We start from the raw sequence: 69757 nt of genomic DNA on the forward strand, positions 1-69757 counted from the left end.
TTCTTTTCCCTTTTTAAAATGGTGAAAGTAATACTTGTTCATGGAGAAAAGGACAGTTATAAAAACCTTCTGTTGTTGTCTAGTCACTCAGTCGTGTCCAACGCTTTTTTGACCCCATGGACTGTAGCCCACCAGCTCCTCTGTCCATGGGATTCTCCAGGCAAGAATGCTGGAGTCGGTTGCCATTTCCTTCTCCAGGGGATCTTCCCGACCAGGGATCAAACCCAAGTCTCTTGCTTGGCAGGGGCTTCCCTGGTGGCTCATATGGTAAAGAATCTGAAAGCAACGCGGGAGACCTGGGTTTGATCCGTGGGTTGGGAAGATCCCCTGGAAAAGAGAATGGCAACCCACTCCAGTATCTTGCCTGGAGAATCCCATGGACAGAGGAGACTTGCGGGCTACAGTCTGTGGGGTTGAAAAGAGTTGGACATGGCTGAGTAACTAACACTTTCATTTTCACCTGGGAAGCCCAAAACCTTCTGCCTTCCTCCACTTCTATATCCTCACACCAACTAATGTTAACAACTCTTTGAGAAGGAGCTAGAAATATTCTAATATACAAATATATATTTGCATGATATATAATTATATATTCTATAATATGCTATTATATAAAATATCACACAAATATATATGTATATATGATATATATCATACAAATAAATACATATCTCACATATACATAACATGTGTGTATAAACACATGCAGGTGGATGGATTGACAGACAGACACAATTTCATGGAAGAAGAAAATGGTGGCTCAGGGAACTGAAGTGGAGGATGGAGTTGGAGGTTGACCTGAAGAGGTTGTCCATGTACCAGGCTGGGGCTCCCCAGGGAGCAAGTGATGTACCACAAGGGTGTAAGCAGGGAGCAGGGGTGTATTCAAATAATTATATACTTGTATTGCAAAAAAATTTTGCAGTTTAGGAGGTGGGAAATCTAACATCCAGCTGGCCTCAGTTTCCTTAACTGAAAAATGGGATAGTAAGCTACATTCCTCACAGGTTTCTTGTGAAGATTACGGGGGGTAACAGGTGTTGTGCCTAGCACCCCTCCTAAACTTTATCTCGGTGTGTGCTATTGTTGCTGTTGTGACGGTGGTTGCTGTTCTTGCAGGCCTAGCACCATGCCCAGCACATGCTCGATCCTCTGTCCATCTGTAGTCCACATACAGTAAGAACCTTGTGACTGCATTCCTCTTTTCATTTTGGAATTTCTTTTTTTTTCATTGTCCTTATTCCTTTTTTTTTTTTTTTCTTTACTGCTTATAGAAAGTGAAGTGAAGTTCCTCAGTCGTGTCTGACTCTTTGCGACCCCATGGACTATGGCCCACCAGCGTCCTCCGTCCCTGGGATTCTCCAGGCAAGAACACTGGAGTGGGTTGTTCTTACTTTATGTTGTGAGATCTTGAAGAAAACTTTCTGGCACCTGATGGATATACACCCTTGGAGGTGTGTGGAGATATTTTAGATAGCAAAGGTGCCTGCCCATTTTCTTACTTTCTCTCTCTTGCCTGGCTCCAAGCTGTTGGAAATGATTAGGTGGGGACGTCTACTTACTTGCCAAAGGAAGGACTGTTGTTCAAGCTGAAGCTCCAATACTTTGGCCATTTGATGTGAAGACCTGACTCTGGAAAAGACTCTGATGCTGGGAAAGATTGAAAGCAGGAGGAGGGAGGGGTGTTGGAGGAGGAGATGGTTGGATAGCATCACTGACTCAATGGCATGAATTGGAGCAAACTCTGGGAGACAGTGAAGGACAGGGGAGCCTGGCACCTTGCATTCCATGGGGTTGCAAAGAGTTGGACACAACTTATGACTGGACAACAACAACATCTACTTACTCACTACACTGTTACACATGCTACTGGAGGAGATCAATTAGAATTGTTTACTTAAGAAAAATAGCTAAAACTCATTAGTGCTGCTCCTACTCATTGTGTACATTTTAAAAGCATTGACCTTGCAGCTTCATTTGAGACATCCTGACCTGGTGAGTCTGTCCTCCTGAAATACTCTGTGTACACCTTGTATTTAGAATGCCTGGCTTAAAACTCTTAGCTTTAATATTCTGCATCCCAAATGCTCTTAGTTGTCAGTAAAACTGAGCCTGCCTACGCACTCTTCTATTCTTGATTTATAAATAGGTTCAGCTGCCTAACAATTAAATAGACTATATTTTGCAACATGCACATTCCTTAAGGAGATAGAGGGCAGATGGCTTTTACTCTTATGATGCTATCTGGAAACCATCCTCCTAACTTTCCTAAGTGTGTATGTTTTGAAGGATTGGCAAGGAGACTTTTGCACTCACAGGAAGTCTAGTATCAAATTTCTAGCAAATCTTCACAGGGACAGGCCAGGACCAGCTTATGCTGGTCAAAGAAGGTCTGCGCTGCATGCTTATATTATACATGGCTACACATGCTTGTCGGAGAAGGCAATGGTAACCCACTCCAGTGTTCTTGCCCGGAGAATCCCAGGGATGGAGGAGCCTGGTAGGCTGCAGTTCATGGGGTCTCTATGAGTCAGACATGACTGAGGGACTTCACTTTCCCTTTTCACTTTCATGCATTGGAGAAGGATATGGCAACCCATTCCAGTATGGAGAATTCTCCAGCCTGGAGAATTCCATGGACAGAGGAGACTGGCAGCCCACAATCCATAGGGTCTCAGTTGGATATGACAGAGCAACTAACACCTTCACTTTCACTTCCATATAATACAATGCATGCTGTGCTGTGCCAAGTTGCTTCAATGCAATGAGTGCTGGGATTAAGTATCATCACTTTTTTTTTTTTTTCCCGTGGAGAAAATTATGTGAAGAGAAGGAAAAGACTTGTCCCTTAGTTGGGGCCCTCCAGCTGGGTCTCAGCCCCATGGCCTCATTCTGCTCTCCTGTATCCAGGGTTACCCCACGTGGATGTAGTGGGTGAGGAATAAGATCAGACATCAGAGCCCTCAAAGAGACCCAGTTCTAGTCTATCTCCTGCAGCCTACTGGGCAGGACCCTGGGCCGAAGTCTTAAGTTCCCAGCCTGTTTTCTCACAGTATATGTAAGGGGTGAGTCTGGGCAATCTCTAGAGTGTAGCCCAGACGCTGGCTGCCAGTAGGGTGTAGCCGATTCGGAGGGCCAGGGACTGTAAATACTGAGTAGCGTGTGCAAACGGGGACTGCCTTAGATGGCAGTAAAGGCTGGGAGCACACAGTCCAGGGTGAGGCACTGGACTCGCAAGCCAAAGCGCCTCGCGAATCCCCGTTTGCAGGTAGTGAGTGTGGTAGAATTCAGTTGGCGATTTGGTTAAGTTTCCACGTTCAGTTGAAAAAAAAAAAGAAGGAACCCAGGTCTGTCCCTTCCTAGGACCTGGGGCACAAGAGGCTGAGAAATCCCGTCGGCCAATGGGGGGCTCCACCGAGCGCAGTCTGCGAATCCCCCGAGGGCCGCCCCCACCTCGCGCAGCTTCCTAGAGGATCAGCCCCGGTGGGCGCTGAAGAACCGGCGAAGAGGAGTCGCCCGCGTCCACGTCCGTCCTCCCAGCCCCAAGTGTGCGGGGGCCGCCCGCGCCTCCGCCCCGCTCCCCCCACCTCCACGGCCTGCCTCGCCCGCCTCGACTCCGATCCGTTGGCGGGGGCGCGGGTGATGCGAATTCCTAGAAGCCTTAAGTAGCTGTCCGGGATGTGAAATTAGGATCCCCCAAAGGATCACTGAAGTGCGCACTCACCCGCCCCCCACAGGGAGAACGCCTCTCCCCATCCACCTAGAAGGCCAGTCCCATCCCAGTCCTGCCTGTCTGGGCTAAGCCGGAGGGGATTTGGGGCGCGGGGCTGGCGGAGGAACAGCTGGAGGTGGCAGGTAACGGCAGGCAAGGCGAGGAGGGGGCCGGGTCGGGGCGGAGGCGCCTCCGGGCCGCTTGGGCACCTCTGGGGCAGCCGCCCGACCTCCGCCGGCTTAGCCCGGAGTAGGGACGGTGAGTCAGATCTCGGGCACCCGCGGGTCGGGCGGGGAAGGAGGGCAAGTCAGGAAATGACATCAGAGGCCTGTGTTTGGGGAGGGGGTGGTCTGCGCCCGGCCGGGGCGGCGGGGGCGGAGGTGCCCGCCGGGAGGGGAGGGGGCCAGGTCGGGGGGTGGGAGCGGGGCGGGAGGACCTCGGCGAAGCCCGCGGCCGGGGGGCCGGAGCAGGGCCCCTTCCTGGGGGAGTTTCCCGCCGCGGCCGCCTCCCCGCCTCTCCCCGCCCCCTCTCCGGGCCGCTCCTTGTATGGTCTGCGCGCCGCGCTCTCCCCGCCCTCTCCCTCCCTCCGTCTTCCCTGCGTCCCTCCCCGCCCGGCTGGACCGGGACGCAGAGTCCGCGGACTCGGCTGCGAGGCGGACCCTGGCAGACGCGGTGCGCACGCTCCGGCCCGCGGTGAGGCGCGGGGAGCCGCCCGGCGGCCGCCCACGGGGTCGGGGAGCCGGGGCGCCGAGGGGAGCCGGGCCGCGGCGCCGGGGGCGGGGGGCTCGGTCCTCAGCCCGGCTCGGCGCTGCGTAACCCCGGCACCCCCCGCCCCCCGCAGCCCGGCCTGGCCATGGCGGCCCCCCGCCCGCCTCGCGCGATCTCCGTCTCGGCTCCGGTGTTTTACGCCCCGCAGAAGAAGTTCGCCCCGGTGGTGGCCCCGAAGCCCAAAGTGAATCCTTTCCGGCCCGGCGACAGCGAGCCGCCTGCGGCCGCTGGGGCCCAGCGCGCACAGATGGGCCGGGTGGGCGAGATCCCCCCGCCGCCCCCAGAAGGTAGGTGGCCGAGCTTGGGGGCTGGACCTCGGCGGGCGCCGGCCTAAGGGGGGAGGGGTTTCGGGAATTCGGGGGATGTCTGGAAAGGTTGCGGCGGAGGGGGCTGGGCGCAGACACCCAGTCCCGAGCAGATGTTCTTAGCTCATCGCGGAGCTCGTGGCTGGGAGCCAGGGCTCCTGGGACAGTTCCAAGTCCCCTCGCCTGGGGGTGGGAGGCGGGAATGTGGGGCACGAATATTCCCCTCTGGGTCCGTTTTCCGAAGTGAAACGGGAGATGCACCCCCTCCTTTCCTGACCCGGGGCTCTCAGGGCGCCCTGCAAGCACTCCCCCCCCAACCCCTTTACTTTCTTTCCTGTGCGTTCCGGAACCCTCGAGAGACTTCTTGGGTTAGAGGTTAGGGGTTAGAACCGCTTCTTCAAGGAGGGGAACCTGACGAAGGGTCGGGGGGCCCCTGCTGACCGCCCCCCGTCTCCTTCCAACCCCAGACTTTCCCTTACCGCCTCCTCCGGTGGTCGGGGAGGCAGACGACGCCGAGGGCGCCCTGGGAGGTGCCTTCCCACCTCCGCCGCCCCCGATCGACGAACCGTTTCCCCCCGCGCCTTTGGAGGAGGAGATCTTCCCTTCCCCACCGCCCCCGCTAGTGGAGGAGGGAGGTCCCGAGGCCCCCACCCAGTTCCCATCGCAGGTACGGAGGCCCGGGAGGGGCAGCCAAAGCGATCACATCCCCAGGGAAGAAGAAGGAGGGTCCTTTTCCGTCGACTTTGGCGGCATCTCTGCCCTCCGGGAGGGCGGGGTGGCTGTGGGGAACTGGGATGGGGCGCTCTGACCCCTGCCCCTCTAGCCCAGGGAGAAGGTGAGCAGTATTGATCTGGAGATCGACTCCCTGTCTTCGCTCCTGGATGACATGACCAAGAACGATCCCTTCAAAGCCCGGGTAAGGGGCTGGAGAGCAGGGGAGGCAGGCCAGGGAGGAAGGGCTGGGGCTGGAACCCCACAGCCTCCTCTAAGGCTCTTCTCTCCCCTCTGCCTCCCTTCGCAGGTGTCATCTGGATATGTACCCCCGCCGGTCACCACTCCATTCATTTCCAAGTCCAGTACTAAGCCTGCAACTGGGGGCACAGCACCCCTGCCTCCCTGGAAGACCCCTTCTAGCTCCCAGCCTGTGTCCCAGGCTCAACCTCAGAGCCAGACACAGTTCCATGTCCAGTCCCAGCCCCAGGCCAAACCCCAGGCCCCTCCCCAGCCTGTGCCTTTGGCCACCACCCAGCCTCGGGGGCCCCTAGCCCCATCTCCAGCCCCTAAGTTTTCTCCGGTGACTCCCAAGTTTACCCCTGTGGCTTCCAAGTTCAGCCCCGGAGCCCCAGGTGGACCCGGGTCCCAGCCCCATCAGAAGCTGGGGCCCCCTGAAGCTCCCTCTTCCACTGGCAGAGGCTCCCCTCAGCCCCCCAGCGTTACCTATGCTCAGCAGAAGGAGAAGCCCCAAGTGCAGGAGAAGCAGCAGCCAGTGCCCCCACCGACTCAAAACCAAAACCAGGTGAGGGATGCAGGGAGACTGGGCTGATTCCCCGGGGGCTGGAGGCCGGGCAGGCAGGAAGGCCGGGCTGAGCCCTGGGGGCTGGAGGCTGGGCTAAGTCCAGGATCCTGAGCCTGAGTGGGGTGTGGGGTGGTGGGATCGTTTTCAGCCTCTAGCGTTGGATGGTGGAGAAAGTGCTTCGGTGGGGGGAGAGCCTGGCAGGGTCTGAGGCTGGGTGGGGCCTGACTGGGAGTGAGGTGCGCAGCACAGACTCTTGAGTTAGGGGGAGGATTTGGTGCACCTTTTCCTTTGCCCTGCCCCAGAAAGTTAAAGCGAAGGATGAGATCATCAGCAGTCCAACTTCAGATCTTCCCCTTTCTTGGATTCTTGAGTTAATCTCTGCTCTTCTACGAGCTTTCCCTGCCCGAGGGCCCATCTGGTGATAAGAGCCACTGGCAATAAACGCTGGTAAACACTGGCTGAGGCAGCCAGTGACTGCTCAGTGCCAGGCACTGTGCTCTGTACTCGGGAGGGAGGAGACCTCGGAGAGCTTGAGCCGAAGGGAGTCAGTGGACCTGTAACAGAATTCCTCGCTCCCAAGACCCCAGACAAGTTAGGTGAACTTTGACCCTCAGTTCCCTATCTACCTTCACAATGGTGATAAGGATTACCTGAGCCGGAGCTGATGCTGGGGGTCTGCACTGAGCACATGAATGCTCAAGGTAGCAAAGTTACCACTCTTGTCTGACCATTCCTGCCTTGCAGTTCAGGAGACTGATCTTCTGGGTTTAAGGGATCTTGTCAGATACCTGGTCCAAACAACCATGGAATTAACTGACAGCATGGATTTCTGTGTGTGCGTGTGTGTGCGTGCGTGCAAAGCAAGAGATGCCAAGTGCCAATGAGTTTTGCAGAATTCGGTTGTTACAGGAACTCCAAACAGGGAGCCAGTGTGGAGGCTGGCACGTTAGGAAAAGGCATCAGGGTGCAGGTGTGCCTTTAATGATGGTGGAATTTAAGAATCCAGAGAGGAGAGGGAAGGGCATTCTAGTGGGAACCGCATGAGCAAAACTCAAGGGCACAGATACACCAGGGGTGTCTGGAGGACAGAAAGTGGAAGGCTCCCCAGGGGAAATTGTAGAGCTGTACTTAGAGAGGTGGGTGGGGACTTGGGGGGCCAGCGGAGATGAAATAGTGCACCCAGGAAGCCTGGGGGTCCTGGAGAGGCAGGAGTGTTGTCTGGGTAGAGGTATGGCTGCGTCCGGAGGTTTTGGGGAAAGTTTTTCCGGCAGAGGTGTGGACTAGATGCAGGAGGTCAGTGATGTGTGGGGGTGCACTCCTGGGTGATGGTAACATTGGCAGAAATGAAAAATATGGCCCGGATCAGAGAGCTCTTACAAAGGAAGCACCTCCAGGCTTACTAGCTGATAAGGAGTTGGAAGAGGATGGGAGAGGAGTTAAAAAGAAAAAAAAAACCCGGATGTGTTGGGGAATGACAGCGTTGCTGACAAAATAGAGAAGTCCAGAAGGGGAAATGGTGTGGACGGGAAGGGGAGGGTCTGGCTGTCAGCATGTTGAGCAATGGGTTCCAGGAGGATCTCCTTGCAGCTGGAACTGTCATTCAGTCAGAAATGGGACGTGTGGCAGGAGAGGGCCAGGGTGAGGTGTGTGAATGCGTGCTGGTCACGTGGGCGGTCGTGTGCGGCGAGAACTGCAGCCTGGGGGCGCTCACACCGGATGGTGGTCAGGGTGGCATCTCCGAAAGAGAACGGTGGCCGAGGAACCCCATCAGTGGGGCTCCGAGGGGGATGAGGGCTCAAGTAAGGCCAGGGATTGGACGATTCAGGATTCAGAAGCTGTGTCCTTTTGAGGGGCAGTGAAGGAGTGAGTGGGTGGTGAGAAGCTTGGGAGTTGCCCAAGTAGCCTGTTCTTAGAGGTTGGCAGGGAAACACCTTGGGAAGATGTGTGTGCGTGCGTGTGTGTGTGTGTGTGTGTGTGTGTGTGTGTAGGGTTGACATTAGGGGAGGAAGGCTCAGGTGTGTGTGTGTGAACCAGGAGGAAGAAGCCTATGGAAGAGATGGGTTGGTGCCAGCTCCACCCTCAGGGCATTTCCAGCCCAGAGACAGTGGATGGAGTGGCCTCAAGCAGGCTTTTGTGATGAGGGAGCTCGGGCTGGCCAGCTTCCAGCTCCTGGGTCACGTAGGAGGTGAGGTCATCTGAGAGCGAGGGGGCAAGGCCGTAGGGGGCTGGAGGCGATGGAAAGGTTTGAAACAGTTGCTCTGGGGCAGGCGAGAGTGGGAACCTGCAGCAGCCAAATGCCAGCCAGCCATGCCTGGATGGAGGGTGCGGAGGGCCCCGCAGTGTTTGGTGAACTCCCTCTGCAGTCTTGTCCCCATCTACTTTCTGCAGCTGGGAGGCAGAAACAGGAAGCGGGCGGTGGCGTGGGCCCAGGGTTGATTGAGATCGGACTAGATAAGCAACGGTAGCCGACTGGTGGCAAGGGTAGCTGTGAGAGCCTTGTGGAAATCAATGGTCAAGGGAACTGGGCCTGGGGGGCGGCCAGACGGAAGGAGCGGATGCAGAAGGCATGTGGGAGAGGGTTGGGAATCGGAGGCGCCAAGGCTTTTCCGAGCAGGTTCCTTCAGGAGGTGAGAATGGGAAACGGGGAGGAAGTGATGGTCGGGAGGTGGAGCCCAGGGTCTTGGAGGTGGCGACCCGTAAATCTCAGATCCGAGGGGTCCCACGGTGGAAGGTGACTGAGCCGGAGGGATGTCTGGAGCTGTTGGAGTTGAAGAGGCGTGAGTGCCGTGCATGTCAAACCTGGGACGTCGGTGCTGGCAGGCAGAGGGGGGAAACAGCGGCTGGATTGTGTCGTGGAGAAGCATGGATACCCAAGGGGAGCTGATATTCCAAGGAATGGAAGAGGCATCTAAGTGGCTGGTTGTGTCGTCTTCCTCTGTCCCCAAGATGCTGGGAGGGGAAGACTGGGAGCAGAAAAGGTGACACTTACGTAGAAGAAGCGGCTTGCAGGAGACTCCCACGGTCAGTTAAAGACAGGAGGAGGCAAGGGAAAATGGCTGAAGCTGGAACGTCTATAGCGGATGCAGCTCTTGATGCAGACAGGTGTGAGAGTGGTGGAGCCAGGGCTCTGGGCAAGGTGACCACGGGAAGAGGGAACTGGGTGGCTTTGAGGTTCCCCGTGTTAGGGACTAAAGGCATTGGCAGGTAGAGCGTTCAGTGGTGGGGCCACAGTCCTGGGTGGACTTAGCAGTGGAGACCAACGCAGCATTCCTGGGGGACCATGTCATGGAGATGCTGCTACAGGTCGGACAGCCCCCGTGGGGCCTCCTCCTGGGATGTCTCAGGGTTACTGGCACTGCTGACCCCCCAACTTCACCCCCACCCCCAATCTGCAGCTGTCTCAGGACCCCCCTGAACAGGAGGGGCGGGCTGGCCGGAGAGGGGCCACTGGAGAGTGGCCCTTCTCTGAAGCCTCCTGGGGAGGGCCTGGGGTCAGCCAGGTGGTCCAGGAACGCCCCTCGAGGGAGGGACCCTGGGGCGTCTGCGAGGGAGCTGGGCGCTGGGGTCTAACCTGACTCGCGCTGTGTTGTACCCTCACGCTGACAGGGGCTGCCGGGCAGCCGGCGGGACGGGTAGGTGTGTGTGCGTGGGCCTCACCCGCCACCGCGCGCCGGTCTCTCCGTGGGGGCCGTGTCCCAGCATGCTCTGTGGGGTTGACGCGTGGCCTGGCGTGCTTGGCGCTTCTGTGACCTGAGCTGCTGTGTGCGTGGCCTCCGTCCGCTCAGTCGTTCCAGCCTGTCTGTGTCTTCGGGCAAAGCGGGTGGCAGGTTCATCCTCGTCCCTTGATTTGTGTGGTGCTTGGGGGGTCGGGGAGGGAGGTTGAGGAGCTTTTGGGGGTCCCACCAACCTGAGTATCTGGAAACCAGGAGACAGGGCGGGGGGTGGGATCCATCCTTTTCGGGGAGAAAGCAGAGAAGCCAGCTGGGGTGGGTTCTTGGAGGGCGGTGCCCCTTGAGAGGGAGAGAGGGCATGAAGAAAGTGCTGGGATTTCAGGTGCGCCCCGCTGGGGCCCCAGGGCCTCTGACACTGAAAGAGGTGGAGGAGCTGGAGCAGCTGACGCAGAAGCTGATGCAGGACATGGAGCATCCTCAGAAGCAGAGCGTGCCCGTCAGCGGTGAGAGCCCACCACCCCTCCTGGAGCGACGGCCCCTCCGTTTCTGGGCCGTTCCCAGGCCTTCGGCTCCCGGCCCTGTCTGTCTGATGCCAGCTGACCCCTCACGAGCGCTTTTCTTTTTTTTGCCATCTCTCCTGTTTCATCTCCATCCTCCCCGGCCTTCCCAGAGTCCTGTGGCCGGTGTCACCAGCCGCTGGCACGTTCGCAGCCCGCGGTTCGCGCTCTGGGGCAGCTCTTCCACATCACCTGCTTTACCTGCCGCCAGTGTGAGCAGCAGCTCCAAGGCCAGCAGTTCTACAGCCTGGAGGGGGCTCCGTACTGCGAGGGCTGCTACACTGTGAGTCCCGGCGTCGGGTGCGGGGCACGGGGCTCAGCCGGGGTTGCGGCCGGCACGGGGCAGACAGCTGGCCCTGGGGTGCCGGTTCCCGGCCCACCTCCAGCTGCTGCCCACCCCCTCCGCAGGACACCCTGGAGAAGTGCAGCACCTGTGGGCAGCCGATCACTGACCGCATGCTGAGGGCCACAGGCAAGGCCTACCACCCGCAGTGCTTCACCTGTGTGGTCTGCGCCTGCCCCCTGGAGGGCACCTCCTTCATTGTGGACCAGGCCAACAGGCCCCACTGCGTCCCCGACTACCACAAGTGAGGACCCCCCGCCCACCTCCGGGCCCTTCTCTGGGTACCAGCAACGATTTGTCTGGGAGCCAGGCTGCCCCCGACCCCAAGACCGCTCTTCAGTCTCTGGGGCTTGCTTGCTGTCCCCACCTCCTGTCTGTGGATAGCAGGGACCGGTTCATCTGGACTTGGCTGTCCAGTGCCCTTTGGCCTGCCAGCTTGTCCCCTTCCCCAGGCCAGGGCTCACTCTCCGAGGTTTCTTTCGGGTGTCGTCTTGCGTTCAGCTCTGGGCCCGAGTGACTTCATTTCACACGCAGGCTGCATTCTGCCTTTGGAGATCAGCTGTTTGGAGCTCGGGGTTTCCCCTTAGAAACAGTGTTTACAAGGTAGCTGCTTTCTGAGGCCAGCGGCAAGGTTCTCATGATGGAACCAAAGGACGGAAAAGTGGCCTGCCGTCTCATTTCCCTGCGCTTGGGCGGAGGTCAGCACCCGGCGCCCCCACCTGACACACTGGCCTTCCGCCCCGCAGGCAATACGCCCCGCGATGCTCTGTGTGCTCGGAGCCCATCATGCCGGAGCCTGGGCGCGAGGAGACTGTGCGCGTGGTCGCTCTGGACAAGAACTTTCACATGAAGTGCTACAAGTGCGAGGTCGGCTGCACCCCCCGCCCCGAACCCCCCAGGGGAGGGAGGTTGGTGGGACGCTGCTCACGGGTCAGGCAGTGGACGGTGCTGGCTTGCAGGACCCGGGTGCTGCAATTTTGAGGGTGGGCAGTGGAGGTGCCCACACCCGGCCCGCAAAGATGCGTCCTTGGCTTCAGGATGGCGGTGTGGGCTTCTCCGTGAGGTCACTGACTGATACAGCAAGGAGAGGGGGCCGACCCACGGGGAGGGAAGGGTGCAGCTTTGTCATGGGAGGTTGGGGGTCTCTGTGACGTTAAAGGAGTTGGAAGAGAGGTGAGGCAGGTGGGAGACACCCCACTGGAAGCAACCACTGCCCATGCTAGGGAAGAGTCCTCAGGCACAAAACTGGGGGTGAGAGAGGTGGGGATAGGAATGGGGGGGGCTGTGGCTGGGCCAATGCAGAGAGAGCAGGGCTGAGCCGTGAAGCATCTGGCCTCCCAATGTAAAGATGGAGGTGGGGCGCGTGGGTGGGGGGCCTCCCGGCCAGTGCGCTCTCTTTGCTCCTCCCAGGACTGTGGGAAGCCCCTCTCCATTGAGGCGGATGACAACGGCTGCTTCCCCTTGGATGGCCACGTGCTCTGCCGGAAATGCCACACTGCCAGAGCCTAGACTGAGTGAGGACTGGCCCCCTTCTCAGACCACAAGCCCATTCCCCCATCAGCGGACAGCCCATTCCCCCATCAGCGGCCCACGTTGAGACCACGTCCCCTTCACCCTCCCCACGGTTATTTTTTGACGTCCAGCCCCTCCCTCCATACCAAACCCCACCCTAGTCTCCTTCGTGCCCTGATCCAGGGCCCCTCTGTGGCCTTGGGGCTGCAGAGTCCCAGCCCTGGGGTCCAGTCCTGCAGGGACCACCCACCATCGTCCAGGTAGCCCCGCCTGAGGGGGCACCTGGCTGACCACTGCTGCTTGCTCCGCTGCGCCCACGCCCTCAGCCTGCCCTCGAGCAGCTCCGGCCTCTGCTTGCTAAGGGCCAGGAGACACCCACACTCGACCTTCTGGAAGGCTGGGCTGGGCTTACCAGCCTGGACATTCCCCCCACACCCCCCCCGCCAGCCCCAGCCCTAGCCCCTGTGCTGCCAGGTTGTGGCTTCAGCTACAAATAAAAGACAGTGTTTTCCAGAAGGCTTAGTAGTTGACTCTTTTGTACCTCCAGCCCTTGAGGATGAGATGGAGGAGATGTTTAATCGCTCAGTCGTGTCTGCTGACTCTGCGACCCCATGAACTGTAGCCTGCCAGGCTCCTCTGTCCATGGGATTCTCCAGGCAAGAACACTGGAGTGGGTTGCCATGCCCTCCTCCAGGGGGATCTCCCAGATCCAGGGGTTGAACCCACGTCTCCTGTATTGACAGGTGGATTCTTTACCACTGAGCCACCTGGGAAGCCTGAGATGGAGGAGACGGGGGGGATTAAAAAAAAAACACACAAAAACCTGGGGTGAGGTTTCTGTTTATTTACAAAAATATATATGTATATGTATATAATATATATTACGCCCTCCCCCAACGCCCACAATTCACTTTTTTACTTCTACCCAACCTCCCTTTTTAAAACAAAGAGACTTCAGAGAGCTTCAGAGGCAGTTCCTCGGGAAGCAAGCAGGAGCAGCACCGACATCCTGTGTCTGGCGGGTCGAGGGACCTGGGTCCCATCCTTGCTCCCTGAGGACGGGGAAGGGGAGGGGAAGGCTCAGTCCTTGAAGCCCTGAATACTGTAAAGAATGCGCTTCTGGTGGCCCGGGAGCGTGATCCCCATCTGCACCAGGTCCCTGTGGGCAAGGAGAGGGGCTGGGTGAGTGCTGGGGCTCCATTCCCAGCGGCCCCGCCCTGCCCGGCCCCAGGGTCCTCACTCGGCCGTCAGGTCCAGCACGCACTCCATGGTGTCCAGCCCGGCGGAGCGGAAGTGCAGGGCATAGCGCTTCATTCGGATGGACTCCAGCCACTCGGCCACACTCCGGTAGGGGATCCCGTCGGAGCCGCTCAAGCTGGGCAGGCGAAGGGTCACCCTGCAGGGCGTGGGGGGGACCCCTTAGTTGCACGCAATGGGAGATGCAGGACTTTCCTGAAACTGGGGCTCAGCCTCCGTGCCTGTGCGGCTGGTCTGCAAGCCGGGTGTCTGACACAGATTATATAGACTTTGCGGGTTAGCCCGGCCATTGTCTCTGAACCCATTTCCTGGCCTGTTGCCTGGCAACAGCCACAGGGCAGGCTGACAGTCGTGCGGCACTGACAGACCTAGGGACAAGAGGCAGTTTTGGAGCTCCAGACAAGGGACCACCGGCCCACCAGCACTCCAGTGGCCAGCTCTGGGCAACTGATGGAGGCCGGTTAAGACGCCAGGATCAAGTATCCCGGTTGAGAGGAAGCAGGAGGTGGAGAACAGAGGCCCCGGAAGGTGGATGTAGCCTCGCCTTTTCTCAGGGTGGCGCCCGGGAGTTCTGGGAGCAGCCCCCAGCTTGCCACCTCCAACCTTGTCTGTTATTCTTGCACTCTGACCCCCACAATACAATGAGTGTTCCTGTTCTGAAGCCAGCTGGGGCCAAAAACCATTAGCAAAGTAAATCTGCTGGGGGGAAAATATCCAACATTCCAGAAAGATTAGCACATGCGGTCTCCAGTGCACGAGGGAGTTGTGCTCCAAAAAGATAGTTTCAAAAGTTGGAACTGGGAGCACGTTTTCTCCCAGAAACAAGGTTATATATGGCGGTCTGATACAGAGGCCAGCACACCAGAGTTGCTTTACCCGATAAAGCATTTGAAGCCGTGCCTGTTTCTCCCATCTCACCCCTGCAACCAGTCGATCCTCTATTCTGGCACTGTTTTCGGTAAAATACATTTCTGACCATGTCCCTCCCATGGACAGTTAAAAAAAAAAAAATTGGTCAGGGTCAAGTCCAAACTTCTCTGCACCCTGCATTATTTGCAACTGACACACCCTCAGCTCCCCAACCCTTGTTGTCGACATGACCTGGGAGCCTTCCCAGACCCCACACGGTTGCTTCTCTCAGTCAGGACACGCATCCCCCCACTGGCTCTTGTCAGTTTCTCTGTCTTCCCTTCCCCATTGTCAGGGACCAAGCCCCCTGGAGCAGGTAGCAGGTTGGCAGCCACTTGCATAAACTTTCTCTCTCAGTGTGCTTGCTTCCTGTGCTGCGCTTGGTCGCTCAGTCACATCCGACTCTTTGCAACCCTGTGGACTGTAGCCCACCAGGCTCCTCTGTCCCTGGGGATTCTCCAGGCAAGAATACTGGAGTGGATTGCCATGCCCTCCTCCATGGGATACCCCCAACCCAGGGATCGAACCCAGGTCTCCTGCATTGGCAGGCAGATTCTTTGCCACTTGAGCCACCAGGGAAATCTCCATCAAACTAGAGCTATCAAGGCTGAGACACTGTACCTCCTCCATCAGAGCAGACTCTTCTCGAAAGTACAGACTGGAATCCTGCCTCTATGCCTGACTCTTGGGAGCTCCACAGGCCCGGCGCTCGGTGCATGTGGCTGCTGCCCGTTTCCATTCTCCCAGACCTACGCTCCCCACCCAGCGTGGTTACCTGGGATCAAAGTTGGCAATGGTTCGCAGGGAGTGGGGGTTGGCGTGCAGATGCTCCAGCTGTGCCTTCAGGTGGTGGAAGGGGGGCCGGCGGGCACGGTCGTAGGCCCAGCAGTTCTTCATGAGTTCATAGAGGGGGGCAGGGCAGTCCATGGGCGGCGGCAGCCGGTACCCATCCTCAATGCTCTTCATTACCTACAGCGAGGAGGAGGGCAGGAAGCTAGCCTGGCAGCCCAGGAAGAATACCTCTGTGCACACAAGATCATTGCCACAGAGCCTCTGAACCCTCTGACCAGAGTGGGCGTGGTCAAGACAGCAGGGCATGAGGTGAAGGGGACCAGAGAGGATAGGAATGCAGATAAAGGGTGAAGAAAAAATCAGGGTATTTGTAGGAAAGGGCCGTGGAGGATCTGGGGAGAGGACGGGAGGTGTGAGCAACACCAGGCTCACCTCCTGATTGCTCATCTCCCCATAGGGCTTGTCCCCGAAGCTGAGCACCTCCCACATCACGATCCCAAAGCTCCACACGTCGCTGGCCGTGGTGAAGATCCGGTGGGCGATGGCTTCGGGGGCTGTCCAACGGATGGGGATCTTCCCTCCCTAACAGGGCACATGGGGCAGAAAGCTGAGGAGTCCCAGCACTGAAGGGCATGGGAGGCTACCGTGTCCCCGTGACCATGCCTCTTGTGCCCTGTATGCACTGACTGCTGTGCGTACAGCGTGTAGTTGTGGGTGTGACTGTGTATGCGATAGGCGCATAAGGCTCTAACCTGGGTTTCATAGGTGCCGTCGAAGTTGTCCAGGAGGCGGGTCAGGCCAAAGTCAGACACCTTGCAGCACAGGTTCTGACTCACCAAGATGTTCCTGGCGGCCAGGTCCCGGTGGACATAATTGTGGTCACTGAGGTAGTTCATGCCGGATGCTATGCCCTGCAGCATGGCCACCAGCTGCCCAGGCACTAGCTGGTCCTCCCGCTCCTGCGGCAGGGGGTGGGCGAAGTCAGGGGCTGGGCCAGGTCTCCTCTTCCCAGAACCGGGGTCCGTGCCTGGGCGGGGCTCTGTGGCCAGTCCCCTTTCCCAGCTGGCCCTGTACCCTCCTCACCCTTAGGAAGGCATCCAAGGCTCCATTCTCCATAAACTCCGTGATGATCATGATGGGTTTTCCTGAGACACAAAGCACACATCACCCCAGCAGCCTCCACCCCTTCTGCACCCAGAACCAGACTTCCTGCCCTCTGAGAGCACAGCCACCCTCCACTTCCAGTGGTCTCAGCCCTCCTCTCCCACCCCCTCCCCTGGCCCCTGCAGCTCTCTTGGACCCCACCCCTCATACTCTTTGTGACCACGCCTTCCAGGTGCAGAATGTGCGGGTGATTGAACTGGCCCATGATAGTCGCCTCTCGAAGGAAGTTCCACCACTGGCCATCGGGAGATGTGTCTTTCAAGGTCTTAATAGCCACAATCTTGCAATCCTGGCTGGGGAGTCTCAGGGACCCCCGATACACTTCCCCAAACTCTCCTGGGTGGCAAGAAAACAGGGTCACGGCCGGATACACTGTCAGGCTCCCGAGGGGGACAGGCAGCGACCTCCCCAGTCCTCCAGTTCCCTTTTCTTCTCTGGCCCAGAGGATCAGAACCATGGTGTACCCTCCTCCCTGAGACAGGGCTGGGCTGTACTTCCCAGGGCCGGGCGGGAGCCTGAAACGGGAGGGCAGCCCTGTAAACTATTTAGCGCTGCCTCCCCACCTAGCACAGTTCCGGTGCTCAGCAGACACTGGGCACGGGGGTACCGTGCGGTGGGGCTGGACTGTGTTCACGAAGGGCAGGCTGGTCAGGGTCAGTACACAAGTGACTGGGGAAGCTGACCACTGCCGCCTCTCTTCCGCAAGCTCCTCCGGTCACAATTCGGCCAGCTTGGCTACACAATCGGCCAAGACACTGCCGAGCTTTGTTCTCTGTTCAGATCCATTTCCCCTGGTGACCCAAGGGATCAGGGCAGCCCAAGGACACTGGGCCCCTGGTGGGGTGGAATGCGGGAGGCCCTGAGTCCCTCCCACATTTGGGAACCTTCTGAGAAGAGCCTGAGCCTGGGCACAGTGACCCTCTCTCTTGACAGAGATGATGTGTCTAATGCTCTTGATCAGAAATTTCACAATCACAGAGACAGATGGTGCAGGAGGTGGGGGCTGCTCCAGGACACCTGATAAGGGGGTTACAACGTGAACACAGTGGTTTCAGGACACAGGGTACAATGGGGAGGAGACTCATCTGGGAGCTCCTGGGCCAGAGGAGGGGCCAGCTGGGCTCCGCAGGGAAGGGCCGGAAGGAAGAGGCCTGCTGGCAGCTCTGCGCTGCCACACAGAGGGGACCACAGGGCTCACCTTCCCCTATGACGGTGTCCACGACCAGCCAGGCTGGGTCGAGCTCCTGGGTGAAGTCCAGGGCTCCCTGGGCAGGGTCTTCATACGCCTGGAGGTCAACGTAAGGCTTCAGCCACAGCTTGTCCTCTGCAGGCGGAAAAGGGTGGACTCAGCCCAACTCCAGGGGCTCAGGGGTACTGGTTCAGGAGGGGCCAGCAGTGAAAGACAGTGAAGTGAAAGAGAGTCTCCTCCCTCAGCAATTAAGCCTCCATAGCCCAGTCACTCCTCCTGTGTCTGCATGCAAAGCTTATGTGTCCTCGCCTCCCAGGGACCAGAGCAGCAGGCAGGAAGGCAGACGCGAAACGTGTTCATGGCCTCGAGTGACCCAATCTTCCCGAGGATCCTTGACCCTAAGTCCTTGCCTCCCTCCTCCCCACAGGTCACCACCCCGCTCCGGTCACTCACAGCTCATTCACATTCCCAGACAAGCCTGGCTCCTGCCCCATGACCTGGATGGGCCCCAGACTCCCCCTTTGGTGAGGTACCTAACGAGGTGACCAGTGGAAAGCCCACATGCCTGGAAGGAGCCTTTTCCTCCCTCCTGGCCTCAGCCCACAGACCCGGCCAGGCAGGGCAAGGAAGGCGGCCCAGACCTGGGCATTTCTGTACGGTAGCTCTGACAGCTCACAGGTAATTGCACAGAGCCTCTGGGGGACTATTAGTACAGAGTTAATTAACCAAAGTTAATTAAGGAGTGAAACACCACAGCCCCGGAGACAGCAGAGCCCACTCATGCCCCCAGAGCTGCGCTAGCAAATCTGGGTCCCTGGGTCCCGTCCTAGGAGCACCTCCCAACATGCATGCTCACACAAATATGTGCACACAGGTGCTCCCGGCTCACCTCGGTCTCCATCAGCGACACGATCTCGCTGCCTCTGCTGCCGCTGGTGCCGTCGCCGCTGAGCTCTCCTGTCGGGGTGGGGACCAGGGTCTTCAGGGGTCCAGGACCACCTCAGAGGCCCAAATGCTCTTTAGCTGAGCCCTCCCCAGAAATAACAGGGGGTGGGAGGGGACACAGGAGTTTTGGGACTAGGGGGTGGGAAGGCTGTTGGGACTGCATTCAGGAGCTTCTGCCTGGACACAGGGGACCCAGGGTGGGGAGGGGAATTGGGGGCACAGGAGAAACACCTGGAACGAAAGACCAGCATCCCGAGCAGCAGAGCTACGCCCAGCAGCAGCCCGAAGATGATGGCCACGATCTCGCCTCCAGTCAGGACACTGGAAACTGCAGGCACACGGGGTGAAGACGTCGGGGGGTGCTTAGGGCCCCCAGGAATGATGGAGGTTAAAAGGGCACATGCAGGGGGGTATGCATCCCCCAACCAGGGAGATGGGTATGGGTGTGGGTGAGAAAGCCTGTGAGAAGGGTCCCATCCAGGGACCATCAGCTTGGGCTGCCAGCCAGTGGCCCCTGACCTGAGAGGTTAGGAGACTGGACCGATGCCGGCCGGCAGTATATGGCATTAGGATGTATGTCTGAGAAGGAGGTGTGGTGTGAGTCTGTATGGAGCTGTCCACCCAGGAAGCTTCTGTGTGTGCGTGTGTGTGCGTGTGTGCGTGCGTGTGTGTGTGTGTGTGTATACAGGAAGGAGGTCACTAACCGGAACAGGGTCTGAGAAGCCTCAGGGGGATGACAGGTGTGTGTGTGTCTGGGACAGAAAGCAGAATAACCCACTGACCTGGTGGGCTGGTCCGAAACTCATGGTCAGCGGAGAAGGGGCCGGGGCCCAGAGGGGTCACCATGCGGACTCTGACGATGTACGTGGTGTCGGGCTGCAGTTCTGTCAGCAGGACTCTGGGCTCTAGAACCATCTGGTACCGCTCTTCGTCCTGCAGATGGGGGTGTTCATGTTATCTGGGCCGTGCCACACCAGACCTGGTGGAGGAGATGGGCAGTCCTGGGAACATGCGGGAGGGGAGGCTGGGGAATGGTCAGGGCAGGGCTCTTGACGGGATTCTGCCCTGAGACAGCCGCACAGGTCACTGCGGGCTGTCTTCTCCCATCCTGCACCCCAGGCTAGGAAATGTCAGGTGCGTCCAGGCATGGACATTGGAGATGTTTAGTCTCATTCTCACCTGGTTCAGCACGTGCAGCTCGTAGCTGAGGTTTCCCCCAGGGCTGCGGGGCCGAGACCCTGCCCAGGTCAGCTCCAGCTGCCGTGGTGCCTTCTTCACCAGTCTCAGGGACAAGCCTGACAGGGACTCTGCGAGTTCAGAGGGAGGAAATCACTTAAGTAGCTTCTGTTGGCTTCTCACCCATCAACTTGTCCCCATGGTCCTATGCTTCCCCTACTCCCCATCTTCTCCAGGCCTTGCTGGCCCACAGGCCCCTCACCTGCAGACCCCATGTTGATGCTGAGTGAGGCGCTGGCAGGCTTGGAGGCACCCAACCCCGACACGCCATTCTGGGCTTCCACGTTGAAGGTGTAGTTGGCGTGGGGGTCGAGGCCGTCCACACGCACTGAGGATGCTGTCAGCCCGCTAGGGCCTGCAGAGAAGCGCACACCTGCCCCGCAGGGCTGGCAGGGCCCCCCGTCCAGCACTGCTTCCTGACACTGAGAACACTCCACGTTGTATCTGATATCTTCGCGTTCCCCCAGGTCTGCTGGGGGTTCCCAGCGCAGGGAGAGCTGAGTCCCTGAAATGGAGAAGCTCAGATTTCGGGGGGTTGAGGGGGGACCTATGAGAAAAGACAGGCCATCAGTAGGGGCCAGCGTTGCTCTCTCCCCAAGCTGCTGGCTCACAGCCTCCTCCCAACACCCTGATTCTCAAAGTCCTCCGAAGTTCCTGCCAGATTTGATTCCTAGTGAGGAAAAGGTAGCTTAACTGCACCTCTGTGCTCTCCTAGGAGAGCAGGGGTGCGGGCTGAGGGCATTAAGTGGCTGGCACCCTGGATGGTCCCAGTATCTTATAGGCTCTGGAAAGTTCTGACTCCAACACAGGCTTAGCCACAGTCCTGTACCCCCTCACAGACAGCCAGGCCCTGGCCCCGACTCACGTGTGCATGCAGCATGGGGCCCCTCCCCAGAAGCTCGGTAGTGCCCACTCTCACAGGCACATTCCGTGGCCCCTTCAGCCTCGGCTGTGCTATGTTGGGGGCACTTGAGACACTGGGGCGCATCCACGTCACTCCGATAGGAGCCGCTCGGGCAGGCTGGAGAGAGAATGCCACAGAGCCAAGATTGTCCAGCATTTTACAGGCAGAATCATATCCCTCCCTCCAATCCTTTGTGCTAGAAATACCCCGGCACGTGTCTCCCTAGGGCCATTGAACACTCAGTGTAAAAGTCAACTGAGATGGAGCGTCGGCTTCCTTCTGGCCCTTGGCATCCGGGAGTCCCTCCCACAAGGGGCCCCTGCAGGTTCTCCCCACCTCCTCAAGTCTTCTTACCAAGGCATTCTTCAGCATCGCTGCTGCCCTCCTCATACCCAGGCTCACAGTGGCACCGCCCCACCGGTACCAACCACTCGCCATCAGGGCTGCAGTGCATGAGGGGCGCACCCGAGGGGCCAGGGCTGATGTGCGCGTGGGGCAGGCAGGTCCCTGCCACTTCGGCCAACCCCCCAGGTCCAGGCAGAGTGTCGGGGAATCGGGCCAAGCCATGCACAGTCTCAGGGCAGCGCTGGTAGAAGACCCGGACGGACACCAGGGCCACGCAGGCACCCGGGTTGTGGAAGGCAAGGTAGAGGCCTCGGCGGGTCAGGCGGCCCAAGGAGCAGCGCTCCACGTTCATCTTCACGGCTCTGGATGCGAGGTCTCGGACGGTGAAGCTCTGGTCGGCAGCCACCGTGGTTACCTGGGAAGGAGGTAGGGGATGAGGGAATAAGGCAAAGTCGTGCTTCACTCCCACATCGCAGAAGCGACTGCTTGCTTGACACTTCACAATTTATACAGCCATCAACGGAAGGCTGATCATGTGGCAGCTACTGAACCAAGCATTTTTATGTGCATTAATCCTGCAAGGTGGAATGGATCACCTCCCCATGTGACAGATGAAGAAATTAAGGCCAAGAGAAGAAGAAGAAATGTGGATAAAATCACCCAGCTACCACCTGGTGGGGCTGGGATGGGAACCCAGGCTTTAGGACGCTACAGCTCTGCCTCTTCCCAACACAGGTGTTCCCAACCTCAGTGGCAATGAAGTGATCAGTTATAAAGTGCGTCTTCGTTCATTTCTTACTAATAACCAACTTTACAACAGCTGCTCTTTGGAAAAAAACATGAGAGTACATCCTGTAATAATATGCTCCCTTTTCTTTCGCATTCCAGTATGTTTTCTTGGGTAGGAAAGAAAGGGAAAAGATTAGAGAGTGGCCTGCAGAGAACTGTCTTCTTACACAACTCCTCTAGGTACACTTATGGGCGTGTCACACACAGCTGCGGTGAGCACCGATGTAAAAAGTCCAAATACCTCTCCCCTGCCCTCCCCCCATGCCATGCTCTTATCTCAATGGATGCTCATAAAGGCCTCTAAAATAGATGAGGCTGGCACTCATTAATAATAATAAAATATTTTTATCACCATTTCAAGACAAGGAAAAGCTCAGAGAGGTTAAGTGACACTCCCTGTGTTGGGACACAGCTGAAAAGGTACTCGAATCCAGCCCTTCTGATTTCTAGTCCCATATTCTTGTTGTTATTCCACACCTACACCATCTTCCCGTTTTTGCCACCTTCTCTCTCTCTGAGCAGAACAGGGTCATGGAAGGGAGTGGGGCAAGGATGAGCATCAGGGCTGAAATGGCCACGAGGGGCAGGAGCACCTTCTGGAACAGGGGCCGCCGGAGCTGAATGCCCACGTCCTGGTCACTCTCCATGTACAGGAGGTTGAAGGTCTCCTTGCAGCCCAAAGGCCCTGCTTCCCCGGGGAAACTCTTGCAGTCCCGCACGGTAAACTGCAACTCCACGTGGACGCGTGAGGCCTCCTCTCCCCGGTAGATCCAATTGGTGCGAAGCCAGTGGTCAGTATCTCTGCCTTCTTCCACGGGGCAGTCCTGGTACATGTACAGGGGTGTCCCGTTCAGTATCTGCTGCACCTCACTCCACTGTGAGAGGAAAATCAGAGTCAGCCCCCAAGTCATCAACACCTACTCCCCAAATACTCACTTTCTAGAGTGGAGGCAAGGAAGCTGCTGTCAGAGCTCTACAGGTTCACACTTCTTGTCCTGCTCTCTCTCAACCCCCAAGCACCAGGATAGTAGGGTAACTACTTAAGATTGGGGACTTATTTGGATATAGCATAAGCAAGACAATGGGCTTCCTAGGTGGTGCTAGTGGTAAAGAACTCTCCTGCCAATGCAAGAGATGCAGGTTCAATTCCTGGGTCAGGAAGATCCCCTGGAGGAGGGCATGACAACCACTCCAGTATTCTTGCTTGGAAAATCCCAGGGACAGAAGAGCCTGGCGGACTATGGTCCAAAGGGTTGAAAAGAGTCGGACATGACTGAAGCGGCTTAACATATGTGCAAGACAACACCTCCTTAACAATCCTGGCTGGCCGGCCCTGGACCCTTCAGTGAGCCCACTCCAACTCTAAGAGTATGAGTACCATTTTCACCTATTTCATCAGCAAAGCTGTCAGATACCCCAAAGGCAGATTTTGGTAGCAAAAGCTCACTCACAGACTGTTTCTGCCTATTTGTTCAGAGGAGGGGAGACTACATATGACATGAAGGCTCCTGACTTCTGGAGGGCAAGAGTAAGCATAGAACTCTTCTATATGAGGGAATCTCATCCTCTCCAATGTTCCTTCCAGTTATGGCCACTATCAAAATCAACAATGGAAACAGCTGGTTGGACTCCTAGACATCATCCAGTTCACATTGCTTAACTCTTTAACATTAAAAAAATGTTTAATCTTAGTAATAATAATGATGGCCAGCACTAATACAGTGCTCATCAAGGGCCAGTCACTCTTTTAGGCATTTTGGATGAAGAAGCTGAGTAACAGTTCAGTTAAAGGACTTACTTGCTCAAGGCATCAGCTATTAAGAGGAGGAGCTGGGAGGTGCACCCAGGGATTCTAGGCTCCAGAGTTTATGCTCTTAATCATCATGTTTCTATGTGCTTATTACAAAAAGCCAAAGAATAAAAACCTACATAAAATAAAAAGTGAAATTCTTCTTGTCCATCCACCCATTCTTAACAACCTGGAATAAAGCTTCCCAGATAATTTTCAGTGCTTCTAGAGAAATACTTGAATGTTTTCTCCTGCGCATGTTTTTCATGGTTTTTTAAACATATACATTTCATTTTATAACCTACTTTTTGCTTTTAACAAATAGTCTTTGAAAGATATCCATAGCAGTGTGTGCTGCTGCTGCTGCTGCTAAGTCGCTTCAGTCGTGTCCGACTCTGTGCGACCCCATAGACGGCAGCCCACCAGGCTCCCCCGTCCCTGGGATTCTCCAGGCAGGAACACTGGAGTGGGTTGCCATTTCCTTCTCCAATGCATGAAAGTGAAAAGTGAAAGTGATGTTGCTCAGTCATGCTGATTCTTAGCAACCCCATGGACTATAGCCTACCAGGCTCCTCCGTCCATGGGATTTTCCAGGCAAGAGTACTGGAGTGGTTGCCATTGCCTTCTCTGGCAACAGTTTATAGATCTACCTAGTTCTTTTCAGCAATTCATAAAATAGTATCTCATTGTATGGATGCACCATAATTTATATAATTATTTACCTATTGTTGGATATTTAGGTAACTTCTAGCTTTTTAAAAAAATTTTTAAGTAAATATGTTTAGATTTATATGATTTCTATAGAACTACTATATATCCAAATTGTCCTTCACAGAGGCTTTATCAACTTACACGTCCACACTGCAGGAGGTGCATTTTCTCAAAACTTCATTAACACTGGACATTAATGAGCTTTTTACTTTTGGCCAATCTTATGGACAAAACAGCTTCTGGCCATTTTAATTTACCTTTCTTTGGGGAGGAGGTTGTGGCATTTTTCTTTTGTTCACTGTCTATGGGTCTTTTTATGCAGTTATATTTTTATAACTTTGCCCAATATTCTACTGTCATCTTTCGAATCCTTTCAGTATCCAGTTGGATAAGCTTTTTTTTTTTTTCTACATTACAGATACTATCCATTTGTTTGAAATGTGTATTTCATATATTTTCTCCATCATACCATTTAATTTTGCTAGTGCTGTCTTTAAAATTTCTTACATAATAACATTTTTTTCTTCTTCCCTTTTTCTGTGTTATGTAAATATTTTGCTTGGGAAGCTCTCCCATCCCAAATTATAAAGATCTTCTACATTTCTCCTAACATTCTTATAGGTTTGGTTTTTAGGTTTAGATTTAAGCTTCCTAGAATTTATTTTTTTGTGTACAGTGGGCTTCCCGGGTAGGGCTAGTGGTAAAGAACCCACCTGCCAATGCAGGAGATGTAGGAGACGTGGGTTCGATCCCTGGGTTGGGAAGATCCCCTGGAGAAGGGAATGGCAACCCACTCCAGTATTCTTGCCTGGAAAATTCTATGGACAGAGGAGCCTGGCGGGCTACAGTCCATGGGGCAGCAAAGAGTCGGACACTGAGCGACTGAGCACATAGTGTGAAGATGTAACTTTACTTTCTTCCTTTAAAAAATTAGGGACACTGAATTGTCAGTTTATCAACTAGGCTATACCTTGCACATTGATTTGCAATTCCAATGTTATCACAGACTAAAATCTCAAGTATGCAGGTTTGTTTGGGGACTTTCAATTCTGTTGCATTGACCTGAATATTCTTGCGCAATACCAAGTGTTTTAATTATAACTGATGTATAGTATGTTCTGATATCTGGTAGGACAAGTTTTCTATTTCATTATTCTTCTTTTTCAAAAGAATTCTCAGCCATTCTTAAGTATATTCTCTGCTAGATGAATTTTTAAGAAGCACTCAAATTCTATAAAATATGTCAGTGATATTTTGGCTGCAACCCCCTTATTGTATAAAGAAGAGACTGAGGCCCATAGCAAGCTCACTTTCCCGAGGATTTTAATTACTACTTGCAGTGTTGGAAAAGGTGAGGAAAAGTGCCATGAACTTAAAAGTTCGGGGTGGTGTGGTGCAGGCGCAGAAGTATACGTCACTGTGAGGCACGTATTTTTTGTATTAGGGTAGGGGGTTCAAAGATAGAACAAGGGGTATCCCGGCTACAGCGACGGCAGGCAGCAAGGGCCTGTTCTTAGGGAGCTGTGATGGGGAAGCCGGAGTGGAAGGCTTAGGGTAGAGGTCAGGTGGAAAGGTGGTGGGTGGTTAACGCACAGCTCATTAGCTAGACTGCCAGGCCTGCAGCTGGAGCCAAGAGAGGCAGATGTTTGCAGCTGTAACTCGCTTCCCTTGGTTCCAGCAGTGACAGATGTGGGAGAAGCAGCTGCCTGGGATCCACAGCAAGGATCCTTTCACTTATCACTCTGGTTGCTGGCTGCTACATAGGTCTGCTCTGGGGAGGCTGAATCTGAATGTGTGTGTGTGTGTTTTGAAAAGACGGGGAGGGATGGAAGGGACACAGCAGACAGTGGAAATGTGCCTGCTGCTGTCTTCTTGCCTTCCTAGTACAAAGCTGTTTAGCCTGAGCTGCGAAAAGGGCCTTGCTTCCACTCCAGCCCAGATAGGGGAGACTTATTTGGGTGGGGAGTGGCAGGGGTAGCCCCTGGGAGCCTGCAGACGGCCCTGCAGCCCTCACTGTGGAGTGGTGAGCTGGTTTATGAGATGCGGCACCTATTGGAACTGGCCTACTCCAGGATTTTCCGAGCAGCCCCTCCTGTAGGATACCTTATGATTTAGTCTATTAATTCTAATTACAGGCCACTCCACGGGAGAGCCCAGAGTGGAGCCAGGACCCTGCGATCCAGAGGGAAAGAAACCAAGTAACCCCAACGCCAGAAATGGAGGCTGGATTCCTACTGCTGTAGGAAAGAAAAAGGGACACCCAGAGAATAGAGTCCAGGTTCAGAGGGCAGAGGGCTGAGGCCAGAGTCGTGGAGGCTGTGGCGCTTGCGGAGACTCCTGTGGTCCCAGGCCCAGCTCCGCTGAGTGGCAGCTTCGCTCTGGGACTCACAGGATCCTTCCCCTGCTCACTGGGTCTTTGGAATATCCAACAACTTAGAATGCATGGTGTACCTGGGCTGGGGAGAACGGAAGGGCCAAGGGCTCTCTAATGGGGCAGCTTTTAACTTTGAGAGAGTCATAGATGCTTTGAAGAAGGTGATGAAAACTCTGGCTCTCCTTTTCCAGACCAAAAAAAGAAAAAAAGTCCACATACAGCTACCTAACTCTGAATACTCTTTGATGGGGGCCTCTGACCCCCTGAAACCTATCTGCGCAACTCCACTGGGATGGATGGACCCCAGATTAAAGACACTCTTCTGTGTTTGGGTCTCAGCCCCCAGCCATCCCAGGGATGGTCCATTCTCTTCCTAGGGGGGCTGTCACTCTCATCTTCCTCCAAGTCCTTGCAAGTATTGAGCCCTTCCTCGCTGGGGCAGGGAGAGGAGAAGCCAGGCAATGGAGCTTTCCCCATGGGGTGAAGCCTGACCCCCCGAGTCCCATTCAGGAGGCTCTGACTCACCTCCCCTCCCCTCCCCCTCCCGGAGGAGACACTTCCAGTTTTTCCAGCTCTTTTCTCCGCTCCTCCACCCACCTCACCATCCCATTTCCCAGTGGCCTTCAGCCTTGAGCCACCCCAGATGCCCCCTGACACTCACCCCATCCTCTGGGGGATCCAGGAGCCAGCCCAGCTCTTCCTGTGCCTTGCTAGTATCCATTAGAGTGACTGAAGGTGGAGAGAAAGGGGGCTGTCATCTCTGGGGGAGGCCCCGCATGTGCAACTCACATTCCTTCTCCTGGGCCCATAGCCCCGAAGCTTCAGCATCCTGTACCCTCACAGCTGTAAGTTCCTGAGGTTTAGGGGAGGAAAACCTCCCCGGAAGGAGGATTGAAGAAGAGCTCCAGCGCTTAGTCTGTCTTCCTCCCGAGTGTGAAGGGAGAAAGGTAGAGTCGGGCAAGGGTTGGAAGGCTGAACCTTTGGCCAAAGTCAACGGCAGGAAGAGCAGTCAGTCCCAGCGAGGCTGGGCAGCCTCTCACTCGGTAGGGACCGTCAGGTGTAGAAATGGAGGGGCGGATGGACAAGAGAGGAGCTTGGCTGCTGGGGATTGTTGAGTGGGTGGGTAGAATGTGGACAGGGGACTCTGGAGGGGCATCCTGGGTGAGGGAGCTGCCTCCCCTTGGCAAAGGGCCTGGCCTGCCTGTAATTGAGGTGGTGGAGTGGGGTACAGGCATAGCCAAGAGTCCAGGAAGCGGGGATAGCAGGATCACAGAGCATGCAAGTGTCCACAGGAAAGGCTTGACCTCTGCAGCCGGGAGCCCCTGCACCTAACCCACCCCCAGCTGCAGGTCCCTCTGTCCCCGGGCTTAAGATGGCAAAAGGGGACTTCCACCTCCGACTTCCGAAGGTTCAGATCTCTGGGTTGGGAGCCTGAGGCTGGGAGTGCTTGGGAATGGAGAGTCCCCAAGATTGCTGGGGTGGGAGGTTGCTTTCAGCAGAAACTCACTCTCCACCCCCACCCCACCCAGGAGCAAACTGCTGGCCAGAAGGGAATGGGGTGAGTGACCGGGAAAGCAGCTGTTTGGGGTTAAAGGCCAAAGACTGGCCTGGCCAGTCGATCGCCTGGCAGCCGGGCAAAACAAGAGCACTGGAGAGGGGCTGCGAGGAGAGGGCCTCTCTGGAATGCCGGCTCCCGGAGGAGGAGGGGGTGGGGCGGGGCGGGGCGGGGCGGGGGTCTGTACCTTCCACGGCGCGCGCCCCCGGGGGCAGCGGGGCGCAGAGCAGCAGCAGCACCAGCAGCAGCCCGAGCCCCAGGGGCCAGCGCCGCTCCATGGCGCTGGGCCGGGACCTGGGACCGCGGCCCGGACGGCGGGGCCAGGTCGCGAGAACTAGGGTAGCCCGGCCGGCCGGGCGGGGGCGGGGAGGGGGCGGGGCCAACGCCCGGGGCGGAGTCCCGGCCTCACCTGGATCACCTTCTTAAAGGGACAGGAGGGCAGGAAGGAAACTTGTAAAACAGGCCATAAACTTCAAAAAAACCGGAGGCGCCTTGACCGGAACGAGACAGCGGGCGCCGCCTAGTGGGTGGGATTGGGAATCGACTTGGCTTCGTGCTCCGTTGGACCCTAAACCCATCCCTGTCTCCAGCCGGCCTTTGGCCTATCTACACCCTGGTGTCCCCTCCCTTCTCCCTTTCTTCAGGGCCCAGCGCTGTAATAGACACCGGGAGGGGGAAAGCAGGGTAAAGAGACACGTCTTGATGTTCCCGTCGGGGAGGCTTAGGTGACCATCATGCAAGGCGAGGTCGGTTGGAAGCAAGTCCGGGCGGGGGCTCGGTAGGTGAGTCTTGAGGGAGGAGACTTGGGTGAGCTGGGTTTTCTGGGCGGCAGAGATTGGGCAAGGCGTGAGCGAAGGCCCGAGGGCAGGGAGCCTCAAGGTGCCTCTGGGAGTGGTAAGGGACCAGTCTGACTGCTGGGCTCAGGACTATCGTCCTGGGAACCAGGCGGGAAAGGCAGGTGTGGGCCCAGGCAGGGAAGATCTTGGTAAACGCGTGAAGTTTGCACATTCGTGCACACTTTACAGAACGATGGGAGAAACTGGTGAGGGCTTCTGAACGCTAGTGGTAACAGGAGCTACTGGTGTAGACAAACGGCCCTCGCCCCTGTTGGAGACTGTTGTTTTAGTTGCTCAATCGTGTCCCACTCTTTGGGACCCCTCGGACTGTAGTTTGCCAGGCTCCTCTGTCCATGGGGTTTCCCAGGCAAGAATACTGGAGCGGGTTGTCATTTCCTTCTCCAAGGGATCTTCCCGACCCAGGGATCAAACCCTCATCTCCTGCATTGGCAGGCGACTTCTTTACCACTGAGCCACCTGGGAAGCCCCTGTTGGAGAGTGCCTCCCAGTATATTCAATACATGTTTCTTCAGTTTCCACTCTGCTTGCGAACAAGCTCTGAAAGCTTTAAAGAAGAATCCTTGCTCTAAACAAACTATTGTCTGAGGAGTGTTTGCAGGGGCTGGGGCATAAAGCAAGAGCAGAGATGGCTAAAGTGACAGATGGGAGGCACACATTAGGGGTGACAGTAGCTCCAGAGGGAGTGATCGCCCACTGAGGACCGATGGTCAGTCCATGCCTGGGGCCTCCCCTTCCTGCAGCCTTCTCTGGCTCCATCTCATCTGGCTGACTCATTCATAGTTTTTCTATCGTTTGAATTGTTGCATGTTTTGGTCATCGTGGGGGAAGGGAGGTGGTGCGTTTTAGGTGCTTATTTTGTTTCAAAAAACTAATCCTTCTCAAGTTTCTTTTTTTACATACAGATAAGGACAGGAGGAAAATGGCTCATAATTTCCTGGCCCAGGCTAGCCTCATTGGCATAAATAAATAAATGGAATCCAAGTACACTGGTTGGAAAATTCACATGGAACAGAAAAGAAACAAAACGGAAAGTAGAATCCTCTCTCTTCCCACCCTCCCGTTCCTGACCCCAGAGTTACCCACCATCAATCGTTTCGTATTCACCCAAGATATTTTCTCTATGGTTTTGTTGTTGTCGTTCAGTCACTAAGTTGTATCCGTATCCGACTCTTTACGACTGCAGCATGCTGGGCTCCTCTGTCCTTCACTATCTCCCAGAATTTGCTCAAATTCATGTCTTGCCCCTGTGGACACACCATCATATACCTCCCTCTAGTCTCCTTCTGCTCCCATGGCCACTCCATCCCTCAACCCAGCACATACACATGCTTTTAGAATATATATACAGAGGGAGCCATAGGATACGTAGGCTCTGCACCAGGGGCCTCTTTCTAAAGTAAAGGACTTTGGGAAAGAGGGGGAGGCTCCTGCAGGCTCCAAAGGCTCAGAGCTTTGTGATTTCAGCGGGGAGAAATGGGCGAAGGGTGCACAGCCAACAGAGGGGGGAAATGGAGCAAACTTTGGACAATCGTGCTAGGAAATAAGCCAGACTGCGGTGAGGTCATGCATGTGCTCCGTGGTGTGGTTCATTAAAGTTACAAGACCCTTGGGACTCAAGGGGGGTGGGGTGGGGGCTGCCCACGCAGGGAGAGGTGGAGTCCAGAGGAACCTGGCTTTTGTGGTCAGACTGTTTCTCTGTCCTGAGTCTGGAAGTGTTGAAGAGGGGGAAGGAAAGCCCACGTCCTGCTGCATTCAGGATGAACCCCAACTTCACAGTTCCTCATTCCCTTTGTTGTGGGAGGAGGCACGCCTTCAGTTTTGGCCTCTGTCCTTAACTAACAGTGCAGCTTTTCGGAGTCATTTCCACTCTCTGGACCTTAGTTTTCTTAGACCCAGATGATCTCTGAGACCATTTCCAGGAAAGACGATGGGATATAGAGTCAGAAGATGAACGCCAGCTCGTTCAGCCTTGTGTGTCTCTGTTTCCTTAGCTACAAAATGCGATTAACCATTCCCACCTCCTAGGGTGGATGTGATGATCCTAAGCGGAGAAAGTACTTTGCTAACTGGAAGGTGCTGAGCAAACATTACTGGGCTTGGAGAATGACAGAGGGCCAGGACTTGGCTGACCTTCTCTTACCGGCCTCCCAGGTTATTCCCAGAGTGGAACAACCACAATGACTAAGACATCAATTTTTCTTTTCTTTTAAAAGCGACCTTATTGCGGGATGCTTTGCATAAATCACACCCAACCGGAGAGTACAGGTCAATGGGTTCTGACAAATGCATATACCCTGGTAAGCCCTGGCTCAGTCAAGTTCCAGAACACTTTCTTCACCTGAAAACATCTGTGCCCTTTGCAGTCAGGCCCACCTCTGGCTCCAGGCTTTCTCTTTGGCCTGATTTGAAGTTTCACGTAGTCTCCAGAGTCTGGTTTGCTCCCTTCAGTGTGGCGTGTATGTTATGTGTATCAGCAGTATGCTTCTCCTGTATGGATACCCTGTGATGTCAGCTAACAATGCAATGTGCAGACCGAACAGTGTTCCCCTCCTCTGTTCTCCTGGGAGCTGTAGGCCTTTTAGTGATTAGGCCTTCCCAGAGGGATTCCTGTCCCTTCTCTCAGGTGAAGGGAACCCAAGTTATCTGGCTCTGTTCTCATTCTGCAATCAGGACGGGAAGTCTGCATGTCCCTACAGCTTGGACTTGTGTGCCCTGGCTTCTGGCTTACAGCCCAACCTTAACACCATCCTGTCGAAGTTGTTCCCTGCATACCAGCTCATCTGGCTCCTTGGGGACATTGGCGTTCGGTGAGATCCACCCAGCCTGGGTCAAGGCCTTGGACATCCATAATGCTCTGGATAACATGCAGTTTAACCACGAGGGGAACCCAGTAAGCTGCCAGCGACCACTGTGACAGCATCAGTACAAGTTGGTTTATCAGATTAGGATCAGGTCCCTAGCAAGGGCCAGCGCGGATGGGGCCAAAGCAGCTTTTGTTTTGGCTGCACGGGACTGGCCTGCGCTTGTTGGCAGCCGGATCCGCAGACCGTGTGGGCAGTAGGAAAGGGAACAAACAGCCCTCTCTGTGTGGCATTCGGGCAGATTCTGCACATCTTTGATCACCAGGCTAGTTCGGCTCTTCCCTTTGCTTGTGTCTGGGCTCTTCCCCATCTGCTCTCTGATCCTGCTTTACCATCAGGTAACAGGGGCAGGATAATCATCATTACCATTTATTACAGCACCTACGCATGCTGCCAGGGCATTTCACATACATTATTTCATTTACTTCTCACACCAACCCTTTGAGGAAGGTATTATTAGTTCCATTTTATAGATGCAAAAACCCGAGGCGCTGAGATTTAAGTTACTTGTTTAAAATCACTCAGTTGCAGAGCTATTTGAACTTAGTTCTACCTGACTCTGGGGCCCGTGGCCTCTACTCAGGGTTTCCAGAAGCAAAGAAAGTAGGGGACCCCTAAATTGCTTTACTTTCCTCCATCCCCCGCTCCACCTCTGAGAACACTGCGGATTAGGTCTGCCTGTTGCCAGCTTCATACAGTGGAACCATCTGATACGTATTCTTTGGTGTCTGAGTTCTTTCATTTCCTCTGCTGTTTGTGAGATTTCTTTATGTGGTTGTGTGCTGGTTCATTCCTCTTGCTGTGTGGTATTCATGTATCAAGAACATCTTATTTTTGAAGACCTCTTGACTTGTGGTTAAAGTACTACACTTGAATACTGGGCAACTCCCAGTGTTTATCCGGCTTGTCTGGGTGTCTCAGAGAGAGGCTTAATCTGCCCAGAAGGTACTTCCGCTTACGAAGAAGAAGTTTTACTAGCCTCATGGCTCCTTAATTGATTAAATATATGCAGAAGTGGTCTGTGAGCAATACCACTGAGGTCACCCCCTCTGCCTCCTACCCACCCCTGGCCCCTCCCTTCTTCCTTGTCATGTTGCCAAGAGGAAAACACCCGATGTTGTTTAAGGAGCTGCAGCTCTTTGTACCAGAAGTAGGACTGTTTTGAGATAAAAGCAGTTTGAAGTTTTCTCTGGGATGCCAGGAGCACAGCTGTCTACTAGAAAGTTCTAATATTGTTGTGTCATAGTCCCATGCTGTGCGGCTCAGTCCCTTCAGTTGTGTCCAGCTCTTTCTGACCTTATGGTCTGTAGCCCGCCGGGCTCCTCTGTCCATGGGATTCTCCAGGCAAAAATGCTGGAGTGGGTTGCCAAGCCCTCCTCCAGGGATCTTCCTGGCCCAGGGATCGAACCCCGGTCTCTTGTGTCTCCTGCATTGGCAGGCGGATTCTTTACCACTGAGCCACACGGAAACCCTTATAGTCATGTGATCTTGGGCAAATCGTCTAGCTTTCCTGAGCCTCAACTTCCTCATCTACAAAATGGAAGAAATGGTGATCATGATGTTGGTTCTAAACTGCCGCTGCTGCTGCTAAGTCACTTCAGTCGTATCCGACTCTGTGTGACCCCATGGACGGCTCCCCCGTCCCTGGGATTCTCCAGGCAAGAACCCTGGAGTGGGTTGCCATTTCCTTCTCTACCCCATGGTAAATGAGAGTATAAATATGATATGGCACACAAAAGGGTTTTCCTGGCACCATGTAACTTAAGGATACTTCCTTTCCAACTTTGCCTCCTCCTATACAGGGTTCTTGGTGGCTCAGTGGTAAAGAATCCACCTGCCAATGCAGAAGATACAGGTTTGATCCTTGGGTTGGGAAGATCCCCTGGTTCAGAAATGGCAACCCTCTCTAGCATTCTTGCCTAGGAAACTCCATGGGTAAAGAAGCCTGGTGGGCTGCAGTCCATGGGGTCGCAAAAGAGTCGGACATGACTTAGTGACTAAAACAACAACAAAAAATACAGGGTTATTTGCAAGACAGACTTGGGAGAATCAAAGGATAAGTCTGCTGGAGGATGGAAGAGTCTGAGTAGTGTCAGTCCCTGGATTAATAAGGATGGTTGGCTGAAGTTCAGATCTCAAGAAGAGGCAAGAGAAGAATAAAGAAAGACCTGGGAGAAATTGCTCTTGAGCCATTTAGACTGTGAGGTGCTATGGGAATAAATACCACTCTAATACTTTCCGGCTATGTCACAATTCTCCCTGCACTTAGGGAAAAGAAAAAAAAAATCCTATCTCTCTTTGCAATGTTAACATTCTCCAAAGCATTCTGTTTGTTTTGGAGGAAAGAAGGTGGTGGAGAAGCTGTGAGCCTCCATTGCATTGCAGCAAGGGCCACAGAGAAGCGCACAGAGAAGGATGGATAGTAGCAGCCACCAAGAAGGAAGTCAGATCGTTTCTGGTGCTGATGGGAGAGACAAAGCGGGTGAAATGGGAATTCTCATGGGGTTATGCATTCCATCCAAGTGCACACTTAGGTACAAGCTTGACCACACCTTCTTCATTCCCATTCTTAGCTGATCTCACTCCAAAGTAAAAATAAAAGCGATTCACAACCATCCTATTATTTCCTTTGGCTACTGGAGCAATGACAGGAACTTGTGGAGGGGTCAGTCATACGAAGGGGCCCTGACTCAGAATTCCTTGTATACTCATAAGTACGTGTGTCTCATGAGAAACGGTGGTGCTTCTACCTTGCCTTGTTGGCTTGACTGCCTGAGAAACTGGTGTTGTTGACCTCAGAAGTTAATATTCTGCGTGAATGCTTGGGCAGGTAGGAGGGAGGGAGCGAAGGAAGAGAACAAATGAGTCTCAGTGAACTGGGGCATGTCAGAAATTTAATAAGAACAAGTTGAGACAAGTGTTAAACCAGAATCCCCTGAGAGAAGAGAGATAGGGTTGGTCCTTGTCAAAAAATGTCTGCAAGTTAGACTAAAGGAAGGGAAGAGAAAGCGAGTAGGAGGGAGAAGCTCGAAAGAAATCGTCAGATTTGGTTAACAGAGTTGATTTGCAAAACTTCCAATTTTACTTTTAGCCTAGGCTGGAAGTTCTGGGGAACTAACCTCCAGAGAGGGCTGTAGATAGTCAAAACCCACTCTTACGCTTTTCATTTATGGATCCTGTGGCCTGGAGGCAATACTTATTGTTGTCTTATAAAAGAAGTATTTGATAAGTATGGGGCCTGTTAATTGAGCGCAAATTTGATTCCTTTTAAATTTTGGTTTGATGAAGTTCTTAATAGAGGGATTCTAATAGGACAATCTATAACATCTAACAAGTTCTAGTTATGAAGTTACTGTTGAAAATGTATGCACACAGAAGCATACATGTTTGAACGGTACAGTTACCAACCTCCTCTGTTATAAAAAGTTAATGCACACTTCTCCAAATACATCGCTGAGTTTGGACGGTACCCAGACCCCAGGCCATAAAATATGAGCGCCACCTGGTGAGGAAAGTGGGTAACTGATTCTGTATCTTCAAGTATGCGATCAACAGATAATTACTGTTTATAAAATCTTAGAACGTCCTGGGAATATTCATCAACATGACATGAAAGTGACAGTGATGTTTTTAAAAGTTTTAATTATTATGATAATGATAATGGGTAGGCTTTAGGCTAGAAAGTAGCTTTCTTAGCTTGTCCGAATCATCCCGGTAATGATGGCCTCTGAGAGGAGGGAAGGTAAGACCCCGCCGGTAAAGAAAGAAAGGGAGGGGCTCGCAGTGGTGTGATGAGGGGCTGGTCTTACTTTCAGGATTCAGTTCAAGACACACAAAAGAGCAGAAATCAAATTGTCTAGGAGGTACTGGCTGGGAAGAAGGGAAGACCATTATCTGCAAGTGTCTGTTGATAAAAGCTGGGGAGAGAGGCTTTAGCCTGCTTTCACCTTCTTACTGCGAAGCTGCCGTCTCTGGACCGAGTCTCTGAAACAAGACTGAGGACCTACTAAGCCAAAGTGGCAGCATGGTTTCTTTTCCTTTTCTTTCTTTCTGCCACTCCTCTCTCTGTCCCTTCTTTTTTTCTTTTAAAATAATTCTTGGAAAGTGCTATTTGTGAGACCAAAGAGCTGTGCTCATTATCCTGGGTTCTTAAATTTAAAAATTCCTATATGTTTTTGACAGGCACTGAGGGTTACTGGAAAGAATGTTTAGATCCAGACTATGGGATGTTTAGTTAGTACCCTTTAGGTCCAGAAATAAAAGATGCTTGGTCCTTGGAAGAAAAGTTATGACCAACCTAGACAGCATGTTAAAAAGCAGAGACATTACTTTGCCAACAAAGGTCCTTCTAGTCAAAGCTATGGTTTTTCCAATAGTCATGTATAGATGTGAGAGTTGGACTATAAGGAAAGCTGAGTGCTGAAGAATTGATGCTTTTGAACTTACGGTGTTGGAGAAGACTCTTGAGAGTCCCTTGAACTGCAAGGAGCTCCAACCACTCAATCCTAAAGGAAATCAGTCCTGAGTGTTCATTAGAGGGACTGATGGTGAAGCTGAAACTCCAATACTTTGGCCACCTGATGCAAAGAACTGACTCATTTGAAAACACCTTGATGCTGGGAAAGATTGAAGGTGGGAGGAGAACGGGACGACAGAGGATGAGATGGTTGGATGGCATCACTGACTTGATGCATATGAGTTTGAGTAAACTGTGGGAGTTGGTGATGGACAGGGAGGCCTGGCATGCTGCAGTCCTTGGGGTTGCAAGGAGTCAGACACGACTGAGCAGCTTAACTGAACTGAGGTCCAGATTGACCTAGAGTAGAATTTTGGCATTCTGCCTCTCAGGTGTAAGGCAAGGAGGGGTGTGTGTGCCTTTTCCCTAACCTCTCTAAGACTCAGTTTCCTTACACGCATATGGCTCCTTTACCTTCTAGGAGAACCTCTCTGTGTGTTTTTAAATTTTTTTGGGTGGTGCCCCCAAGTGGAAGGCAGCTCCCTTAACCCTTAAGGTGGAGACAGAAGCAAACAGCCGTAGAATACACGATGTTGATGTTGACAGGAATAATATGGGGAAAGGGTGGCTTTTGCATTGGGGCTGGTAGTGTGACTTCAATAGGGCACTTTGTTCATTCACCCAGTCACAATTTATGGAGCTCCTATAACGAGCAAGACATCTTTTTAGGCGCTGGGGATACGCCTGTAAACAAGGAAAAAGAAACAACCAACTCTGCCCTGCCCTCACTGAGCTCACATTCTCGGGGGAGAAGCCATATTGCACACATATAATGAACTATATATGTTTTTTAGATAGTAAGAAACTCTCGGAGAAAAATTAAAACAGGGTAAGGGGATAGGTGTTATACCAGAAAGTCTTGATTTCATATTGATAAGTGAGTTTGGGACAGAGAACTGAAGGAGGGGAGGGAATGTACCAGATAGATCCAGATGGGAAGGAAAGGCAACTCGCACAAAATAGTGTTGCTGCAAACGGCATTATGTAGCTCTTTCACGGCTGAATAACACTCCCTCGTGTCTGTGTGCCAGTTTCTTACTCCATTCCTCTGCTGATGGGCATTTAGGCTGTATCTGTGTCTTGGCTGCTGTGAATAGTGCTGCGATGCACATGCGTGTGTGCTAAGTCACTTCCGGCGTGTCCGACTCTTTGCGACCCTATGGACTGTAGCCCTCCAGGCTTCTCTGTCCATAGCATTCTCCAGGCAAGAATACTGGAGTGGTTTGCCATCCCCTCTTCCAGAGGATCTTACCAACCAGGGATTGAACTCACATCTCTTACGTCTCCTTTATTGGCAGGTGGGTGCTTTACCAGTAGCGCCATCTGGGAAGCCCACTGTGAACACAGGGCTGCATGTATCTTTGTGTGTGTGTGTGTGTGTTTTAAAGGTAGGCATGATTTCTTTTCTTTTCTTATTTATTTGGCTGTGTCAGGTCTTAGTTGCGGCATGTGGCAATGACTTTAGTTGTGGTAAGTGGGATCTAGCTCCGTGACCAGGAATCAAGCCCGGTCCCCCTGTCCTGGGAGCAGAGGTTTAGCCACTGGACCAGCAGGGAAGTCCTGCATATATATTTTTGGATTATAGTTTTTTCTGGATACATTCCTAGGAGTGGGATTGCTGGATCATACAGTGCTGTGCTAAGTCACTTCAGTCGTGTCCAACTCTTCGAGACCCTATAGACTGTAGCCCACCAGGCTCCTCTGTCCATGGGATTCTCCAGGCAAGAATACTGGAGTGGGTTGCAGTGCCCTTCTCCAGGGGATCTTCCTGAACCAGGGATTGAACCTGCATCTCTTAAGTCTCCTGCATTGGCAGGCAGGTTCTTTACCACTAGCGCCACCTGGGAAGCCCGGATCATATGGTAGCTCTATTTTTAGTTTTTTAAAGAAACCTTCATACTGCTGCTGCTGCTGCTGCTGCTAAGTCGCTTCAGTCGTGTCCGACTCTGTGCGACCCCATAGACGGCAGCCCACCAGGCTCCCCCGTCCCTGGGATTCTCCAGGCAAGAGCATTGGAGTGGGTTGCCATTTCCTTCTCCATTGCATGAAAGTGAAAAGTGAAAGGGAAGTTGCTCAGTCGTGTCCGACTCTTTGCGACCCCATGGGCTGCAGCCCACCAGGCTCCTCTGTCCATGGGATTTTCCAGGCCTCTGTTCTCCATAATTGTTGTACCAATTTGCATTCTCACCATCAGTATGGGAGGGTTCCCTTTAAGGGAGATAAACATTGTGGCTCACCTTTTCAAGGAGTCACTCTGGGCCGTGTGCAGAGAATAGATAGGGGTGTGGTTCAGGAGGAGGGCCAAAGGCAGAATCAGGGTCAAGTTAGGAGGCTTGGTCTTAGTCCTAGGAAGAGATGGGAGGGCTTCAGGCAGGGTGTTGATGGGTTGTGTTGGGGAGAGTCAGGTGTGTAGCAAGGGTGTTTCAGGTCCAGGCAGGCAGCAGCTGGATAAGTGTACAGTATGGGAAAATGATTTTCTGTCCAGGAAATGGCCTGCGATGCGTTGTGATGGGCTGGGCTGGGGTGAGGAGGGAGAAACGGGATTCAAGCTCAGGAAGGCAGGATGGTGTTGGCTTGGTGAACAGCTTACAGAGTTTGAACTTTCTTCTCTGTATAAACAGAGGCAGCAAAGTTCTGTACGTAAGAGCCACGTGATCAGACAGGGTTTTGAGCTCTGGTGGCTAATGGAGGTAAGACTACAGAGGGAGCAGAGAATTAGAGACAATGGTCGTGGGAAGAATAAGGTTCGGACTTATGCAGTGAGCGGAAAGGATGTATGAGTGATGTTTCACCAGTGGAACAACAGCAAAGTGAGGGAAGTTTACCAACTGATGTACAGTTGACCCTTGGACAACACGAGGGTTAGGTGGCACCAACCCACCATGCACTCAAAAAGTCCAGATATAACTTTATAATTGGATCTACATACCTGCGATTCTGCACCCGAGAATTCAACCAACCTCAGATGGTGTAGTGCTGTGAAAGTGAAAGTGAAAGTCGCTCAGTCGTGTCCGACTCTTTGCGACTGTAGTACATACTCATTGTAAAAAAGAAATCAACATGTAAGGGCATCTGGGCAGTTCAAACTTGGGTTATTTAAGGGTCAACTGTATAATCATTGATAGGGGCATATTTTTGATTAAAAAACGTATCTCAGTGTGGAAGTAGGTGTGCTAGAATGAATGCCTGCTCTTCTCCTCCTTCTCCCCCCCATCCAGGTTAAATGCTTTAGAGATAATGGTGATAAATCAGTGTGATATTGTAATTTAATAAGAAATATTCATTGGGTCTTTGTCCCTGCTTCAGGCAAGCTTCTAAAACTCTTGGAATTTCTTATGCAGAGGGTGACTTAAATGTCTTTTGTTATGTTAATAAGACAATTGGTGAAAAGCCCCTAGGGTAGTCTCATGGTTGGGGGAAGGGAGGAGGTGGTTGCTAGGAGAACCCATCTAGTGATCAGAAGGTAGGAATTGACAGTCCCATCCCAATCTCTGGGGAGAAGGGTGGGGCTGGTCGTTGGATTAGTCATTGATAACCCACAACTTAATCAACCATGACTATGTAGTTAGTCAATTTAGTCGCTCAGTCGTGTCCGACTCTTTGCTACCCCATGGACCGCAGCATGCCAAGCCTCCCTGTACATCACCAACTCCCACAGTTTACTCAAACTAATGTCCATTGAGTCGGTGATGCCAACCAACCATTTCATCCTCTGTTGTCCCCTTCTCCTGCCCTCATTCTTTCCCAGCATCAGGGTCTTTTCAAATGAATCAGTTCTTCACATCAGGGGGGCCAAAGTATTGGAGCTTGAGCTTCAACATCAGTCCTTCCAATGAATGTTCAGGACTGATCTCCTTTAGGATGGACTGGTTGGATCTCTTTGCAGTCCAAGGGACTGTCAAGAGTCTTCTTCAATACCACAGTTTGAAAGCATCAATTCTTTGACAGTCAGTCTCCTTTATGGTCCAACTCTCACATCCATACACGACCACTGGAAAAACCATAGCTTTGACTAGACGGACCTTTGTTGGCAAAGTAACATCTCTGCTTTTTAATATGCTGTCTAGGTTGGTCATAACTTTCCTTCCAAGGAATAAACATCTTTTAATTTCATGGCTGCAGTCACCATCTGTGGTTATTTTGGAGCCCCCCAAAATAAAGTCTTCACTGTTTCCCCTGTTTCCCCATCTATCTCTCATGAAGTGATGAGATCAGATGCCATGATCTTAGTTTTCTGAATCTGAGTTTTAAGTCAACTTTTTCGTCTCCTCTTTCACTTTCATCAAGAGGTGCTTTAGTTCTTTTCTCTCTGCCATACGGATGGTGTTATCTGCGTATCTGAGGTTATTGATATTTCTCCTGGCAATCTTGATTCCAGCTTGTGCTTCTTCCAGCCCAGCATTTCTCATGATGTACTCTGCATGTAAGTTAAATAAGCAGGGTGACAATATAAATAAGCAGGAGCAGCCTTGACATACTCCTTACCCTATTTGGAACCAGTCTGTTGTTCCATGTCCAGTTCTAACTGTTGTTTCCTGACCTGCATATAGGTTTCTTAAGAGGCAGTTCAGGTGGTCTGGTATTCCCATCTCTTTCAGAATTTTCCACAGTTTATTGTGATCCACACAGTCAAAGGCTTTGGCATAGTCAATAAAGCAGAAGTAGATGTTTTTCTGGAACTCTCTTGCTTTTACCATGATCCAGTGGATGCTGGCAATTTTATCTCTGGTTCCTCTGCCTTTTCTAAATTCATCTTGAACACCTGGAAGTGCACGGTTCATGTACTGTTGAAACCTGGCTTGGAGAATTTTGAGCATTACTTTACTAGCATGTGAGATGAGTGCAATTGTGCAGTAGTTTGAGTATTCTTTGGCATTGCCTTTCTTTGGGCTTGGAATGAAAACTGACCTTTTCCAGTCCTGTGGCCACTGCTGAGTTTTCCAAATTTGCCGGCATATTTAGTGCAGCACTTTTACAACATCATCTTTTAGGATTTGAAATAGCTCAACTGGAATTCCATCACCTCCACTAGCTTTGTTCGTAGTGATGCTTCCTAAGGCCCACTTGACTTCACATTCCAGGATGTCTGGCTCTAGGTGGGTGATCACACCATTGTGATATCTGGGTCATGAAGAATCTTTTTTGTATAGTTTTTCTGTGTATTCTTGCTGCCTCTTCTTAATATCTTCTGCTTCTGTTAGGTCCATAGCATGTCTGTCCTTTATCAAGCCTATGTAATGTGTGTGTTAAGTTGCTTCGGTTATGTCTAACTCTCTGCAACTCCACGGACTGCAACCTGCCAGGCTCCTGTATTCATGGGATTCTCCAGGCAAGAATACTGGAGTGGGTTGCCATTTCCGTCTCCAGGGGATCTTCCTGACCTAGATTCAAGCCTGCATCTCTTACACCTCCTGCATTTGCAGGCAAGTTCTTTACCATTAGCTCCACTTGGACTGTAAAGAAGGTTGAGTGCCAAAGAGTTGATGCCTTTGAACTGTGGTGTTGGAGAAGACTCTTGCGAGTCCCTTGGACTGTAAGGAGATCAAAGCAGTCAATCCAAAGGAAATCAACCTGGAATATTCATTGTAAGGACTGATGCTGAAGCTGAAGTTCCAATATTTTGGCCACCTGATACAAAGAACTGACTCACCTGAAAAGCCCCTGATGCTGGGAAAGATTGAAGGCAGGAGGAGAAGGGGACAACAGAGGATGAGATGGTTGAATGGCATCACTGACTCAATGGTCATGAATTTGAATGAGTTCTGGGAGATGTTGAAGGACGGGGAGGCCTGGTGTGCTGCAGTCCATGGGGTTGCAAACAGTTGGACACAACTGAGCGATAGAACAACAACGACCGCAACCTGGGAAGACCGAGTAGGTAATGAAGCCTCCATAAAAACCCAAAAGGACGGAGTCTGGAGAGCTTCTGAGCTGGTGAACACTTGGAGATTCTGGGAGAGTGGTGCCTGGAGAGGTAATGGAAATGCTGATTTCTGTTCTTGAATTGTATCTTTTTATAATAAACCAGGAAACTAATTAATAAATTCTTTCCCCGAGTCTCTGAGCCGGTCTAGCAAGTTAATCCAACCTGAAGAGGAGGTTGTGGAAGCCTCTGCCCTATAGACTTGCTACAGGTGTTTGAAGTTGGAGGGGGGCGGGGTGCGGTCTGGAGGGAATGAGCCCTTACCCTGTGGAATCCAATGCTGGCCCTGGCTAGATAGTGTCTGCATTCACCTGAATTGTGGGACATTCAACCAGAGTTGAGGAGTCGCTTGGTGGTGTGGGAAAAAACACATAGGAATTGGGCACAGAACCATAGCTGGACCAAGAGTCATTAGCTGGGATTTTGTGTGGCTGAGTGAGTGGGAGAAACCAAAAAACGGGACTGGCGGTGGCGACCAGAGAAGCCTTGGGAAAAGGTGGCTTGAGAGAGAACAAAAGAGCAAGCAGAGATGTGGCAGCACCTTCTGTTACCCTCCTGCGTCATTCCCAACAAGGTTTCTCTTCTCTGGTGTCTCTTGAGCTGATAAAATGAGGCCAAGTTTGGTTCCAAGGAAAGGAAAGTTTAGTTTCCGATCAAAAACGGAAAGATGTGAGTTCTGCTTTAGAGTACACACGCTCCCCTTACAGGCTGGTGGGTGGGGCTGCTTTATATGGGTTTCCTCAGTGGGGAAGGGAAGGGAGGGAAGCGGGCAGAGTTCTCCTCGGTCCAGTGTAGTGGTACTGCTCAGGGCTCCAGATGTCAGTGCTCTGAGCAGCTTCGCTGTACACGGCCCCCAGCCGCCATCTTGGATTGCAGTGCCGTGAGCAGCCTCTCTGTACACGGCCCCCAGCCGCCATCTTGGATTGTAGTGCCGTGAGCAGACTCTGCACACGGGCCCCAGCCGCCATCTTGGACTTTGAAACCACCTAGCTGAGGTGTTGGCATAGCCATTCAGCAGGAGGAACTCTGGTCTGAAGCCCTCTGCAATTGGCCCCGTGTGAGCACGTGAAACCAGACTAAGCACAAAGAAGGGAAAAAAGGTTAGGTTTTATCTTATTACCCAGAGTCTATTTATTTCCCCTGGGAATTGTTAATGGGGTGTGCCAGTGACCCTTCTGGGGCAGAACGCTGGTTAAAAACGGCCCAGATACTTCAAGGGGGCATTTGTGAGGCTGTGCAGTGAGCTGTGGTGGGGATTGCAGCCGCCTTCTCTGTCTCCCCAGAGAGGCTCTGTGGAAGTAAAGTTGTTCTATGGGGCTTTGGATTCAGACCTCAGTTTTCTCAGAGGAGAGGGTGCCAAAGGCAGGTGCCCAGGAGCAGACCTGCCTTTTGTTTGCTCTGCTGCCAGGATCCTGGTAGGAGAATGAAGTGAGTGGAGATTGCAGCCACATGCTGTAATTTTCGCTAATGTATCCTGTTCCTGCTCCTGCTTTGCTATGAGGCCGTGAGTTTACGTCCCTCAGCCATCCAGCTGGGCCAGAAACAAAAGCTAAGTCTTCCTGCTCCTTTGTCGCCCAGCTTGCTCCCTCGGGCTGGGTTCTCCGCAGCCTCCCTGTAAGTCTGGCCTTCTGCCTAAAGCAGGGATTCGTCCTGAGAGGCGCCACAGTGTACTCAGTCCTTCACTTGTCTTTTGCTTCCTGGTGAGGATTTGTTTTTGTTCCCTCTTCCTTCGTCACCTTTCCAGATTGAAATACATACCTCACTGTCATTTTGTGATTCTCAAAATTAGAAAGAAAGCCAATAGGAAAGTGGTACTAACCTGTTATTATTGTAATTACCATTCCCTTGAGGAAGCATCTAATTGTATTAACTGGCCTGCGGTGACAACAGTGAACAGGCATCGTTTTCATACAGAAATGCCCTTGGTTCTTGGGCTTCCCCGGTGGCTCAGATGGTAAAGAATCTGCCTGCAATGAGGGAGATACAGATTTGATCCCTGGGTTGGGAAGATCCCATGAAGAAGGGAATGGCTACCCAATCCAGAATTATTGCCTAGAGAATTCCATGGACAGAGGAGACTGGTGGGCTGCAGTCCATGGGATTGCAAATAGTTGGACATGACTGAGTGACTTTCACTTTTTTCTTAGAGCATTGAGGGTTTGATACCAAGAACCATGGACACTCATATACAATGGAAGTGACCAAATGTCCTAATTTTGGGGGGTTGATCCTGACTTCTTTCTGTCTTCTACTCTGAGACTCTAGGCCTGTCTCTTGAGCTCTCTTGGCTTCAAGTAGGGATAATGAGATCTTATCTGAAGTCAGGGGCTTCCCATTTGGGGCTAGTGGTAAAGAACCCACCTGCCAATGCAGGAGACATAAGAAACCAATATTTGATCCCCAGGCCAGGAAGATCCCCTGGAAGAAGGCATGGAAACCCACTCCAGCACTCTTTGCCTGAAGAATCCCATGGACAGAGGAGACTGGCAGGCTACAGTCCATGGGGTCATAAAAAGTCAGACACAACTGAAGCGACTTAGCATGCATGCACCTGATCTCAGCAGCAGGACCACGTGATCTCTGAAGGCCCCTCAGAGCCATTTAGTCTGTGAGGAGCTATGGGAATAAATACCACTCTAACACTTCCGGGATACTAAACTCCACAATTCTATGAATATTCTTTATTCGAAGGTCCCCCAAACAAAGTAAAAGTCCAGCAGAATTTCAGAAATCCCACTCTCCAAGGAAGCCTTATGAGATAAGAAAACAGTGTTAAAGAAATGAGATAATATATCCGAATGTTACTGTTGTTTAGTCAGTCGTGTCTGACTCTTTGCGACCCCACGAACTGTAGCCCACCATGCATCTCTGGCCATGGCAAGAATACTGGAGAGGGTTGTCATTTCCTCTTCCAGGGGATCTTTCCAACCCAGGGATCCAACCCTCATCTCCTGCATTGCCGGGTGGGTTCTTTACCACTGAGCCATCAGAGAAGCCCCTACATCAGAATACAGGTCTCTAAAATGTGCATCACTGCGTTGGACATTTGCAGTGGGGGCTTCATAGCTCTTTCTCCAGGTGACCCTGGGACAGAAGTCTTATATGAACCAGGACTGTGCTAACCACTTCATATATGTTGCCATTTAATGTTTCAACGAAACTTGCGTGGTGTGCACATTTAGAAACGAGGAAGCTGAAATCCAGGAAATTAACTAACTCAAGCTAAGTAATGGTAAAGATGATCTTCAACCTCAGTTGATCTGACACCAGCGCTCACACTCTAAATCACATTTAATGCTTGTCTCTCTGTGTAGACACCAGGAATCTTATTTATGAGAAAAGTCTGTTAGTGATGGCTAGGTTCTGGGAACTCGTGCATAAAAAATTAAGAATCCGTAAAGAATGTCACCTAACTGGATGCTTGGAGGGCAGAGGGGTTTGGAGAGGGTAGAGGTGTGTGAGCTCTCGTAGCACTCTGGTCTTGCCATCAGGAAAGCTTTCTCAGGTGTTCTGGTCCTGAACTATCTGTTTAAAGCATGTCTAAGGTTGAAGGTTGAAGTTAAGAGCGTGCTCCTTGGAGGCAGGACCGTTCCCCTGGGAACTGCAGGGTGTGGTGGTGAGGTGAGGACACGGGCAGGCAGAGCAGCAGCCGGATGGACGGCAGCAGCAGGGAGCCTGACAGCTGTGGGGGCAGAACCCTGCACAGCTGTCTGGGGGCGTGGAGGCCCACGGGGCCGGGCGTGGAGATCCGAAGAGCAGGCTGGCAGGGCACACAGAGCCTAGTGCCATTGCAATGTGTCATCTATGCTCCAGGCGGCTAGGACTTGGGGAAATGACTGTTACCCTGCATGCAGATGGATCTGTTCTGTTTAGAACATCTTCCTCCCAATGGGCTAAGTGTACTCTTCTACTGCTGTAGCTGCCTTTCCACAAGATGAGTTCCAAGTTTTCCATTGTGTTTAGGATGTACAGTGAGTCCAGTGAACTTTAGAGAGGGGGCCCTTTGTGCTGACCATAACCACCAAGCATTATGAGTTAGTCACATGGCACTGGAGGGGCTGATGTTGAGGCTGAAACTCCAGTACTTTGGCTGCCTGATGCGAAGCACTGACTCATTTGAAAAGACCCTTATGGTGGGAAAGATGGAAGGTGGGAGGAGAAGGGGACGACAGAGGATGAGATGGTTGGATGGCATCACTGACTCAATGCACATGAGGCTGAGTAAATTCTGGGAGTTGGTGATGAACAGGGAGGCCTGGCATGCTGCAGTCCATGGGGTCACAGAGTTGGACATGACTGAGTGACTGAACTGTGGGATCAGGTACGCACTTTCTTTCTTGGAGGACATTGAGTCCTTGACCCTCTGGTGATGGCAGAAGGCCCAGGGGTTCATTGTAACCCTTCTCTGATGCTCTTGTCCCCTTCCTGTCATGAGACTGGGATCTGATGCTTCATTGAATTTTGGTATGCAACAGAGGGAGGGAACCCAGGTTGGCTCAGTCCTTTCTTGATGACTGCATGAAGTTGGCCTTACTCTCTGGTGTGGAAAGCCACAAAGCCAGGAGTCCTGTGCCAGGGCCTCCTTCATGGCTGATGGTGATCATGCAGTGATGCTCCCTGAAGGGGAATCCTTTGGATTGGAACACCTATTTCCCACTGGTGCTGGGCTCCGTGGAGGGCTTCTCCTGGGCTAGGAGTGGGACCCAGGACAAATGTCTTCTCTTCCAGTCTTCTGTGCAAGATGTAGGTATCTAGATGCGGCCAACTATTGCCAAGGGACCCACAGAGCCTTCAGATTTCCCGGCATGGGTGAAGTTCCTCCGCATGAGAGGCTGGCTCCTGGGGTGGTGGTCCTGCTGTTGGCCTCCCTGAAGTTTAGGCCAACCACATGGGGCTGACAACACTGGGAACTCAAGCATGGCTTTTTTCCCAGCAATTCTTTACAAAATTTTAATTTTAGCTGTCTTAAATTATGTAATGGACTCCTGCATGCACTCTTTGTACACTTTTAAGCTTCACAAAGTGGAAATCCACCTTGACTACCATTCCTGATTCCATCTCCTCGTTATCAGTTGATTTTATAGACTTTCAGATGTTTCCTCCGTGCATTTTTTCTCTATATATACATATATCATCCCACACATTGTGGTTGTGTAATTGGTATCAGCTGTACATGCCGTATAAACTTCTTTGAAACACTTTCTTCACTCAACTATCTTAGCAGTTTTTCCAATCAGTATATGTGTGTTTAGTCACTGAGTCATGTCCAACTCTTTGCAACCCCACGGACTATAGCATGCCAGCCTTCCCTGTCCTTCACTATCTCCTAGAGTTTGCTCAAATTCATGTCCACTGAGCCAGTGACACTAACCATCTCATCCTCTGCCACTGTCTTCTCCTTTTGCCTTGAATCTTTCCCAGCATCAGGGTCTTTTTGATTGAGTTGGCTTTTCGCATCAAGTGGCCAAAATATTGAATCTTCAGCTTCAGCATCAGTCCTTCCAATGAATATTCAGGGTTGATTTCCTTTAAGATTGACTGGTTTGATCTTCTTGATGTCCAAGGGACTCTCAAGAGTGTTCTCCAGCACCACAGTTTGAAAGCATTAGTTATTTGGTGCTCAACCTTCTTTATTGTCCAGGAGGAGATGGTGAAGGACAGGGAAGCCTGGTATGCAGCAGTCCATGGGATTGCAAAGAATCAGAAATGACTGAGCAACTGAACAATAACAACAACACATCCATACATGACAACTGGAAAAACCATAGCTTCAACTATACAGAACTTTGTCGACAAAGTGATGTCTCTTCTTTTTAACACACCGTCTAATTTTGTCATAGCTTTCCTTCCAAGGAGCAATCGTCTTTTGATTTCATGGGTGCAATCACTGTCTGCAGTGACTTTGGAACCCAAGAAAAGAAAATCTGTCATTGCTTCCACTTTTTCCCCTTCTATTTGTCATGAAGTGATGGGACCAGATGCCATGATCTTAGTTTTTTGAATGTTGAGTTTCAAGCCAGCCTTTTCACTCTCTTTTACCATCAAGAGATTCTTTAGTTCCTTTTCACTCTCTGACATTAGAGTGGTAATTCTCTGAACTATTGCAGAGTATTCTGTAATATATCATATTAAGGATACTCTGGACCAATGCTCCCTTTTTATGAAAATATTGGAGAACACCTCCATATTGTCCTGAAATGAAATTCATATGTAATATGTTATATAATATAAGATTAAAAAGCAATATAATGTTCTAACTGTAATAAAAGGATACAAAGAAAAACAATGTATAATAAATTAACATATACTTTGATATACAAATGACTTGGACACACTGAAGCAGATGACATCATCAAGTAGACAGATGCTGTACCTCTTTATAGACTCAAGTGAGTGCTACAGTCCCCAGTGCAGACAGATTTGGGTGTGATTTGATGCTAAATTAAATACCCTGGATGACATTGCCAATGACTTCACGATTTTTCTGAGATGATGAACGACTCATGGTAAAGATTCAAACTAAACAAAGTTCCAATGTGTCTCAGTTTATTTGGTGGTTCCATTCTTAGAAATCATCATATATTAAAATTGTGCAAAAATTGATTTGTGTTTATATGTAGTGGAATTCAGTTTTTGGCTCAGATGTTTTTCACCCACAAGGCTGTGACAGGACACCCAGAATCCTTGATGGATGGGGAAAATTCTTCATTGCTGTGGCCCCCAACCAATCCGTACCAATAGTAACCCCAAAGATCATGACAGTCAACACCTGCATAAATTTCCTAAACATCTCTGGTCATTTAATGGAGACATTTATGCTTTTATTTTTTCCTCCAGGTTTTTGCTATTATAAACAAAGTAGTAAAGAGAATCCTTATATTTTCAGTCTTATGCACATGTCAGAACAGTTTTTCCCAGAAAGATAAATCCCCAAGTCACTTCAACTGAGGTGCCCTCACGGGTTGGCTGGGGTGTGAGGTGTGACTTCTCTGCAGGATGGCCCTTTCTGTTCCACTTTTCGTCCTTCCCAGGGAACCCCCAGCCTCGGTCAGAGCTGATTCTTGTTCACTGGGAAAATGCAGAGCCATGGCTTCCCCTCTATCTCCAGAAAGACAGCCCTCCTCTGGATCAGCTGCTCTTACCTGTCCTTCTTTTTTTAAAAAATAATTTTATATATTTATTTTTGGCTGTGGTGGGTCGTTGTTGCTGTGTGCAGGCTTTCTCTAGTTGTGGCAAGAGGGGGCTGCTCTTCATTGCAGTGGGCAGACTTCTCATTGCAGTGGCTTCTCTTGTTGCAGAGCATAGCCTCCTGGGCTCATGGACAGTAGTTACAGCACGCAGGCTCGGTAGTTGCGGCTCTCAGGCTCAGTTGCTCCTGGGCATGTGGGATCTTCCCAGACCAGGACTCAAACCCGTGTACTCTGCATTGGCAGGTGAATTCCCATCTACTGTAGCACCAGGGAAGTCCTCTTTCCTGTCCTTCTAACGAAGGCAGCACCTTCATGATTTCCAGGAGTTTGCCCCACTCTTCCTCACGTATCAGATTCAGAATATGAACAGAATTTGTTATTATCAGATTGATTTTTGGATTAATGAGGTATCTTCCTTGTGCATATTGGTGCTGATGAGTCGCTGTAAGGCATTTCTTGGAGAGAGGGCAAAGTTGGACATTTTCTCAGAGAGACTGATGGAAAAGAAAAAGGTAAAAAGTTCTCCCACGGTGACTGGGAAAGAGAAGGAAGAGTCAGGAACAGGGACTCTCAGACCAGCAGAGAACTTTGAGGAGAGTTTGTCTGAGTCTTTGTTGCCCATTCCACGAGAGAGACCCCTTAGGAAGCCTTGATGAAGCAGGTGGTGCTGAATGTTATGAGGGAAAGCAGCAGTTTCAGAACCTTACAAAGAAGACCGTGCAAGATTTGAGATTTGTTCTTTAGTAAGAAGCATAAAAAGCTTTTTATTTATTTATTTATTTTTAATGAAGAAAGGCATTGGAACAGGAAAGTTGTGAAAACAGGTTTCCCTTCAGAAAAGGACAACAGTAGAAAAGTTGAGTTTGCATTTTGTTTCTGCTGTTTCGTCTGCTTCCTCAGTTCCGGGTTGTGCTTGTTTTCCTAAATAACTAATATGCAGGCCTCAGCAATGGACAAAATATTTTTAGGTATATTGCTTGGTCTAAAATTCACAAACTTGCTGAGTATTTATTGTTAAATTGTACACACTGAGGTTGAAAGCGAGGAGATTTAATCCAATGTTACATGTTGAGAGAATGACAGAAGTAAAATCAAGCCCAGGTCTTCTGAAACTTAATTATATGCCCTTTACAAGAAACTGGCTCTATGTTAATTTAACTTGTAGAGTGTCAAGAGGAGCATTTATTTTCGTAACTTTCTTTGGAATGTCATGATAGTTTCTTAGATTCTCTCTCATGTTTGCCTGCTTGGGCATATTTATTCATTGCCCCCTGTTGGTAAATAAGAAATATTATGGGGAAGAGGAGAAACAGGGAGATTACAAAGCACTTGTGAGTTACTCCAAACAGCAATCTTGGTTCAGAAATTTGAGATTCAGTCACTGAAAACGGCAAGTAAGATAGAGCTGGTTTCTTCTGGCCCCATTGGGCAATGGGAAACAATGTCAAACAACGTGGCTTTCTGATTTTCCATCCAGGGTAAAGGCAGAGTTATAGGAGTGTCATAATATTTTCCTGAGGGGGAGAAAAACAAAACCCACAAAGGCATAGACAGTGTATCTAATAATAAAGAGCAAAATCTGGAGCGCACATGGCATCCTTAAAAAGATTAAATGAGAAAACGCTGTATGCAAACGTGCTTAGCTTAATGCCAGCCACAAATTAGGTTTTCAATGAATGTTGGTTCAATCTGAGGTTATATTGCTTTCCTAGAACTCCCTACTTAATAATCTGTGATTTAGAAAAATATTTCTCTCCTTTTTTTTTTTTTGGCCTCACAGCTTGCAGGATCTTAGTTCTGAAACCTCGCCCTTGGCAGTGAAAGCAGAGTGCTAACTACTGGACCACTAAGGAATTCCTGCTCCTCTTACTTTTATTACTGGTCTGATGGGGAAAAACTATCTAATCCAGTAACCTACCTGCCTGGGAGGCTGGTGCCCATTCCCTACTGGCTCTGCACTCACCTAGACTTCCTGCCACCATTTTTCAGTCCTTCCCTACCTTCCAACCCCGTTGAAAGCTATCATGGCTGCCAGCTGAAATCCCTTGTTTTCTTTCATTTCTGCAGATGCAGACAAAGTGATGGGAATTTTCTGTGGGGATTGTCAGGAGGAGCTGGAAAACTGGGAATGCCTTTTATCTTCCAGTTTTATTGAGATATAATTTGTGCACAACACTGTATTAATATTTGTTTAAGGTATACAGCATAATGTCTTGACATAAAAACCTCATGAAGTGATTATCACATTAAGTTTAGTGACCATCCATCATCTCGTATAGATACAAAATTAAAGAAATAGAGAAATTTTTTTCCTGTGGTGAGGACTCTTCGGATTTACTCTGTTAACTTTCATGTATAACATACTGCAGCGTTCATTGTGTTTATTGTGCTGTACTTTAGATCCCTAGCATTTGTTTAGCTTATCACTGGAAGTCTGTACCTTTCAACCACTTCTGGTAACTACTTCTGATCTCTTCTTCTATGAGTTTGTTTTTGAAGTATAATTGACTTACAACACTAGGTTAGTTCCTGGTACACAACATAATGATTCAATATTTCTATACATTTCAAAATGATCACCATGATAAGTCTAGTTACCATGTGTCACTACACAAAGATATTATGTAATTATTGACTATATTCCCCGCACTGTACATTTCATACTTGTGATTCATTTGTTTTGTAATTGGGAGTTTGTACCTATTAACCTCCCTCACCTATTTCGCGATCCCCACCAAGAATCCCATGTTTGTTCTCTGTACTTATGACTTTTGTTTTACTTTGTTATGTTTGTTTTGGTTTTTAGATTCTATACACAAGTGAAATCATACAATATTTGTCTTTCTCTGAGTTAGTTCACTTAGCATAGTACTGTCTAGGCCCATCCACGTTGTTGCCAATGGCAGCATTCTTTTTTATTTTTGGCTGCACTGGGTCTTTGCTATTGTGCTTGAGCTTTCTCTAGTTGTGGCAAGGTGGGGCTAGTCTTCACTGTGGTATCTGGGCTTCTCACTGCAGTGGCTTTTCTTGTAGACCATGGGCTCAGAGCTCACAGGCTTAGCTGCCCCACGGCATGTGGAATCTTCCCAGACCAGGGACTGAACCCGTGTCCCCTGCATTGGCAGGTGGATTCTGAACCACTGAACTACCAGGGAAGACTGCAACATTTTTTTTTAATGGCTGAACAATATTGCACTAGATATATCACATTTTCTTTATCTGTTCATCCTTTGATGTGCACTTTGGTTGCTTCCATATCTTGGCTATGGTTTTTTTTAAAACTCTTTCTCTTCTCCGTTGAATCTAAGAGGAAATATGTGAGCTTCCATATCATGTGGGAACACATTGGAAGAACACAGTGTGTTATTGCCTCTTTATTTTATCCCCAAATTCCCACTAATGGTGGTATATAGGTCAGCACCTTTTGGCCTCATCCCAAGAAGTGTTTCACAGTCTCTGCCACCAACACTCCCTTCACCCTACACCTCCAGGAAGTTGAATGGTGCTGAATGGTGGAAGTGGGGGTGTTTAAGAATATGAGGAGGCACAAGATGGAAGGGGGTTGGAAAGAAAAAAATCAGGAGAAAAATCACCATTTGAAAAATGGAAATCTTAGATTATGATTTTTTTGAAGCACAATGATTAAGCCATTTTAGAAACATGACTCATATTGACTTCTACCCTTTCTGCCTCCAAAAGATTATGAAAAACACATACTTGGAAGATTTTAATAAAATTATGAGTAATATTAGATCATTTTAATTCCTGTTTATGGAGGACAGCAGTCCAATACTTAATTGCAAGAGGAAAATGAATCCATGCTTCTAAGAGGCACTGCCATTTACAAAAACCAAGGAAGAATCACTGGCTGTTTTAGTTTATAGCCTTCTACTTATTGCCTTTTCTCACTTTTCCTTAAAATTTCATCAAAATAGTATGTCTCATTTAAAGAGCCAGATTTCTACCAATTTGTCTTAAAAATAGTGGTTCTTGCTCCATCTTCTTCCATTCCCCCTTTCCTAAGGCAACTACTTTCACTTGCTTTCACACGTGTGCATATGTATGTTTATGTGTGTTTCTGTCCTTGTCTCTAAACTAAATGTTTGCATTGCTACTTTTGATTTTTCAGTCTTAGGCATTCATTCCACTATGGAATGCCTTCTCTCTTTCATTTCCATGGCAGACCCTTTCATCCCACTTTTCAATATAATTTGTGATGTTGGCTAGATCAGTTTTCAGTGTTTGAAATATTATGTCTGTGACATGATAAGAAATACATATTTGGTCCCTGCCTGCAGTTCCTGACACAGGTTTCCTAAACCCTGTACAAGGTTCCTAAACCTTGTAATTTCCTGAGTGTTAGGGGTGCTAGGAGCATCTTTTGTTCTCATATATGGTCTTTGATCCCAGTTCCTGACAAAGGAGTTTCTAAGATCCTTGGCATCTCTAGAGTGATAAGAGTGACTCTGTATGCTAATGAGAATGACCGGGTGCACCAGCTTCAGGATGGGAATGGTCACCAGAAAGACTCAGGCTTGATTAGAAGATTGGAATTTTCAGCTCCATTTCCAACCTCAGGGAGGGGAGAGGGGCTGAAGATTGAGTTAAACACCAGTGGTCAAAGATTTAATCCATCTTACCCATATAAAGGGATTCTCAGGTGACACAAGGGTGAAGAATCCATCTGCCGATGCAGGGGATGCAAGAGACGAGAGTTTGATCCCTGAATCGGGAAGATCCTCTGGAGAAGGAAATGGCAACCCACTCCAGTGTTCTTGCCTGGAAAATTCCATGGACAGAGGAGCCTGGTGGGCTCTAGTCCACGGGGTTGCAAAGAGTGGGATATGACTGAGCACACGAACCCACGTAACAGAACCTCCCGTGTGCTGGAACAATGGGCAACCACACTCAGCAGCTGTCTGCATCGCATCTTGTTAAGAAGAAACAGGTCCCGAATGGAGTCATTGTGTTAAGGCCCTATATCAGCAAACCAAGACTTAAATACCTAACCTAACCACAGTTACAACCTCTCCCAGAAATTTAACCTCTAACCAGTCAACCTGGAATCACCTGGTCTACAATAATGAGATATTCCACAGGATGGGCCCCTTGTGTTTTCCTTAGGAGGGCAACTTTGCCTGAAACAATGCATTCTTTCTGTTAATAATTTTCCTTTTTTCCTCCTCCTCTCCACTTTTAGAAACCTTTACTTCTCTATCGCTGGGTGGAAATTTTTTCTACTGCTGGGATAGATGGCATGCTGTCTGATTCATTGTTCAATAAAAAATTCAATTTTTTGAGTTTTTTTCAAAAAACTTTTATTCAATTAGATCTTAAACTTTATTCTGATGACTTTTTTTTTTAACAGTCCTATGTAGCTTTTCATCTAGGTGTTCATCTGAATCCTTTATAGTGAACCCATAAATGTAAGTTAACTGTTCCCTTAAGTCCTGTGAGCTGTTAAAGCAAATTTCTTGATGGCTCAGATGTATAGAATACACCTGCAGTGCAGGAGTTGTGGGTTTGATCCCTAGGTCGGGAAGATCCCCTGGAGGATGAAATGGCAACCTACTCCAGTATTCTTGCTGGGAAAATTCCATGAACAGAGGAGCCTAGTGGGCTACAGTCCATGCGGTTACAGAGTTGGACACGATTGAGTGACTGAGCATATATTAAACCTAAAGTGGTGGTGCGGGAGCCCCTAATTTATAGCTGGCTGGTCAGAAGTACAGATGACAAGTGAGGAGCAGTCTTGTGGGACTAAACTCTTAACCCTTGGGTCTGCACTAGCTTCAAGTAGTCCCTGTCAGAATTCAACTGTAAAATCTCCAGATGATGACTGGAGACTGGAAAACTGGTTGGTATGAGACCCTCTCTCACTACCCCACCGCCTCAATTTAATGTCAGAAGTGTGGTGAGTGGGGAAACATGTTTTCTTTTCATGTTTATATAAATGTTATTCATGATGGAACTGTATATTAACAATATTTTTTCCTCTGGCTTTCTGTTCAGCTAGTAATTGCCTTGTTTTGTTTGCTTTTGCCCTCAAACTCTTTATCAGTGGTTTAAATCTTTCTCAACAATTTTGGGCTCATCAGATATTCCAAGATTTTATTTGTCTGAGAAAGTCTCTCCTGGAGCCTCATGCCCTGCTTCTACATGGACATGCCCCCATGCCTGGGTGCGCCTCCGTTCATTTTGAGATCTGTCTTCATTCATCCCTGTGACTCGTTTATGTCTTTCTTATTTCAGATCTTGCATTGTCTGTACCCCATGTCTTCTTTTACCATAGTGTGCTCACTCACTTTGGAAGAGTAGTTCCCAGAGAAAGTAAATTTTTGTTGAGACTTGGCTTGTCAGAAAAGTCTTTATTTCACCCTTGCACTTGAATATCCGCATAGAGAGCCTAGGTTAGAGACAATTCTTACGTTGCTTTCTATCTTAAAAAATTGCTTTCAAGAAGACTGAAATCACTCAATTTCGAATAATCTGGATTTGGTGTTCTCCTCCCTCTTTAAAGTGTGTAGGATCTTCTCAGTATTCTGAAATTTTATTATGATGTGCTGGATACTTGGTGGATCCTTTAATATGAAGATCCATATTCTTCAGTTCTGGGAATTTCTCTTCACTTATTTTGTTGATGGTTTGCTGCCCTCCGTTTATTATTTCTCTCTCTCTCTCTTTAAAAATTCCTATTACGTGGGCATTGGATATTGTGGACTGGTGTTCTCTTGCTTTTCAGCTACATATTTTTTTGGCTGTACTTTCTGAGATACTTCATAGATTTTATTTTCCAACTCTTCTACTGAGTTTTACATTTCAGATGTGCTTTTAATTAAAAAGAGCTCTATTTTTGAAAATTTTGAGTGTTTCTTTTAAACAACATTGCATTATTTTATATGGTTTTGTCATTTTCTCTTAATTCTCTGGGAATATTGATACTGGGGAGCGGAGGGAGGGTTATCTTACTTTGCTTTTTTCTCCAAGTAGCTGCTTTATTTCTTTGTTTTGGTTTTATCTTCTATCTTTCCCCAGATGTCCCAAACTCCTCATTGTCTGTTCTGTTGAATAAGGGATGGAGAGGTTGGTTGGGAACCAAGCTCATGAATGGGGCTTGCTGATTTTCACTGTAAAGTGAGTAGTATTTGTCTACCAGAATTTCCAGCTTTTGATATATCTTTGCCTCATATGTATTTGGTATACACCCGGCTCAGAGATCCTGTTTCACTCTCCCCAGAAAATATACCTCCAGTGTTTTTCTGGGATAGGAAGGAGCGGTTGTCCAGTTACACCAAAGGGGAGAGGTGATCTCAGAATCTGAACCTTAAATTGATTTTTTTGCTAATTTTTGCCATTTTTCTTTGATGGTTCCTGGTGCTAAAAATCGTGAGTGAAAGTTTGTTTCTTGACTTTCCCTTCTGCCTACGCAGAGTTCAATTTCCTCAGCTCTGCTCTATTTTACCCTTCCATCTACACTTTCCAGCCTCTCAAATGTTTGTGCTGTCATTATGAGTTGGTGCCTTGAAAATAATTTTTTAACAATTCTCTTACAGTCAATTTAGAGGAGTTTTGGAAGGGAGTGAAAGATGACGTATTGACTCCATCTGTCTTTTTCCTTTCAGTAACTTTTGATCTAGAACTGTAGTGTCAAATTTGTTTCTTTCAGTGGAGTTCTGTCTCCAAAATGAGAAACTGTGCCTCTGCCTTCTCACTTCTCCTTTCCCCTTTCACTGCTATCTGGAGCCCATGGGAGGCATGGCTTGTAAACCACAGAGTAGAAGTTGTTGAACATGATTTCTCTCTCCAGTGGACATTTGAGTGAAGTTTATAGCAGCATGGAAGGAGCATTGATTTATTCCTTAAGAGATTAGTTGTATTGATTCCAGTTTGCTCAAATGGCAGAGACAGAAAGAAATATTCAAAGATTTTTGACTTGGAATAAAATTGGACTCTGTACCTCCTTGTGGGCTAAACTCATCATCATAAAAACAACTTTAAATTGTTACTTTTATTTGAAAGGAAACTGTAAATTTATCTAAATATTAGGCAATGTTTAACTTGCTTATGAATGTGAAAGTCGCTTAGCTGTGTCTGACTCTTTGTGACCCCATGAACTATATAGTCCATGGAATTCTCCAGTCCAGAATATTGGAGTGGGTAGCCTTTCCCTTTTCCAGGGGATCTTTCCAATCTAGGGATTGAACCCAGGTCACCTGCATTGCAGGCAGATTCTTTACCAGCTGAGCCACAAGGGAAGGCCAAGAATACTGGCGTGAGTAGCCTATCCCTTCTCCAGTGGATCTTCCTGACCCAGGAATCGAACTGGGGTCTCCTGCATTGCAGGTGGATTCTTTACCAACTGAGCTATCAGGGAAGCCCAATTTGCTTATACCTTTTGTTAATTGAGGATGTTGGAAATTCCCAAATTACATTCAGAGAGCTAAAATGCTGTTTCATACTGGATTGCTATCAGATGCAATGTTTTATCCCAAATTATTTCCCTAAATAGAAGAGTAAAAGGAAGGCTGTAGGGTCAGAAAATTAGAGCTTGTTGTGTATGAACAGCATTAAAACTGTGCATGATTTAGCTTCATATTTATGTGCAGTCTCATCATTAAAAGCATTGTTATTTCCTTCCTTTTCCACCCTTCTGTGGCATAGACCATCAATTACCTGATGAAACTATGGAAGAATATGGGAGTTTTTGCATACTGAGTCATTCAAAGGTCCAAAGACTTAAAAACTTGCCAAATAAAATGTGTATTTTCCCATGTCTCTAAGATGACTCAATGACTATTTGAATGTAATAAGAAAAAATAAAAAATATATAAGATAACTAACAGAAACCACAAAAATTCCTTTATAAGTGTAGACCACCAAAATGAAAGAAGTGCAAATAGATCTTTTCAGAATCACCCATTTGGAATCTGACCTTCCAATGTTACTGGTTTGACACTAGCATAATTTCACAGAAGACTCAGGCATCATCTTAAAAAAAATATTGACAACTGTGCTATAAGAAAGGATTTTTAAGTTTTATTTGCAAGCATGAGACACTTTTAGAAGGGAGAAACATGACCAAAACTTGTGAGAAGCACTTGGTATTTTGATTACTTTTGTGTAATGGAAGGGTTCTCAAAACAGCTTGAAGTGTTGCTCTACCTGTGGCCTCTTTTGGAGGCAGGCCATGAATGGGCCTAGTTCAAAATTATTCACAACCTAGTGATGGATAGGGAAGCCTGCGTGCTGCAGTCCATGGGGTTGTAAAGAGTAGGACACAACTGAGTGACTGAACAACAGCAACCTGGAAGTCGAGAGTTTTGCTTAATTAGGTGGGAGTTTTTAGGACTTCAAGTGTGGGAAGCAGGATCTCAAGTACCCTGAGAGAACTGCTATGAGGAAAGGGGTGGGGGCAGGATATATAGGAGTTTTGCAACAAAGGGCAGGTAGTTTGAACATTGAAAGTTTATTGTTAAACAAAATATCTCACACTAAGGAATTTAACGCTTTTCTATACACGGGAAGATGCAAGAGTCTGGGCTCACTGAAATCATTCCTTTGATTCGCACCCCAGCTTCTGGGGCCGGTATCCTGTGTTTTTCATATTCTAAGTTTCCTCTGATCACTGCTAGATGGCAGGTATTCTTTTCCTTCCTGAGTTTCTCAGGGTTCGCCAGCTTGTTATCGGTTGGTGGCTATAATCGTTGATGACAGTGACATCTTTTGTTCACTGATGTGGTAGGCAATATTCCATTTATTGGAGACATGGGACCTCTCTAAGACATGTCTGGTGGAACACTGAGAGATGGATGAGTAGGAACCTGAAGAATGGTATCCTTTCAATCTTCTTATAGAAGAGTATTGAAATGGGAGAAAACATTCATTTTATGTAGAGTCTTTAACGTAGAAAAGGAGAAGTCTTGGGAAAGACTGTTTTTGACAAAGCATAAGCTTTAATGACTGTGCAAGTCACATGAAGGTTGCCTGTGAAAGAAAGCCTGGAACACTTGGTTACATGTGACCGCAACAGGGTGTGTGTGCCATGGCCTCAACTTGCTTCTCGATGACATCACGAAGCTGGCCTTTCACCAAAGGACTCAGAGAAGAGCCAAAATGTTGTGAAACATGCAGAAGCCACTCATTGTTGCTCTCTTTGAGAAAAACCGTCAAAGAACTAAATCAAGTCACTGAAGTTGTGCTGCAAAACCATTGATCAGATTGGATGATCTGCTCTTTGAGTATCTTCAGAGAAAAATGAAGCAGCTCTTCAAGCAAGTGCCATAATCTCTTTTTCCCCCGAAGTCTCCACCATAAATAGTTAACCAAGGTTTTATTTACTTTAAATCTTTTACACATAGACCACTCCCCTGTGGAATCTTGAGTGAGACTATGTAAAGTGGGAAGCAAGGCTATTAGCTATGAGTTGTCTCAGGGCTGGGCAGGGAGGGGCAGAAAGACCCTGACTCCAGAATCTTCCCCGCTTCTCCGCCTATACCTCTGCTTTCCTGCACCTCCTCTCTGTTGTCGTTTTGCCCCTTTTTGTTTGTTTTTCACGTGCATAGGCATTCTTGCCTTTTACAATCCACTTTAGCTGCAAACCCACTTTATCTTTTTTAATGGTTACCTGACCCTGGGTTGGCTGATCTGAACCAATGTCCCTTTGTGTAGCTGGCGGTGGCAAAATGTGACATACGTGAAGTCACTTTATAAATGGCAAGGTGATGTTCTAACAAGTTGGTTGTTATTATCTTCAGCATTGTTATTGTGTGTGGTTTATCCTACAGATAGCCATCTCTCCCTGAGGGCTCATTCTGAGCATTGTTCTCAGCTCCACTGACCATCCTACCAGCTCTTGCTCCCCTGGCTCCTATTGTGATGTCCACTCTGGATCTCATCTCCCTGTTGACCTCCTCTGTCTTTCCCTTCTCATTATGATGTATCTGCTGCTGCTAAGTCACTTCAGTCATGTCTGACTCTGTGCGACCCCATAGAAGGCAGCTCACCAGGCTCCCCTGTCCCTGGGATTCTCCAGGCAGGAACACTGGAGTGGGTTGCCATTTCCTTCTCCAATGCAGAAAAGTGAAAAGTGAAAGTGAAAGTGAAAGTGAAGTCGTGTCCGACCCTCAGCGACCCCATGGACCGTAGCCTTCCAGGCTCCTCCGTCCATGGGATTTTCCAGGCAGAGTACTGGAGGGGGGTGCCACTGCCTTCTCCATATGATGTATCTCCTCCTTCGCATATCCTCAGAGGCTTCTTAGGAAATGATTGATTTGGGGTTTCTAAACACATTGATGCTGAAGTGTTAATGGCTAACACATTTGATGTTAACACATCAGAGAAACTCAGGTTTTGAGTCAAGACTACTTGAACTCCAATGTGGAGCCTGCCAGTGAAATTTTAGGCCACAAGAGCAGTCACTGGAGGGGAGACAGAGCCTCTTCTTAGTGTTCCACCTCTTGTGCGTATAGATGGGTCTTGGAAGGGTCATGGAAGTTTTGTGGTTATGGGAAGAAAACAAGCATAAGGACATCTTTTAAGGAAAAGTTAGGAAAGAAATAGTATGCTGCTGCTACTGCTAAGTTGCTTCCGTCGTGTCCGACTCTGTGTGACCCCATAGATGACAGCCTACCAGGCTCCCCCGTCCCTGGGATGCTCTAGGCAAGAACACTGGAGTGGGTTGCCATTTTCTTCTCCAATGCATGAAAGTGAAAAGTGAAAGTGAAGTCGATCAGTCATGTGCGACTCTTCGAGACCCCATGGATTGTGGCCTACCAGGCTCCTCCGTCCATGGGATTTTCCAGGCAAGAATACTGGAGTGGGGTGCCATTGCCTTCTCCAAAGAAATAGTATAGTGAGAAATAAAGCACAAAATACGAATATTCTCAATCACCCTTGGAGCCTCTGTTCTGTTACCATTTCCCTACATCTGGCTCTGATAAAAAACAGGCAAATAAAGGTTATGCAAACAGACATGGGGTCACACAGAGTCGGACACCACTGAAGTGACTTAGCAGCAGCAGCAGCAGTAAACAGACAGGATGTCATTGATCTAGGAGTGATTTGCATGCCAATTGCAGGGAACCTCTTTTCAAATCCTGGAGGACGGATGGAAGTGTGATGGGTGTATGGGAGGAGGGGACGGGGTGGGGTGATGATGTTTGCTGGCAGCTCTGCTTTTGCCTGAATCCAAGGAGAGAGCCTCTGAATTTGGTCTCAACAGAGTGGCTTGGCCAGAAAGTCTGTGCTTTCCTGTGGATGTACCTGGAGTAGAAGCTGAGTCTGAGCAGAGCCTACCTGGAGAAGATGTCCCCTTCGCCCACATTGATCTTCAAGGTCATCTTTTTCCTGGAGTCATTGGTTGCCATGCTGCAGAATGGCTTCATAGTTACCATGATGAGCGGGGAGTGGGCGTGAAGCCGGACTCTGCCCGCCGGTGACATGATTGTGGCCTGCCTGGGTGCCTCCCGGTTCTGTCTGCATGGGATGGCCCTCCTGAACAACCTCATGGCCTCCTCTGGCATTTGTTCCAAAATCTACTATTTCAGCATCCCCTGGGATTTCATCAGCTCCCTCAGTTTCTGGCTGACTGCCTGGCTTGCTGTCTTCTACTGCACGAAGACCTCCCTCTTCTCTCACCTCGTCGTCTTCTGGATAAAGTGGAGGATTTCTCGATCAGTTCCCCAGCTGCTGCTGGGCTCCTTGATCTTATCTGGTCTGACTGTCATCTCCTCAGCTGCTGGGAATACAATTCTTGCCCAGATGACAGCTGCCCAGAGTTCCCATGGAAACACCCTGGCTGGTAGAATACACGCTGTCTATTTGCACTGTTTTCTACCTCATGTAATTCTCATGAAGTTGGTTCCATTCCTCCTGGTGTCCACCTTCTCGCTCATGGTCTCACTGCGCCGGCACCTCGGGCAGATACAGGACCGCAGACCCAGCCCACGTGATCCCAGTACCTGGGCTCACACCATGGCCCTGAAGTCACTTGCCTTCTTCCTCATCTTCTGCACCTTGCACTTCCTGTCCCTGGTTATCATTGTGTACATCCCAGCCTTCCGGAAACACTGGCACTGGGCCTGTGAGGTGGTGACCTATGCAGGCATCTGTCTGCACTCCAGCATCTTGAGGCACAGCATCCCCAAGCTGAGAAAGGCCCTGAAGAAGCTTTGGCGAGCCCTGGACAAGGACCAGTTTGTCTCCAGTTATCAATATCAATAGCTACTATCACCAAACAAGCCCTGAGTGGCAAGAATGCACAAGGTTTGGGCGCTTTCACTCTTTTTCATTTCCCTCTTTCTTCCTCACTCTTTCTACATCCCATTAATTCTTTTTCCATCCCTCTCTGTTTCTACCGTCCCTTCCGCTGCTCCTAGTCTCTTGCCTGGGTCCTGAACCAGCTTGGACTAGGATGGTGGCCTCATTTCCATACAGGCCTCTCTCACTCTCTACACAAGGAGCCCTAATAACATTTTCCAGTCCGCACTGCCTTTACAGAGAGCTGTGATGGTGCTCAGTTGTCCTGTGGTCAGCCTAAAGGGTTTTTCTGTTTTGTCGTTGTTTTGAATGGTGGCTTCCCTGGTGGTGCAGAGGTTAAAGCATCTGCCTGCAGTGTGGGAGACCTGGGTTTGATCCCTGGGTCAGGAAGATCCCCTAGAGAAGGAAATGGCAACCACTCCAGTACTCTTGCCTGGAGAATTCCATGGATGGAGGAGCCTGGTGGGCTATAGTCCGTGGGGTCACGAAGAGTCAGACACGACTGAGCAATTTCACTTTCACTTGAATGGTGACATAGGTTGTCCCGTCCACATCAACTGCCCTCTGCCTCCCTTCTCTGCTCTCAGAGCTCGGTGCCTCTACTGCAGCCTAGGAAGCTTCTTCCTATCTCCCCACAGGCTCTTCCCCGCTGCCTGGTGTCTTGGTCCATCTGGAAATTCCTTCTTTCCTTTCTCTGTCATTCTTTGCCATTCTTTTCTTTTGTGCCCTGCTTAAGATCGGTCCCACTCAAGGAACTTTTTTGAACCATTGAAGTCTGAGGGCATATACGAGTTTTGTGCCACTATAGGTCCTGCCTGTGATTCTGTGTGTTTGCTGTATGTTGAATTAAAGCAAATTGTCTGATGTGGCAAAGCTTTTAGGTCTTGGCCAATAGAAGATAGAAAAGGAAAACAAAGGGAATTTGCTATAGTTCTTAATTTTGAGAATCTTACTCTTCCTGTCCACTCAACCAGGACGTTGGCCCTGGATGCTGATGTCTAGGATGGTAGTCTATAAATTATGTTGTTTGCATATCAGAGTGTGTGCAAAATGATCCACTGGATGGAGAAAGGAAAATATGACAACTTCAATATATTTTTACTCTCATCTTTTTAATTGCAATTTAATATGTATTTTATGATCTATTAATACTATGAGCAGAGTATTACAAGCATATAATTAAATAAATATGCATATGGTGGAATTCATGTTCATAGTTTTTTTCAACTGATGGAGTTTCCTATAAAAAAAATTTGGAGATCAGGAGACAAGAAAAGATTGGGAAAAGCACCCCACATGGTTAACAGGTTTATATGTCCAAGCTTATCAAAACAGGAATAATAACAGAACAGAAATCATTGCATTATGGTAAGTTGTCCAAGAACCGTGGGAAACTTAGACCTCAAGACATTATAATACTAGCTAAGGGCTGAAATACAGCAAAAGGAGAGAGAAAGAGGAGCTAGAAGAGATAAGTTAAGAGGGTGAGGAGTTTTCACTTAAAAGAAGATTAAGGTGTTAAAAGAGAAGATCCCTAAATTGCAGGAGAGAAGCTTAAAGGGTTTCCCAGAGAAAGGGCGAAGTTGGACACAGGAAACTGGAAAGCTGGAACTATCATCAAGAAATCTTTTCCTTTTTTTAAAAAGCAGCAACATGAGTGAGCTGGGAAAGTAATAGCAAATTGCATGGATTGAATTTTGGAACTTAAGCCACAGAGGGCTGAGTGGAGGCAGCAAAGACAGAGGCATCAGCGATGTCACCTGGAACAGTGGCTTTCCCTTGGTCAGAGCTCCAGAACTTAAATATCTTGGGTGGGAAGGGGATGGTCGTGTGACTCCCATGTTCTGCAGCATTTTCACAGTCTTTTGAGTTATGCCACGTCTACTGGGCTTATTTCAGGACTTTTTAATTGGTTGATGTTCTCATCCTCCCTTTCCTAGGCTCTAGTTCATAAGAGCCCATAAACATTTGGTGGCATCATCTTGACCAAAGACACAGGCTAATATCTCGTCCTGACTTTCAAGACTTTCTGGAATCTCTCCCCAGTCTACCTTTTCAGCCTGATATGCCACCATTCCCTTATGGAAATCCTCTGCTGTAGCCAAACTTATCCTTGTGCTAGACATACTCACACTTCCACCTCCTTTACTGATGTCATCTCTCTGTGCTTTCAATATACAAGGCACGTCTTTGCTCTTCCACATAAAGGGGCTGTGGCTGCTACTGAATCCCTCTCAGAATTCTTGGGATGGAAATAGGATGACACATACATTTCGAACCGCAGTCTGGGTGTCCTCATTTTTTGTCCTTTGAGAGACAGAACCGAGCTGTTTTTCCACTCCGGGAATCTACTCAGGATTCCTACCTCTACCACCCTTATGATCATATATATAAATACTGCCTGTTAGAATTTCAATGTTCTCAGACTTGACTTCTACCAGATAAGAAAGTCTGAATATGAGAAAGCAAAGTGTAACAAACAGAAAGCACAAACAACAAAAGAATCACCATAAAACACAACTGTATATTAAAATACAAGTGATTATTCACCCTTTTGGATTAACTTAACCCTCACTTAGTATATATATGCCTAGTAAATGTTTGTGGTTTATGATAAGCGTATGAAAACACTTTCAGGGCAGATACTTACTAATAGCTCATTGTTACAGCCTAGCACCTTTCACAGGGTCATTACAGCATATTGGAGATGCTTACTAATTGTTGTTAGTCGAATTGAAGAATAACAGTGCATCTTTCTCAGTATATGAGCCATCGGAGATGTAGGAGGCAGTTGGGGAAATATACGAGTTTTCCATATTGAGAGGTTTGTGGCTGGTCAGACTCCAGAGCTATAAGCTCAAAGTTTGCTTTATTGCTCCACGTTTCAGTAGGAAACAGCCGAATGCCACCCAGATGAATGTGGGTGGCAAGGTAGAGAGCAGTTGGGAACTCTACCCCATGCAGTTTTGCTTCTTCTCAGAAAGGCAGAGTGAATCAGTTACCTCAGCTCACCTCGGCTTTCCCCAGGAACACAGTGTTCACTGCAGCAAGGCTTCTGTGTTTGAAGAACAATTCCACCTGGACCTTTGTCCCAGGTAAACTGGGAACCAGAAAGAGATGCTAGTGATCTGCATTCTCTTCTCTCTTGATGGGGTTCTGTGCTTGGAACTGGTAGGATATGGTGCTGGTCAGGAGGTGAGTGTACTATCAAATACCCCCTCTCTCTCCTGTTACTTGATCGTGAGGCTTCACCATTGCTGTGTTTGACCCAGAAGAACTTCCACTTGCCTTACTCCCTGTGACATATTAACCTGCTTACACTCACCTGAGTATGTAAACACTCACCTGATTGCTTTTTAAAAAATTCTTTGAATGTCATTCCTATTGAAAATGTGGCTTTTGCTTATTCCACCAACTCTAATTAAAGTACATGTCCAATATTTGGTGCCTTGGACCTCTATTGCACCCCTGATGCTTTCCTGAATTCTTCTAGGACTACTTGTCACACCATGGGATGGAGGTCATTATAACAACAATTGTCATCATCACCTTACTTACTTCTTATGAATGTGTAGAGATTTATAGTTTATGTATACACATCCCTATATATGCATATAATATAATATATATATACATCCCTATATATGCATATAATATAATATATATATATAATTCACGTTTATTTGTGATCCATATTTTACAGGTGAAGAAATAGGGGTTCACAGAGATTAAATGACTAGTCCAAAGATCCATAGATAGTGACTGTTCTGTTCAGTTCAGTTCAGTCACTAACTCATGTCCCACTCTTGCGACTCCTTGGACTGCAGTATACCAGGCTTCCCTGTCCGTCAACAACTCTCAGAGCTTGCTCAAACCCTTTTCCATTGAGTCGGTGATGCCATCCAACCATCTCATCCTCTTTCGTCCCCTTCTCCTCCTGCCTTCAATCTTTCCCAGCATCAGGGTCTTTTCCAACGAGTCAGCTCTTCACATCAGGTGGCCAAAGTATTGGAGTTTCAGCTTCAGCATCAGTCATTCCAATGAATATTCAGGACTGATCTCCTTTAGGATGGACTGGCTGGATCTTCTTGCAGTCCAAGGGACTCTCAAGAGTCTTCTCCAACACCACAGTTCAAAGGCATCAATTCTTTGGTGCTCAGCTTTCTTTATGGTCCAACTCTCACATCCATACATGACCACTGGAAAAACCATAGCCTTGACTAAAAGGACCTTTGTTGGCAAAGTAATGTCTCTGCTTTTCTATATGCTTTGGTTGGTCATAGCTTTTCCAAGGAGCAAGTATCTTTTAATTTCATGGCTGCAGTCACCATCTGCATAGAAATATCAAATAATTAGGAAGTGTGAAACAAAGCCTCACATTTCAAGGACATGACTTTCACTTTTCACTTTCATGCATTGGAGAAGGAAATGGCAACCCACTCCGGTGTTCTTGCCTGGAGAATCCCAGGGACGGCGAAGCCTGGTGAGCTGCCGTCTATGAGGTCGCACAGAGTCGGACACGACTTAAGTGACTTAGCAGTAGCAGTCACCATCTGCAGTGATTTTGGAGCCATTAAGTGATAGGACCAGATGCAATGATCTTGGTTTTTTGAATGCTGAGTTTTAAGACAGCTTTTTCACTCTCCTCTTTCACGTTCATCAAGAGGTTCTTTAGTTCTTCTTTGCTTTCTGCCATAAGGGTGGTGTCATCTGCATATCTGAGGTTATTGATATTTCTCCCAGCAATCTTGATTCCAGCTTGTGCCTCATCCAGCCCAGCATTTCTCATGATTCCAGCTTGTGCCTCATCCAGCCCAGCATTTCTCATGATGCAATGATCTTGGTTTTTTGAATGCTGAGTTTTAAGACAGCTTTTTCACTCTCCTCTTTCACGTTCATCAAGAGGTTCTTTAGTTCTTCTTTGCTTTCTGCCATAAGGGTGGTGTCATCTGCATATCTGAGGTTATTGATATTTCTTCCAGCAATCTTGATTCCAGCTTGTGCCTCATCCAGCCCAGCATTTCTCTTATAAATTAAATAAGCAGAGTGACAATATACAGGCTTGACGTACTCCCAATTTGGAACCAGTCTGTTGTTCCATGTCCGGTTCTAACTGTTGCTACTTGATCTGCATACAGATTTCTCAGGAGACAGGTCAGGTGTCTGGTATGCCCATATCTTAAAGAATTTCCCACAGTTTGTTGTGATCTACACAGTCAAGGGCTTTGGTGTAGTCAATAAAGCAGAAGTAGGTGTTTTTCTGGAACTCTCTTGCTTTTTTGATGATCCAGTGGATGTTGGCAATTTGATCTCTGGTTCCTCTGCCTTTTCTAAATCCAGCTTGACCATCTGGAAGTTCACAGTTCATGTACTGTTGAGGCCTGGCTTGGAGAATTTTGAGCATTACTTTGCTGACATGTGAGATGAGTGCAATTGTGGGTTAGTTTGAGCACTCTTTGGCATTGCCTTTCTTTGGGACTGGAATGAAAGCTGACCTTTCCCAGTCCTGTGGCCACTGCTGAGTTTTCCACATTTGCTGGCATATTGAGTTCAGCACTTTCACAGCATCATCTTTTAGGATTTGAAACAGCTCACCTGAAATTCCATCACCTCCACTAGCTTTGTTTGTAGTGGTGCTTCCTAAGGCCTACTTGACTTTGCATTCCAGGATGTCTGGCTCTAGGTGAGTGATCACCCCATTGTGATTATCTGGGTCATGAAGATCTTTTTTGTATAGTTCTTCTGTGTATTCTTGCCACCTCTTCTTAACATCTTCTGCGTCTTTATACGTCTATACCATTTCTGTCCTTTATCGAGCCCATCTTTGCATGAAATGTTCCCTTGCTATCTCTAATTTTCTTGAAGCTATCTCTAGTCTTTCCCATTCTATTGTTTTCCTCTATTTCTTTGCATTGATCACTGAGGAAGGCTTTCTTATGTCTCCTTGCTATTCTTTGGAATTCTGCATTCAGATGGGTATATCTTTCCTTTTCTCCTTTGCCTTTAGCTTCTCTTCTTTTCACAGCTATTTGTAAAGCCTCCTCAGACAGCCATTTTGCCTTCTTGCATTTCCTTTTTTTGAGGATGGTCTTGATCACTGTCTGCTGTACAATGTCACGAACCTCTGTCCATAGTTCTTCAGGCACCCTATTATTAGATCTAATCCCTTGAATCTATTTCTCACTTCCATTGTATAATCGTAAGGGATTTGATTTAGGTCTTACCTGAATGGTCTAGTGATTTTCCCTACTTTTTTCAATTTAAGTCTGAATTTGGCAATAAGGAGTTCATGATCTGAGCCACAGTTAGCTCTCGGTCTTGTTTTTGCTGACTGTATAGAGCTTCTTGCTCTTTGGCTACAAAGAATATAATCAATCTGATTTCGGTATTGACCATCTGGTGATGTCCATATGTAGAGTCTTCTCTTGTGTTGTTGGAAGAGGGTGTTTGCTATGACCAGTGCATTCTCTTGGCAAAACTCTGTTAACCTTTGCCCTGCTTCATTCTGTACTCCAAGGCCAAATTTGCCTGTTACTCCAGGTATCTCTTGGCCTCCTACTTTTGCATTCTAGTCCCCTGTGATGAAAATGACATCTTTTGGGGCTGTTAATTCTAGAAGGTCTTGTAGACTTTCATAGAACTGTTCAACTTCAGCTTCTTCAGCATTACTGGTTGGGGCATAGACTTGGATTATTGTGATATTGAGTGCTTTGCATTGGAGACGAACAGAGATCATTCTATCACTTTTGAGACTGCATCCAAGTGCTGCCTTTTGGACTCTTGGTGACTCTAATGGCTACTCCATCTCTT

The 69757-nt window shown here is 49.4% G+C and overlaps 3 protein-coding genes across 3 annotated transcripts; 2 read left to right on the forward strand and 1 right to left on the reverse strand.

Annotated features, from left to right (window-relative positions):
• The first annotated feature begins 4344 nt into the window (after positions 1-4344).
• On the forward strand, positions 4345-12868 carry ZYX (zyxin). Its single transcript, XM_068972656.1, has 10 exons — positions 4345-4405; positions 4554-4767; positions 5253-5452; positions 5609-5701; positions 5807-6301; positions 10355-10475; positions 10643-10812; positions 10938-11116; positions 11619-11739; positions 12283-12868. The coding sequence occupies exons 2-10, from the start codon at positions 4566-4568 to the stop codon at positions 12379-12381; spliced, it is 1680 nt and encodes a 559-aa protein (XP_068828757.1). The 5' UTR covers positions 4345-4405; positions 4554-4565; the 3' UTR covers positions 12382-12868.
• A 431-nt stretch (positions 12869-13299) lies between these two features.
• EPHA1 (EPH receptor A1) lies at positions 13300-28621 on the reverse strand. Its single transcript, XM_068972578.1, has 18 exons — positions 28531-28621; positions 27450-27517; positions 22508-22789; positions 21135-21540; positions 20742-20897; positions 20079-20423; positions 19820-19947; positions 19423-19573; positions 18872-18968; positions 18585-18652; positions 17705-17830; positions 16657-16842; positions 16426-16487; positions 16095-16301; positions 15775-15924; positions 15326-15519; positions 13625-13780; positions 13300-13543 (listed from the first exon to the last, which is right to left on the reverse strand). Exons 1-18 carry the CDS (start codon positions 28619-28621, stop codon positions 13465-13467), a joined length of 2952 nt encoding a protein of 983 aa, XP_068828679.1. The 3' UTR covers positions 13300-13464.
• Positions 28622-62128: 33507 nt separating this feature from the next.
• LOC138079753 (taste receptor type 2 member 134-like) lies at positions 62129-62911 on the forward strand. The gene has a single exon (XM_068972436.1). The coding sequence runs from the start codon at positions 62129-62131 to the stop codon at positions 62909-62911; it is 783 nt and encodes a 260-aa protein (XP_068828537.1).
• Positions 62912-69757: the final 6846 nt, after the last annotated feature.

Source organism: Capricornis sumatraensis, chromosome 5 (assembly GCF_032405125.1).
Source record: "Capricornis sumatraensis isolate serow.1 chromosome 5, serow.2, whole genome shotgun sequence".
Lineage (NCBI taxonomy): Eukaryota > Metazoa > Chordata > Mammalia > Artiodactyla > Bovidae > Capricornis > Capricornis sumatraensis.

Excerpts from the sequence above, each read along its gene's own strand:
- ZYX (XM_068972656.1), top strand. The coding sequence starts at position 4,566 with ATGGCGGCCCCCCGCCCGCCTCGCGCGATCTCCGTCTCGGCTCCGGTG. Across the intron at positions 4,768-5,252 it reads CCCCCCGCCGCCCCCAGAAG|ACTTTCCCTTACCGCCTCCT; the intron begins GTAGGTGGCCGA and ends TTCCAACCCCAG. Across the intron at positions 11,740-12,282 it reads TGAAGTGCTACAAGTGCGAG|GACTGTGGGAAGCCCCTCTC; the intron begins GTCGGCTGCACC and ends TGCTCCTCCCAG.
- EPHA1 (XM_068972578.1), bottom strand. The coding sequence starts at position 28,621 with ATGGAGCGGCGCTGGCCCCTGGGGCTCGGGCTGCTGCTGGTGCTGCTG. Across the intron at positions 22,790-27,449 it reads TGGATCCCCCAGAGGATGGG|TGGAGTGAGGTGCAGCAGAT; the intron begins GTGAGTGTCAGG and ends TTCCTCTCACAG. Across the intron at positions 18,969-19,422 it reads GTTTCGGACCAGCCCACCAG|TTTCCAGTGTCCTGACTGGA; the intron begins GTCAGTGGGTTA and ends GTGTGCCTGCAG.
- LOC138079753 (XM_068972436.1), top strand. The coding sequence starts at position 62,129 with ATGATTGTGGCCTGCCTGGGTGCCTCCCGGTTCTGTCTGCATGGGATG.